We start from the raw sequence: 72,089 nt of genomic DNA on the forward strand, positions 1-72,089 counted from the left end.
ATCATTTAGTAACATCTGGCTTCAAGTAGTAGAAATCTGCATGGTAGCAGAAGTTGGAGTAATGATTGGAAGCCTATAAGATGGTTCCTTCTTACTTTCTGTATTCTAAGACTACATTTTTAGCTCAGATTGCTCCTCTGACCATTTCCTATTTAGAGCACTCTGTAAAAACCTGGTGACAAACTTCACATCATGTCCTCGTTGGTACTTCACAGGAGCCTTTCTCATTGTCATTTCTGCAGCTTGTATATCGTTATGCAAATCACAAGAATAATATGACAATTGACAGGGTTACTGAATTAATTTTTGAGAACATAAGTTTGTTTCTTCCTATTGTGTCAAGTATTCCATTAATACACACTTTGCTAATTTTAAGGCCTTTATATCTTCCAATAGTGACTTTTGCTGGCCATTTTAATTTTTAGTCTAAGTAAAACAGTTTAATTTTCACGTTGTTTGTTTGGAATTTTTTTAAATGCATAGAGGTTATTTAATTCTAATCTAATTTTTCCCTTGGATGCTTCTTTTCAAAGCTTTGCTATTATGATATCCATTCAGTTTTAAAATGTTCTTCCCTTCAACAAGATAGTTTTGGATGCATAAGGAGTTGAGTTTCTTTGACAATGAAGTAGATTTTAGTGGGGGGGGGGTGGAGGGGGAGATAAACAGTTAAAGATATTCTATGTCTCCCCAAAGTGAATATTCTATTTATTTAATGGTGGTTTGTGAGCTTAAGGCAATCTTTCAATTTGTACCACTTGGTAATACACTCACCAGGAGGGAGGTGGGCCTTCTCACCCTAAATATACTTAATGCTTCCTTCAGCCCTTCGCATCCATTCTCCCTAACCAGTTGGGGTATATCTTGTAAACAGAATAAATAATTAGCTACTTAACAGCTTCTTACTTGGAACATGAATTTTTAATTACTTAAGTGCAACATGGCAGAATGAGTGAACATATGCCTATATTTTCCTAGGAAAATAATGATCAGTGTCACTGTTCTCAGTGTGGCTCTTAGAGACAAAATAGACAGGTTAACAGAGCTTGGTGGGCTTAGGGCAGCATTCGGTAACCAAGAATACAGCTAAGTTTCTTGTAAAAATGTCTGGCTTTTACATACCAACAATACCTGGGAGCCATCATTTTTTTGTTGTTTTAAATCAGATGTCCTTCAAATTATCCTGCCTGTTATACTAGCGGTCAAACTAAGACATGTGTAATTACTGTGAAATTCATTCTAACCAGTTGTTCCACCTCTCTATTTCTATATGCTGAAACAGTAAAAAGAAAGAGAACTGGTGATATGTTGTTTTAATTCTTGAAATACTGCCCTTGAATTACTCTCCCCACCCCAAGTTCAGTTGTTTATATCTTTTATAACTACAGAGTTTCCATTCCAACCTTTTTTTTCTTGGCTGATTCCACCAATATTACTATCAGGATGGTGCTATAAGTCACACTAAGAAACCAATTGTAGATATTGTATATTTAAACAGCTCTAGCATGTCCTATTCAAATGTAGATTATATACTCTGATTATAAAATGTTATAAATATCATTTGCCTATCAATAAAAAAACTACATCTTTTCAATAAAGTTACATAGAATGTGCCCTTTAATTCTCACATGCCACTCCACAATTTCAAAATACTCGATCTTCTGACTTGTACATATCTCTTTGTAGTATCGCAACTTAAATTTCTTAGCAGAGTGAAAGTTTTAAGCTTATTGTGAACTTAAAAGTAATATTGCTCTTCTTCCCCTCTTCTCCTTTGGTCTTCACTGTTCTTCTTTCTTCCTTATCCCTCTTCTTCCTTCCTTTCTCTTCGTCTTCTCTTCTCTTTCCCCTTCTTTCTTATTTTTCCCTCTGTTCACTTTCCTGTTCTCTCTGTCTCTTCCTTCCTTTTTGGAAATAAAAAATGCTTTCCCATTTAAACCATTAGCAAACCTGTGGTTGGATGCCATTATGTAACTAATGGATGCAGACTACAATATGACACCATTTGTGATCTCTGTAGGGAGATACAGGCACAGAATACATATGTTCATTTTAAGTCTAAAAGGGTATACTAATGGTTTCAGCACTTCAGTATTGAGTAACGGAAAATGTTCTCCTTTGGTAGGAAACGTGCTGTAATTTAATCCATATCTTCATGGGATAATGGGAGGTTTTCTTTATTGGATCTTTACTTAAATTTCAAAGTAGATTTATGAATTAAAAGGAATTATGGCCATACAATAGTTAACTCTCACATCTTCTGTCACATACACAAAAGGAAAATTCTCACACTCTCCTCAGAGACAGATTGTACAGTGTTCATAGGATTGTTCTAAAAGTTCAAAACTTTATTCTTAACATCAATATATATTTTTTAAATTTTTTATTATGTTTAAGTGGTGGTACAAATTGCCATTTAACGAAGCAACTTATAACCTGGCCTGTAAACCTAGCGACTCAGGAGGCTGAGATTTGAAGATCTAGTTTCAAAGACAGCCCATAAAAAAAAGTCCATGAGATTCTTAACTGCAATTAATCACCAAGGAATCTAGAAGTGGAGCTGTGGCTCAAGAGTTGAAGCACTAGCCTTGACCCACAAAGCTCAAGGATATTGACCAGGCCCTTAGTTCAAGTCCTAGGACTGACATTAAAAAAAAAAAAAAAAGCAACAAAACCCCACAGCAGTTTATAAGTACATCTTGATTGATTTCACTTCTGTCAACATTCTCATTCATCTCTTCCAAACCATCTTTTCCTTCTTTTTCTTAATTTTGTAAGACGTAAATTTAATTTTGAGTGCATTCTCCCACATTCCTCTTCATTCCCCTCTACCATTATTCCCACTCCATCTCTTTCACGTAGCTAATTTCAGGCTTTTATTCTGTTGAATTTTGGCTTTGTCTTTCCAAGGAATTATACCACTTAAGTTCTCCCTTGAATATACCATGCTTCAGTTAATACATGTGGATACCCTGGCATACCGCCCAACGTATTTACTTAAAAGTTTATAAGCTCTGGTTTCCACATATGAAGAAAACCATGGCTTTGGTTTTTTTCCAAGTCTTTCCATTTCTTTACAAATGATGTAATACTATTCTTTCTAATGGATGAGGAAAGTTCCATTGATTATAATATATACCTCATTTTCTTTTAATCATTCATCCATTGAGGGGCATTTGGTCTGTTTCCATACTTTGACTATAGTGAATAGTGTTTATAGAATTTAATCTTTATAGTTGCTTTTCCTTCCCTCTTTCCTTTTTTTTCTGAATTTTACTTCACTATGTGATATCTAAATTCAATGATACTTATTTTCAAAATTCATAAATTATTCTTAGATTTGTAGCTATTATCACATTCCAAACTTCAAAAGAAAACATAAGCGCTCCATGTATTTGGTCAAGCAAATTGAACCAAATGAGCAATTAGTTAGAACTTTCCTTGCTTATCCTTTACATTGTCCTTTATGTTAATATTCACAATCTACATCACTGTAAGAAAGGAAGAAAAAACTAGGTAACAGCTATGGAAATTTAGTCTTAAGGATACAGAGGAAAGAAATAAATTAGATGAAAATACATATCTGTTTCAGGTTTTTACAAAACTACAGATGCTATTGTAACTAGGAAACAAACATATCCTTTGACTTTTTTTGTTACTATTTCTAGGAAAGGAGGCAATATAAGCAGAAGCCGCAACTTTCATGGTGGGTAACAACTGGTTGGGAAAACAAATTACTCAAGTTTTGCCTTTCAAATGGATGACTTTCTTTTTCCTCATTTTAATTTTCCCTTCTACTTATCTTTTCAATTTCTATTTTCTCTCTTTCAAATTCATCATTAATTGGGAGAGTCACACATTGGTGTGGCATTAAGAATTGAATGAAGATCAACATTAAATAAAATCAAGCATTCAAATGACTGAATGTCCCATGAAACTGACAGATGCGAAATGCTGAATATTTCATGTTTCACATACTGTTTTATTATCCGATAATCAAGTAACTTTGGAGTACTGCAATGCTGTAGAACAGGTAACTTGTAGGACTAGATTGTTATTGAGAGAAAGGTTAAGCGCTATCTGTTTTTGAGGTAGCATCAGTACCTCTTTGTTGACTACAAACCTCGGATTCAATATTTATATGTCAAGGATTTTTACACAATGTGAACATGATTTAAGATGGTTTGCAAAAGTCAGTGAAGTTATATTCTAGTTTTAAAATAATACATTATTTGTTCTTTCATAATGTTGTCTTTCAATTTCCCCTCTTTTCTTCCATTATGCAGCATTTGTGTCATGGATACACACAGCTCTTAGAAATCATTGGTTTTTGGTTTAATAAAAAATCCTAATATTATCTGTATAATATTCTGTAGTCATTTGTTCCAGGTTATTAACAAACTATTAAAGGTATAGAAATATATTAAAAATGCCTATCCATCTCTAGATAAAAGACCTTCTCTAAAGACTCTCCCTTTAGAACTCTCTAGAAATTATAAATAATACAATTCTAAATAGATTGAATTTATACTCATATTTACCTTGAAGTTATATTAATACTTAGTGAAATTGTACATGAAATGAAAATGAAATGGTACACTAATAGATAACATTCCTGGCCTCATCCTTTAAAATGTCCAAGAATTTAGGAAGGTCACCTGCTTTTCTTTGTTTCTTCTCCACCCTGTCATATAAGTGCACAAAGACTGTGTTACACCTGCAACTTGTACACAACGTACACTGAGATACAGAGGGCTCGGAGGCGTGCTAAAGGTTAAGATGTTCTCAAAACAACAGCTCTGAGAAGAAATTTGCAGCTTTAATAGTTCTATGCTATATACTGCAATTGGCTTTTTTTATGTTAGTGATGAAAAGATAGAAGACAGACAATAAAAGTGGTGTCTGCCTGGCTCCAGTATCAGGTCTGTACTCCCAGCCACTCGGGATCGGAGGATCATGGTTCAAAGACAGCTCTGGAAGAAAAATCCCCATGAGACTCTTAATTCTAATACATCATTGGAAAAACTGGAAGTGGGGCTGTGACTCTAGGTGGTGGAGTGCCAGCCTTGAGCAACAGAACTCAGGGCTAGGACGCAGGCTTTGAGTTCAAAACCCATGACTGACAGAAAGAAAAGTTTCAGTTTTATGCAGTTTGTAGACTCAAACCTAAAATTATTATTATTTTTAATTCTGTATTTACATTGAATTGTCATTTAGCTCCCATCTAATTCTAGTTCTTGGCTTACAATTCACTCAACGGCTCAAAAGTTCTTGTCATTTTTAAAATGTAATGATCAAATCGTTTTGCTTTAAGTGAGAGCAATGGTTAATGTGGACCCAGATTGAGAAGCATGGAAGACAGGAATACGGCAGGCCGTGCCAACAGTAATAAAACGATTGTGCCAGCAGTTGGAATGCCATATGGAAGAATGAAGCCCGCTTTCATAACCAGGATGGAGAAAAATCTGTCCAGGTTTATTTTTGCTGCATGTTCATGACCTGATAAATTGTGTTAATTGCTACAAGAATGAAGAGTCAACCAAGAATAGATTGACTGTGATAAGGATGGAACATGGGAAGAATCGCAATATCGGTGTTCAAAAATCTATCCAGTTGGTAGTTTGTTTTCCAAACTTCCCACTTAGAACTGGCAAAAAAACGAATAATCTTCTATTTTGGAGATTAAAGTCAATGCAAGAAATACAACCGGCAAATGGGCCTGAAGAAGCACAGCCCAACTTCCAGCTGGATTTCAAAAGGTATTCGGATTACACAATATGGGAAAAGTTAAGGGGCCAGTGTATAAATTGTATATTAAATTCTCTTTGTTTACTTTCTTTCTGATGGTTCATTTTATTATTTTATTTTTTTTGCCTAAAATATTTTTTAATGATTTTTATTGACTATTTTTCTTCATAGGTCATGGAATTTTAGTTTGCAAACTAAAAAAGTATTCTACTCCTTCCCATGACAACCTTATGATTTTGGAGAGTATATTTGGTTTGTTGTTAATATGTTCTCTTAATTTGGAGAATTGTTAACACCGTCACATGTGAAATTGAAAACATCTGCCTGGCAGACCCATTCAACCACCGTTACACAAGTGTTTGCTCTGTCTCTGCTTTCTAGGTTCCATAGACCCAGGCTTGTTGGTCTGAAGTTTGAAGACTCCTATTTAAGCTCCTCATGGCACACTTAGCTTATACCACACACACTGGATGGAAGATTTCCCAGTGTTCTTTGGCATTTGAATCATCCCCTGTCATTTTATTTTTCAAATTGTTCACATGGATGCAGATGAGGACAATACCTTCTCGTTGGACAAATTCTTTTATTTTTATTTTTGCAGCAACTCTTCAAGTCTATTTTATAATAAATTAATATATATTTTACTATATTTTGAAAAGGATAGAGAAAAATGGCATTATGCTATTTTCGTATAGGATTTATTCTTCCTTAAGCAGTTCTTTGGAAGTGGGAGTTGATAAAGCGTTGTAGGTATCTAGGTTAGAATAAGTACTTTGGATAGATAACTAAATAAACCAACAATAATATAAAAGAGACGCTTAATGAATTTACATATGGCCTCAAGTCTGGCGCTAATGTTTTGGGACACTTAAAATATTCAAGCAACTCTGGTCTAACTTAGATGCATCACATAATTCTCCTCCAATACTATATGTACGATAAAGATAGCTGACTTACATATTTTTAAATTGTTTTGCTTATATTTATTTATCATCTAAGCTTACTTCATTTTGTTTTTTTAACTTTATGTATGAATGTGATTAGATTGATAGTTATTTATAATGTAGGTTCTATTTTCTTTATGTGTTGAACCTTCTTTTAATGATGAACCAGACTGGTAATTATTCCTGCTATTGTTTAAAACTGTACAAATTGCGTTTATCAAAAAATTTGTAATGAATTACCTAATACTGAAATATGAAGCTTCTCAAAAGTAAAGCTTTATAATAATTAGAAAATGTAATGCTATTAGTTTAATGAAACTAGAAGAAAATAATATTTTAACTATTTTTGGTATTTGTAGTTATCATACTTTTATTTGTTATGAAAGTAAAACATAAAGCCAGTCTTATTCTTTATATTTCATATTTTGAAAGTATTGTGTTTCATTGTGCAAATTATTTTATACCAACCCTAATTTTCCTTTGTGGTTTTTTCTTTCTTTTTTTTTTTTTTTTTGCCAGTCCTGTGCCTTGAACACAGGGCCTGAGCACTGTCCCTGGTTTCCTTTTTTGCTCAAGGCTAGCACTCTGCCACTTGAGCCACAGCGTCACTTCTGGCCATTTCTATATATGTGGTGCTGAGGAATCAAACCCAGGGCTTCATGTATACGAGGTAAGCACTGTTGCTACTAGGCCATATTCCCAGCCCCTTTCTTTGTGTTTTAAGAGCCTGTTATTCTAGTTTCTTTCTCATTTGGTTGCTTTTTACAGAATAAATATAGACTCTGACCAAAAAAAAAAAAATCTGACACAATGGTTCATCAAATGTCTAATCAATTTTAATAGATTAAAAGAACCTGAGAGTATCAAAAGTGACTTTTATAGTGCTATTTTTATAACAATAAGTTCTAAGTTTTAATAAAAATGTGCTTTATTACTTCTTTGAAAGAATGGTTTGGGAAATAGCACTATTAGTGATTAAATTTCCTTATGCAGTCAGGTGCTCACACCTATAATCTTAGCTACCCAGGGGAGTAAGATTCGAGGATTATAGCACAAAGGAAATTCTTATTTCCAGTTCAACACCAAAAGCAAAACAAAAGCAAAACCAGAAGTGGAGCTGTGGATCACATAGTAGAATGTTAGACTTGAAAATTAAAACCCTATGCCCTGAGTTCAAGCCCCAGGATTCTTCCATGTACATCAATACATATATATGTGCATATATATATGCACATGTATATGTGTGTACATGTGCATATATGTACATGTATCTATATTCCTTTTATTAGTTTGGTAGTTTGAATAATAAGTCGAAGTGATAATATTGATCTTATCCTGCGCTAATCACATATACTTGATTTTATTTGATTATTTTCACAAAAATGCTATTTAATTATTTTCTTTATTAAGGATAGTTGTATAAATGTATTTTCTGACAGTGATTTCTAGTATTTCAACTGTGTCTTTTTCTTCCAGGATTTACATTCACAAATTCTTTTCACATTCACCCTCCCATTTCAGAGATTGCCTTCATTGAGCCTAGACTGATGAATTTCAGAAGATACAGTAGAGCTTTCTTACACAGTGCAACTTAAAGAACTTCATGGATCATTGCTTTCCTTTTTCTTCTTCCTGCAGTCAGAAACTTCAACTTGTCGAAGAAAAAGAAAAGTTTTATGTTGGACACCAATATTGAAGATGACAAAATGTCTGGGAGACCAAGTGCCTGGAATATTTTGTAACTGGAACAGTTAAAGTGACTTGAAAACAGGCTCAAGAACTTAACTATTTTATGTCAATAAAATTCTGCTATTACCTACTATAGCCTAGACTAAAGAAACTAATGTAGAATCTGTGAGTTTCTTTGCTAACTGGTAATTCTTGAATTTTAACCAGCTTAATGATATTATTTACATTAGTTCTAACTTTTCAGGGTTTTGTGAGTCTGTGACACTATAATTTGTTGCTTTCTTTCTCTGTATGAGTAACTATTTTTGCCTCAGAATCACACAGATAATTGGTAGGAAGTCCAGTTCAAAGAATGAAGACCACAAGTCGTCAACAACTATTGAATATCTGGAAATTAAGCTGTTGGGAAAAAGAGACTAATTTGTATTCAATTACTTAATTAATAGTTACAAATCAGCTCTGCCTAAAATGGTTATAATGAAAAAACACTGTGTAATAAGATATAAACATAGTTAATTTCCATCTCATTGACAGTTCACTTGCAATGGTCCCCTAAAATCAAGTAATCCCCTAAAATTAAGTAATCATATAGCCCTATCTGCTATTTGTAAGTATTCAATGGCATTTGAGATAGCTGACCCCTAATATGTTAACAGTTTTTTAATCGGTTTACATTTTTTCATATATTAAACGGTATTATGCAGGAAACACTGGTATTTTTAAAGATTATATTTCTATGATGAAAAATTTTTAAAGTAAATAAAACTGAAGTTAACTGGCAGCTGATGGCTCATGTCTGTAATCCTAGCCACTTAGGAGGCTGAAATGAAAGGTTACCATTGGAAGCCAGCCTGGGCAGAAAAGTTTGTGAAATTCTTACCTCCAGTAAGAAAGCCACACGTGATGCTGTGGCTCAAAGTGATAGAGGGCTAGCCCTGAGCAAAAAAGCACAAGGAGAGTTCACAGGCCCTGAGTTCAAGCCCCGGGAGAGGAAAGAAGGGAGGAAGGGAGGAAGGGAAAAAGGGAGGAAGGGAGGGAGAGGGAGAGAGGGAGGGAGAGAGACAAGAGAGAGAGAGAGAGAGAGAGAGAGAGAGACAGAGAGAGAAAGGCCTAAATTTAATTTCTGATTCTGAACTGACTGCTAACAGAGTCTACTTCTTAAGATTACTTAGATCAGAAATTAGAAAAATCTGCTTCTTGAATTCATTAGGATATTAAGCATAGTGGCAACAGAAAAAGGTAAGGATTGGTTCACCTTTGACCCTCTGGCAGAAAAGGTCATCATTATCCAGCTTTCCACTGAGGTTATATAGGTAAGATGTAGTCTAGACCATATCATGACAAAAGAGGAGAAAGTAAAGGGCACACAAGTGCTTTTTTTAGGCTGATATGGTTATATAGACAAAGTTTCCAATATAAGAGACAGTTCAAATTAAATGACCTGGAAAGAATTTAAAAGTATCTCAGCTATTAAGAAAATAATAAAAAAAAGAAATGCACAGAAATAATAGATGAACAAATTCTTTTGGAGACCAAGTAGTTTCCAGACAAGAGAATTTCTAAACACATGCTTGCCCTCACGAAATATAGCTCACAAAAATAACTATGACCTGGGAGTTAAAAATTAAACAAGAAATATTTGTGAATAAAAGAGGTAATGAAAGAAGACAGACATTTTGAATCAAACTATATATTATGCAATTATCAGACTGGAATATGAGGGACAACATGCCTAGATGTAAATCATCAATGTAATGGAATCAATGTGCCTTTTATCTCTTAGTTCATAGTTCATTTTGTGTGCTTTGTTATTTTTTTTTGACAATGGAGCAGATTCAAATCAGAGCCCCCTTCTGGCTTAGCAGTCACTCTACCACTTGAACCACATTTCCAGCATCATATTGTTTTATTTATTGTAAAAGTGATTATTAGAAGTGTTACAGTTGCATCATTCAGGTAATGAGCACATCTCTTTTTTAATTAATGTGCACTATTGTTATGATAGGGGTGATGTACAGAGGGATTACAATTACATGAGTCAGGTAATGAGTATATTTCCTTTATACAATGTCTTCTGTTCCCTAATTCTCTCCCAATCCCTCCCTGCAGTCTCCATCGAGGAGTGGTTCACGTTCATCAACGTCCAGTTAGCTCAACTGCTGCACTTTTTCACCCTTTTTCACTAAGTTATGTTACTTCCCCACCACCCTCCCAAAGATATACACATGAATACACTAGACGTAAGGTACAGGAGACAGAGTCATCAAAAAGTAAAAACTCGGGCTGGGGATATAGCCTAGTGGCAAGAGTGCCTGCCTCGGATACACGAGGCCCTAGGTTCGATTCCCCAGCACCACATACACAGAAAACGGCCAGAAGCAGCACTGTGGCTCAAGTGGCAGAGTGCTAGCCTTGAGCGGGAAGAAGCCAGGGACAGTGCTCAGGCCCTGAGTCCAAGGCCCAGGACAGGCCAAAAAAAAAAAAAAAAAAAAAGTAAAAACTCAAAAAAGTATTGTTTCCATATCTTGGTGTTCATTTCAGTATGTATATTTTTTTACATAAATATGATTGTGCCTGTGTGCTTCTCTCCTAAGAGTATCATCTTTTGGTCTCGTCGTGTATATCTAGAATCCTGTATAATTAGACATACCACAGTGTGTTTTTGATGTAACTTCTGCATATCAAAGAGAACAAGTGCCCTTTGTCTCTCTGAGCTTGGCTTACCTCACTTAACATGACCTAGCCTAGTTCCATCCATCTGACTGCAAATGGCATTATTTTGTTCCTTCTGATAGCACATTTTTTCTTGAAAATTGTCACCCCTTCTCTCACTCTTCCTCCGTTCTCCCCTCCCATCCCTGCCCCAAGTTGGACAGTTCATTTCTAACACAGTGTCTCGTATTCACCGTTGGTCCCACCATTTCTGTGTTCCTCCCTTGCCCTCCCCTGAACAGGTAAAATTACATACAAGACAAAAGATACAGAAAACAAACACAGTGACAAAGGAGAAAAAAAAAGATAAAAACAAAATTAAAAAAAACTTGTTAGTACATTGCTAAAGTAAATTATATCTATTGCCTCACATCGTTTGAAAGTTTTGTTGACTGTGTGACTCATTTAGAACAAATCATACCTATAGCACAATGTGATTCTGTATAGTCCTCCTGGACTTGTTCACCAACTGTATCTCCTCTTCTGTATCTTCTGGGAAGAATATATTTTTCAAAAGCCTGCCGAGTGCCTTTGCCCTTTTTCCCCAAGGCATCCATTCAAGAACATAAAAGAAAGATGTGGTCGTATTTCTGGGCGGCCACACAGATGGGCCATCTCCTTCGCCATCTTGCATTTGGACGTTTTGCCCTGGTACCAAGTATGATCCTTAAAGTGGATAACAGAGATGGTGGATAAATGTATTGTTTTGAAACTATTTACTCCCTAGAGTGAGTGGGGTTCCATTCAGAATAGCTGAGTCGTATTATAAGTACATTTTCCATAACAATGTGAAGGTAATATTCTCTATGTCCTAAAGAAGGAATGGTGGTGCAAACCTGCTTGGAACAAGAGATGCATGGTATGTGAAGACATATCCACAACCTCTGGATTAGTCTTGCTTAAACAGAGGGGCTAAGACTGCCAGCCAGAAGCCATCTATATGTAGAAGCAAAGTTGGTAAATAATATATTTGTCCCTATCCAAAAAGGTCTTGGTTTGAATTGTGGACTCAGTGTTGAGAACAGTAGAATTATATTAGCATATGAATTGTCTGCTGTGTTTTGGAGAACAAACACAACCCAGGACAAAAGGTACTGTCCTGAGTTTATTATTACCTGACAAATGGAGATTCATTTGACAGATTCTAATCAGATGGCCCTCGTATCCTGGCACTGCTCCTGAAGCTGGAGGATGACATTTTATTAAATTCATATGCTGGTGAATTGTCAGCACTTATTTTGCTTGTATGTTTTGCAGCTTTCAGCGTTATTGATCATGAAATTTTAATATAATGCTTGGAAACGTATGCCTGCATTTCAAGAGCAGCCCCAGATTGATTGAAGCTCAGCAGTCCCACCCCCAGAGAACAGTCCCCATCACTTTGTGTGTATAATCTACTTGCCTTTTCATTCCAGTTTCCTCTCTTCTTAATCCTTCTTCATCAAATTCCCTTTTGTATTTTCCTCCTAGAAACAAAGTTTGCTACTGAAGGAAAGAATCCATATCTACTTGGTTTGATTTTTTTTTATCTGAGTGTATCCTTTATTGGTATTTTTTTCTTATTTATTGTCAAAGTGATGTACAGAGAGATTACAGTTTCATGCGTTAGGCATTGGGTACATTTCTTGTACTGTTTGTTACCTCCTCCTTCATTCCCCCCTCCTCCAAGCTATTCTAAATGAAAAATGTTGCTAACCAAATCATCTATAGTATCTCATTAATATTCACCTATACTTTGAACATTATATACTATACTATTTTTCTTGAATGGCACATAGTTTTAGAGCATTATTTGAACACAGATAATTAAAATGCTTTATTAATTCACATAATATACTTGGTAATTGATGGTCATTTCATTTATATTTGAAAGGATGGAGTTTGATCAATTTCAATTTTTGTATTAGGATTTATTTAGACTTGTGTGATATCACTTCCTTTGACACAATGAAGTCATTTTTCTTCTCCTCCCTCTTCTCCTCCCTCCTACCCATGCCCAGGCTGGCAGAAGAAGCCCAGCAATCTTCTCTATCTGTATCAGTCTGATAATAAGATTGAAAGTCTGTTTGGTACATTGATTTTTTTTTCCTCAACAACTTGATTACTGCAATTCCCTGTTAGCTGGCTGCTTCCCAACCACTGTATCACATTGCAATGTGTACACAGCTCAGCAGCAAGATTGGTGGCGAGAAGCTATAGCATGAGGGGAAGGGTAACCAGCTCAAATTCTTTCCGTTGGTCTCATGTATAGGGATGTTACATAGACTGAAACTTAGGTGTAAAGGGAACTGTTCCAATTGAGTGGAATCCACCAGGAGCATTGCTGTGTCCTGCAAATTACCTCTCATTTCATATGATGAGTTAATTTTGAGGAAATATATAAATTTAAACAGTAACTATCTTAGAGAAACAAATTGAGATGTATTCAAAGAAACCTTTCAGAATCTAATTTTGAAATATTGGCCTTACAATAATAGAAATACCACCTACTTCTATATGTAGTTATTGAAATACAAATAACTAAAATGTTCTAAAGATGACATATATTCAATGTCAAGATAAAATAATAATAAAATTAAAGAAGAAACATTAAGGTATTTTCATGTGCTACTTAGAGAATATTCTTGAAAACATAAATTGAGTAGGAAAAGTATAAATCCAAGCAATGCTGTGATTCATAAATCATAAACTTTCTTAGACAATACACTGTCAGGAAATATAGAGCATATTTATATACTTAGAAAATGAGCATATTTGAAATGTGTGAAAGCTAAGAAACTACTAGATTGTTGCAAAATCCATAAATACAAAGATTCATAATTCCTACACTGCAACTGTCAAATCAAAAACATTCTAGAAACCAAAATTTTATTTCTATTATTCATTTATTTTTGTTATTTCTGCATTTTTAAGATGCCTCTTTTTATTATTATATTACTATCTAGGCAGGATATTTATACTGAAAAGATAAGTAAATTTCTAAATTGTTTGACCTATTAAATAAATTAACGGGTGTGCTGAAAACCTTTCATGCTTTCAGTTAAAATTTTTGCCAACGAAAGGTGTTACTTTAGCCAGGAGCCAGTGGCTCTAGCCTATAATCCTAGCTACTAAGGAGGCTGAGATCTTGGGATTGCAGTTCAAAGCCAGCTGGGGCAGGAAATTCTATGAGAATCTTATCTCCAATTCATCACAGAAAAAGCTGGGAGTACTGCATGTAGCTTAATTAATAGAGTGCTAGCCTTGAGCAAAAGTTGCTTAAGGACAGTGCACAGGCCCAGCGTTCATAGGATCAGGACAGGGGGAAAAAAACAAGTATGGGTCAGACAGAGATGGCAGACAGAGAGAAGGAGAGAGGGAAGAAGAGGGAGGGAAAGAAAGGAAGGCATTGCTTAAATCTCAGATGACATTACAAAGAATTACACTCTCCCTTTTTCGTCCTGAAATTGCTGAAGCTTCCTTCTGTAGAAACGGCGGCAAAATAGTAGCATCCACAGATGATTTTGATTTACTCTGAACACTCTTGCTACCTTGGCATGGAACTCCAAATGTAGTTTCAATTATTTTGTTTTGTTTTTCATTTTCTTGAGCTCACGACTTTGTTCTTAACTCTGAAATCTCCATCTCCTTCGTCTTCGTTCGTTCTCTGTGTTTTTCTTCATTTAATTCATTTTTTTTTTCAAATCCTGATAAAGCTTGCTCATTTCCATCATATGTACCTCTTCTCTGGTGTTTTGTTTGTTGGCTTGTTTTTGCTAGGCCTTTAACTTGCATTGGGCCCTGTCAGTTTCTACTCAAGTCTACTGTGCTCTACCACTTGAGCCACAGGACAACTTGTCTTTTCTGAGTAGTTTAATGAAGATGAGAGTCTCACAGACTTTCCTGCCTGGGATTGGCATCAAACCATGTTCCTTAGATCTCAGCCTAGGACTACAGGCGTGAGCCACTGGCACCCAGGCTTCGTTGGTTTTCATTTCCCTCAGAAGTTTGGAAATATTGTTCTTATATTCTTGTTCATGACATTATAACAATTTTTCTTTCATAAGATCAGCATGTCTTTTTGCTTATTCATTTGCACCTTTCAAATGGTGTTGATAATCAGTGGTCTGTTGTAGGCCTTTTAGCATCTGATGAAGAGTAATACATTCTTTTCTATGTGTGAGAAGTTACTTTTTCAATATTCACATTGCCAATGTTTTCCATACATCCTTCACTACTTTGATTCGTGTATGCTAGAGGTTCTCAGTCCTTCTGGTACCCACCACCTCCTTTTCTCTTTTGTATTTTATTTTTATATATTTTTAAAAAAAATTAACTCATTTGACAGCCAAATAGATTGAACTGAAACTAATTTGGTAGAAAAATCTGACCTAAACAGAGCGTGGCTGCTTATTGGCACCCATTTATTCCAATTTGTTATGTGACAGTTTACTGGTATTTGTTTAGCCCACTTGGAGACAACTGCCATGTGTTTTGCAAGAAAAAAATAATAATTCTATTACTGTTTCTCTGGAGAATGGATTATAATATAGTCAATAGTACTTATACTATACTACAATTCTCAACATATGTGTCTAAACAGTGCTAAGATTGAACACACATTAGTTTAAAAGGGTTTTAGATAAAGAACTGTAAACTTTCATAATTTACTAGAACATTATCCTATTTCTATGGTTTTCATTCAATTTTTTTCTTTGTTTCATTTCTTTTTTGTTAAAACAATGTACAGAGGGGTTACAGTTTCACATGGAAGGCAGTGAGTACATGTCTTATCCAACTTGTTACCTCCCCTTCATTTCCCCCCATCCCCCATCACGCCCATGAGTTGTATAGTTGGTTTATACCATATAGTTTTATAAGTATTGTTGTTGCATTGGTTTGTCTTTTATCCTTTGTCTCTCCATTTTGTTATTCCTAGGGAGTTCCAATACACACGCATGTACAATATCCAAGGCACTACAATCAGTTACAATGATATCAGGGGTAAAACCATGGGAAAGAAAAACAAAAGAATAAGGGCATAATTTCACATGGTATGTTGAAAATAACAACAACAATGATAAACCACTTGTTTCCATAACTTGGAGTACATTTCACTTAGCATCATCTTATGTGTTCATATGGACATAGCTATTGATCCAGGACAGTCCTAGCAGAAGATTACAATAGTTCATTCAATTTTTTTTTAATAAACATTATGCACTATCTGTGTTTGAAGTTAGGGCCTGCACAATTGGATAAACAGAATGCTATTAAACAGCTTACAAGCTAAGGAAAATTGATGTGGGTACAAGGATGTATTTAACTCTGGCAAGTATTAGATGGAAGCAACCAATGTGAAGTCTAGGAAACTCTTACCAAAGCCTCTTGTTTTATCAGGGAGGAAAAGGTTCCTGAAAGATCTGAAATCCGGGGAAAGTCTTGTGCACTAATTGGATTTAGTGAAAGCAAGTAAGGATAACACAGCAAAACTTGATCTGGGATTTCCTACATCCTTAATTCTGATTCACTCAGGAGAGGATCACAGGGCTCAAGAGCTATATGTGCATATGATCATATAAAATGATGCTTATCAGAATGAGCTCTAAGAAACGGAAGCAAGAGGAAGGAAGACTTGGTCTGTGGGTTCCACCCCGTGATGGAGAGTAGACGTGTTTCCTCCCTTCACGTTACTGTTGCAACCAATAAAGGCCATCCATGCACAAAAAAAAAAAAAAAAAAGGAAAAAGAAATGGAAACGAGTTTATTTTTCTCATTTTCCTCTTTTGTCTCTGTTTTTTTTTTTTATTTCTGTACCTTTTGTCTTGAATGTAAGTGTATCTGGCTTGGGAAGGGCTAGGGGAAGCACAGAAATGGTGGGACAAAGGGTGAGCTAATTCAGCAGTGATACTCACTACACACCATGCTGGAAATGAACTTTGCAGCTTGGGAGGGAGAGAGGCCCGGAGGGAAAAGGCAGAGAAAATGAGGGAGGAGGCACCGCTGTTCAAAAAGAAATATATTCAATATCTGACTTATTTAACTGTACCCATTCTGTATATCACCTTGACAATAAAAAAGAAAAAAATGATAAAACATAAGTGAAGAGTAAGAATATTTGCATAATTTAGGATGCAAGGAAGCTGATGTAGGATTATGTGCATGAGCTGACATCACCTTAGCTGTCTCAGTGATCCTGGATGTACTTTTATAATAACTGATCAAGAGGGGATAACCGAGATTGATGGCAAGAAACAGTTAGTAGATTGTCTCAGTAAGAAAGATGGAAAAGAGCAATAACTTATCCGGAACAATGTACTGTGACATAGTATTCACTTCCAGAAATTTAAAATACACATGCTCTATGTAATAATAAAATAATAACCAATAGCACAAATAAAATATTAAAAATACCTACAAAACGTGATCATCATCAAAACTTGATGTATATATTTAAGTATCCCCTTAGATTGGGTTAGTTTCATGCTATTGAATAGCACTTAAAATAGTTACTGAGTATATGTATGCACAAATGAATGAATAAAAACTAAAGAATACAGGAAGCATGGATTTTATAAGTGTGTTTCCAATTGTGTATTTGGTTTTAGTCCAGTGACAAATAACTTTATAAACTTACATGCTATTTGTGTTTTCTCCCTCATCTCATTGTTAGGATGGAAGCTCAAGTCATTGATATTATAATTAAAGATATATGACAAAGAGCTGTCCTTGGCTGTTGGATGTTTATAATTTGGTGAGTAGAAGTTTGGAAGACAATATCTGCCAGGTCTCTTTTCTTATAGGATCCTATTTAGGGTTCCCATTCTTGTAAAACATGAAACAACTTAATTGTAAATTCCTGGACCACCGTTTATTTAATGGGGCACGGAATGAAACCGAGAACTCATTGTTTCTTGGTGTACAATGATAGTATTATTATCCATACAAAATAATAATCTGTGAGCCAAGAAAAAGGCTATATTATCTTTATTCCCTTTTCTTCATGAGTCTAACTTTATGAAAAAGCTAACTTTAAAATAGTAAATAATGATAAAAACAATAGCCATCATGAAATAAGTACTGTGTGCCAGGTACTCTATACATATTTTTCTTCACACATTCCTTGAAAGTATCTTTAAGGTAAGTACAAGAGATGTTATTTTATAGGGCCAGGAAATGAAACTTAATGAGAGAAATAAGTCATTTTAACTCTCATCCTCAGTAAATGGTAGAGCTGAAAATTCAGACTTGGTGACTTCAAAGTCATTCAACAATAAAAACTATTTTATTATATTTCTATAACTTGCTCTAAGAAATATTTTAAGATCTAAATTTAGCTTTCATACATACATTTTTTGAAATAGTGCACAATATATAAAATATTCTATAGAGAGAATACAAGGACAACAGAAATCATTTGTATCAGGTCAGAGGCTACCATTTCTATGAAAATATGAGAAACATCCAGTGAAAAGAATTACCAGCTTTGAGTAATAAAAGCACTGAGAATAAAATTTTATTCATTGGCTGACATGTTGTATGGACATAAGAAAAATAGCTTCTTGAGAAGTAGATGCTTATACAGTACTTTATAAATATTCTCAGCTCTATAAAAAGAAAATATTCATGAAGGTTATTTCTAAACTATATCATGTACAATTTGAATTAAATGAACTTTATGCCCATTATCTTATTTAATCCATAAGCTGGTCTAGATGTCTCTATTTATAATATCTATTGATATATGCAATAAGAATTTCCTCCATTTTCATGGATCTAATTAAAACTAGCCCCCTCACTTTCATTGAGCTTCCCTCAAATCAGCTAGCATAAACTCAAATTGCATAGCAAGATATTCTATATGGCCATACAGAAATTGTGAGAAATTGTAGCTCATGAAACATGACATGGTAACACCACGGTAGTTCATGGTGTGAGTTCTTCCATAAGTTCCAGCAACAGATCTGTTGTTATTATTATTATTAATTATTATTATTATTGCTAGTGTGTGTGTGCGTGTGCGTGTGCTTGTGCCAATTCTGCAGCTCGATCTCAGGTATCTAGGTGCTGCCCTGAGCCATTTTGCTCCAGGTTAGCCCGCGACTCCTTGAACCACAGCTAGACTCCTAGCTTTTGGATGGTTAATTAGAAATTAGTTTCATGGACGTTCCTACCAGGGCTAGCTTTGAACCAGGATCCTAAGATCTCAAAGTCTTAAATAGATAGGATTACAGGCACGAGCCACTGGCACCTAGCTGGATTCAACTTTTAACCCCAAATGTGTTCCTAATCCTCTTTGCACATTATACGGAAAGAAAAATCTAACAAGTAAATGTTTGTCAATTTTTACACCTAATTTTATTAACCATGTGAGCACTTGGGTTTATTGACAGTGTTGCTCAGAGAGTAACCGTTTCCGTTTTCCTCCCTTCTTCTCATTTCTTCCTCATCCTCTTCTTGTTGAAAATTCAGGAAAAAAAAAAAACATTACAAGGGAACTATTGCCTTTGTTCTGTAAAATATATTTTTTCATTATGAAACTCAATAATGAAAAGTATTTGATTTAATTGGAGTTGTGCTAAGTAGATCTTTGACCAGCCTTATTAATCAAGGTGTGTGTGTGTGTGTGTGTGTGTGTGTGTGTGTGTGTGCATATCTGGGGAGAAAAAGCAGCTGACGATCAAGACAAAATGTGTGGAGTGCGGGGTGGCTTGGGCTAATGCAGTTCTCCTGAGTTCTACACAATGATTTGAAAACCCCAAGCGTGGAAGGCCAGAGCATCAACAAGTGTCGCATAAACCGTTGCGGCCGTGGCCCTCAGACCCGAATGCTAAGTGGACCTCCTGGGATTGGTAATCAATTACAGGGGCCCATACATATAACACAATACTCACTAGCTGTTAAGACTGGCAAGTCTCCCTATGCAAAGCCACATGAATTGATTTTTTTAAAGAGTTAATAAAACAATACATAATTGTTTGCAAAAGTAATTTTGCAGGAATACAAGTCTTATATACAGGATGCAGTTTGTACTGACATGCCTTTGTTTACAATCAATGTCTAAGAAGGAGAGTTTCTGCACACAATGTCCACTCATGAAACATAGATACCTTAACAATAGACCAAATCCACAGCATCACTGTGCTATCCTGGGGCTTGAACTCCTGGCCTGGGCACTGTCTCTGAGATTTTTATGCTCAAGGTTACCCCTTTATCACTTGAGCCACAGCTCCACACCTGACATCTGGGTAGTTAAATGGAAGGTAAGAGTCTTACAGACTTGGCCGCCCAGTCTGGCTTCAAACCTCCATCCTCAGGTTTCAGCTTCCTAGGTAGTTAGGATCACATGCAAAAGCCACCAGTGCCTGCCTACATTCATATTTTTAAAACTTGTATTCAACATTTGCTTGGCTAAATAAAATTTTATGTTAAAGAGTTATGCCATCTCTAAAGTATTCTAATTAACTATTTTTTAAATCATATTCCTTCTTCCATGTACCAAAATCTCATATTCAACAATGAATTCTGTATTAAAAGAGGATTTGCTGTTTAGACCTGTCTATAAGACTTCGTTTCAAGTTAACCAAAGAGACACACACACACACACACACACACACACACGTGCTCCTCAGTTAACTACTTTTAATATATAAGAAAACCAACATTTGATATCTGTCATTTAATTAGTGATCTGAATATTTGATTGGTGATATTATATCAAATTTTTACTATTTAGAGCAAATTAGAAACTTTATCCATAGCTAGTCCTTCCTTTTCTTCCTGCTTGTAGATAATTAAACCAAATTAATAGTGACATTGTAAACTATCATTAGCAGAGCAAATAATAATTTATCAATATGATTTATCAAAACCCTTATGGCTCCATTTAAGTCACTTAAGTTATAAATAAGTTTCAGTCTTTACAGTTGAGGAAGATGGAGAGATCTTTTGATTGAATTTATTTGTCCTTCACACATATCAATACTGGTTCAGAGAAACACAAACTCAGGAGATAACAAGTTGAACAAGAAATGTACAACATAAAAGGTGAGTTTGATCAAGATGAATTGTACTCATGACTGACTTACAGAATTATAACCTTTTGTACAAGTCCTCAATAATATTTTTAAGTTCATGAAATATGAATGGTAGTGCATCAGTTTAAATTTATTTTTGGAGAATCTGTTAAATAAGAGAAGTTTTATCATATTCCTGTTATTTTATTATTAATATGAACATCTCCAAAAGATAATAAATTCAAATTGAAGAGAAATGATTAATTATCTGTGTTTGCTCTATATGAAACACTGGTGTACTAGCTAGACTAGTGAGAAATACAAAATGAACTGGTGAGAAGCCATCTGTATTTCCTGTCCAATACTTTAAAACTATCTCCCCTGCTTTCATTATCACATTGTTCAATAACAATGTAACAGAAGCTTAATCACCAGGATATCATTGGTATATTTCATGGCCCTCAACATGTTTTTATTGCCTCCAGAAATGTTTCAAAGTTAATTGTAGTATTCAGCATATTTTCATATCTACTGGATTCCACAAAGTGGATTTGAAAACAATCTCTGAATAAACATCCATGTTAGTCTAAAACTAAATCAAATGCCCAAAGCAAGAGATAAAAAACACAGAACTTAATTTGCCCATAATAGGAAACAATGCATCAACTAGGGTTTATATGCCTTATTGTTTAACTCTTAGAATTATTTTACTATATATTATCACATTCAAATTATGTATTCAAAAGTTTGTATGTTGAAGGTCAAATATTATCACTTCTGTTAGGTAGCTATCTCTATTTACTAAAAAATATTTTTTTCAATTTTAATATTCTCTATTCTTTCAGAACTATTTTATAGCAGATACTAAATATACTTTATTGGTGCATCATTCTTTGATCGGAATTCTGCAATGATAAATTCAGGCTTAATGATGAAATAGCAGCTCCTTAATATATGAGACTGAATCTAGATTCAAATGTTATTTTTAATTTTTGTAATCTTAAGACGTTACTATTTAACCTCTTCTTCCTCCTCCTCCCCCTCCTCCTCCTCCCCCGTCTCCTTTTCTTCTTCTTTTTATTGTCAAGGTAATGTACAGAGAAGTAACATTTCCATATTTGAGATAGTGAATCAATTTCTTGTCAAACTTGCTACTCTTCCCTCATTTTTCTCCAACCTTCCCATACCCGAGTTCCCCCCACACCCGGACCCCAAATTGTACAGTAATTTCCAACGTATTGTCTTGTGAGTATCGAGGTTGCATTGGTCCTCCCTTTGTCCTTTGTCTCGCCGTTTGAATGTCCCCCTTCCCTTCCCTAATTCAGATAAGCATATATACAATATCCAGGGTACCAAAATCAAATACAGTGACAACAGAGGATAAACCATAAGAAAGAATAATGAAATAAAAAATTTCACATAGTACATTAAAAATAGCCACAATAATGGAAAAATCTCTTCTTATTTATGACCTCAGTTTCTGGATTTACTTTATTGTTCAGTTATAGCTACCAGATCTGAGATGTCTAGCTTTTCCTCAAATTCAATACACTTTGGAGGCTGGTTCCGTGGCATTGACCATGTTACCAAGTTCAAATGCTTGACCTACTACACAAAATAAATGAATCCTATGTTTGCACCAAAGACTTTATGTCTAATTCATAATTTACATTTTCATATACATTTTCTGGCTTTGTGTATAACCACTTGGATTCATGGCTAGTGAAGCATCCAACACTTTTATAATTTTGCTTGAAGACTTTATTTTCTTTATCTGCTATAGATAAACAATTAGTATTATAAATGCCCATGCTATTTAGGAAGAAAGGAATTATAGGTTTCCTATAAGCAAAGAGATATGCTTTTTTCTTAAGGAAATTCAATGGCTATTCAGATTAATTTGTGAGAACAATAAAAGTCACTTATGAAAATTAATCTGAAAAAGTTTTGTCACATAATTTCATTGGAAATAATTACCAGGAACAAAATTAGGATTTAGTATAAAGTAAATGCTTAATGTGTCAAGTCCCGATATAATTTTGTAGTACAGAAACTAATCTCAGACATAACTATGACTTAGGTAAAAAAGTTATCAGGGGCTGGGAATATGGCCTAGTGGCAAGAGCGCTTGTCTCCTATACATGAAGCCCTGGGTTCGATTCCCCAGCACCACATATATAGAAAATGGCCAGAAGTGGTGCTGTGGCTCAAGTGGCAGAAGAGTGCTAGCCTTGAGCAAAAGGAAGCCAGGGACACTGCTCAGGCCCTGAGTCCAAGCCCCAGGACTGGCAAAAAAAAAAAAAAGTTATCAGTCTCTTATAATTTCTTCTTTGCTAGGGAAGGTGGCTGACAGTGAATAAATACTTATTTGAAGTGTTCTTATTTGAATAATAAACATTTCTTACGTTGGGATATGAGAAAAAGAGAAATGATTTGGGGAGTAATGATGAGTTTCATGTTTGGGGTATACTGGAAGGTACTAGAAATATGTTCATGTTGGAATGTCTAATAAGAAGGAAGAAAGGAAGTAGAAGTTGCTTTGGCAAGTCAAATGTGCAGATATGAGTTTGAGATGTTATCAGTCAGGTGAATTTATAACAGATATCATAGGATTTGTCACCTATCATAGAAAGAGTTCAGAAGTGGAAACCTGAAAAATACTCATATTTAGACATCGTAAGGAGGAAGAGACAAAATGTGGACATTCTTCAGTGTTTTTATTACTTTTGTGATGACATTGTGTACTATTTAGTACCATAAAACCTATCAGTAAAAATCTCCTAGGCCTTATTCTATTAGCTTTACATATTTCAACTGAAATAAAAAGAAAGTGAAAAAGTATGGCATTAATGTGTCCTATTCATTTCCATCACTGAAGTGTTTTTCGTTTAGTAAGATTGCAACAGTCACCATTTTTGTGGGATGATCCTCTTATATAGTTAAGTGGTATATAAATAACAATCAATTCATATTAAATAATTGCACTATTAGATGTAAAACTTACCAAACCATACCATAGAACATAATTGTATAGTTCACTGTAATTACATAATGCTCAAATGGTGTTAAAATAACCGAAATGATGACATTAAAGTAAAATTACTTAAGCCAGTCTCTATTCAGAATGTAATGACTACATTACTAATAAGACTGGTTCTAAATTTTGGAATTACATCCTGGAGGAAATTTACATTTTCCCTAAAATTAATTTAACAACATTAAAGGAAAGCCTGAGGAGAAAACACGCAAACACAATATCTATTTATTTGCGCCATGTGTTTTACTACTTACTGATTAAAATGTTTTTATATTCAATCTGTTGAGATTGCAAATGTATTTGCCCATAAATAACTTCAATCACTTTTATAATTAGTTTCATCTTTAGCAATAAATAAATCAGATTCTAGGACTTTGATCACTTCTTGGGGACTGAAACCTAGCATCACAGAAGAATTGAGAATAAGTTTTGAAAGACAAAATTTCTGTTACCCTAATGTTCTATGTAGTTCTATGTAGTATAATTTAATCAGCCTTAAGACATCCAGACAAAGAATAGGACAATTTTTGCTGGTAAATAATATATTTAAGTAGACATAATGCAAAAGATCTGTAGATAATCACTTTACTATTTTGAATGGATGATATTAATTCAAATAAAACTATCAACAAGATGAAGAGAGGAGCTTTATGACTGTATTCCTGGCATTCAGGTAGCAGAAGAAGAGCCACGACAAATTCAAGATCAGAGTGGATTACATAGTGAAGTTCCATCTTAAAACCCCTCCCCACCTACCTTTCAGCTCCACAGATGAAACTGACCATAAGACAAATGCTAGGGGACAGTAAGAAACTCAGAAGCTTTGTCATCAAATTGGTGAAATATGCCCCAATAGTTCTAAATTGCTTTCATAGGCATCTTACCTATGATTTTGTCTTTAATACACAAAGAAAAACCTTTCTAATTATGTGTCCAACAATAATAGACATTATATCCTAATTTTCCTGCAGGAAACAATTCACTGCCCTTTATTTCTCCTCTTTGACAACTTTTCTAAAGACCTGTAAGCTGTGGGTGTAAGGCCTGTGGAAGGAAACAAGAATCAACTGAAAAGCTGGGACATCTGTGGTTGTAATATATTAAAATATTTAATATAGAATATTTTAGAAGGAATATAATAAATATTACTTTAAATATAAGATATCATGAGTTGTGAGATATTGGGAATCACGATGGCCTTGTGAACTTTAATTAGACTGATGTTTCCTGCCAAATTCTGTAAAAGAATATTTCCTTTATTTTGGAGTATCATTATATATATAAAGGCAAAGATACTTCTCACCCATGGTGTAATTTATTCACTGATTAAGACTCTGGGCAATCAGTACTCAAATATCTTACATTGACTTAACAATCTAAATATATTCAGAGCCATTTATGTCATGGTTAGCACTCAAACTAATTTATTCAATAACTACCTATACAAAAATATATCTCTGCATTAATTACAATATTGATCAACACTGTTCCATTTTCTAATTCTTACATTATTTATAAATCAGATTAATGTCATTTATGACAGTTATTTACAAATCCATTACTTATAAATGTATAGCATGGACTGCTGTATTATGGAAAATGTGCTAGTCTTTTTTCTTCCCAAACTAGAGCAGGGTGATTGTGACTTTAGAGATCAGGCTTCCAAATTACAGATGACATCAATTACTGGATTGTCCAAAGACAAATGATTTAAAAAAAAATCCATTTACCTGTAACATTGACCTCATGCCAGTATTCAGTAAGAGTCTTTGAATCTTTGTACTCTTGAATATGATCACAAAAATTAGAAGGTAAATTCCCATCATGCACAATATTACTAAACTATACATAATATAATCTATCAGAGACTTCTGTGTCTTATGTGTTTATTAACTTTAAGTTGAAAATATAGATACTCTTTTTTAAATTTTCAAATCTAATAACATTATTACGGAAAATACCAAAAAAATAGGAAGAGTAAAAAGAAAAATTTCAAATTGTTTGTCCTAATATACCAATGAGTTTGGGAGCATATTCTCTGTCAAAATAATCACACTGTCAAATTATGAATTTTAATATGACAAATATCATATGCAAAACACTGATCGAGTAGACTATGTTTAATCAATTTTCTTTTTTTTCTCAAATTTTTATTATCAAACTGATGTACAGAGAGGTTACAGTTTCATACATTGGGCATTGGATACATTTCTTGTACTGTTTGTTACCTCCTCCCTCATTCCCCCCTCCCTCCCCCCCTTTCCCTCCCCCCCCAGGTGTTCAGTTCACTTACACCAAACAGTTTTGCAAGTATTGCTTTTGTAGTTATTTCTCTTTTTTTACCCTGTGTCTCTCAAATTTGGTATTCCCTTTGAATTTCCTATTTCCAATACCAGTAAACATGGTTTCCAATATACTCAGATAAGATTACAGAGATAGTGTAGGTACAACCACTGGAAGGTGATACAAGAACATCATCAATAATAGAAGCTACACATACACATAGGACGTTGAAAGTAGTTACAACTGTGATATATCAATTGTTTCCATAACATGGAGTTCATTTCACTTAGCATCATCTTATGTGTTCATAAGGGTATAGCTATTGGGCCTTGTGATGCTCTGCTATGGCTTGCCTAAACCTGTACTAATTATTCCCAATAAGGGAGGTCATAGAGTCCATGTTTCTTTGGGTCTGGCTCACTTCACTTAGTATAACTTTTTCCAAGTCCTTCCATTTCCGTACAAATGGAACAATGTCATTCTTTCTGATAGAGGCATAAAATTCCATTGTGTATATGTACCACATTTTCCTGATCCATTCATCTATGGAGGGGCATCTGGGTTGGTTCCAGATTCTCGCTATGACAAATTGTGCTGTGATGAACATTGTTGTGCTGGTGGCATTACTGTGTGTTTAATCAACTTTCTTACTACAGATTTTCATAAAATAAACTATCAATTTAATTACTTTCCATGATATATATTTACATAAATGTAAATTTATATAGATTGTATCTGTGAACCTAAATAAATGTCACATTATTCAATATCAAGTTGCAAGAATACTTTCATCTACTTGTGGCAACTTTGTTTTTAAACTATAAGCTATGTTCTGGGTCATCTATGTAACCTGTTTGGAAAATAGCAAGAAATACACATTTTTGTTGAAAAGTTATGAAATTTATAGTTAAATATACAGTCTTATAAGTCAACATTTTCAGCAAGTATTTCTTTGGGAAGTTTGGCTGTATATGCCAGTCTTCATACCAAGCAACGACACCTTTTGAGATTTCCAGCAAGAGCAATGAGTGAGAAAGCATTCATATCAGTTCTTCAGCTTCATTCTCTGAATCTCTTTATAGACTTATCTCAGTCAGAATCTACTAAAAGAAATACTTGCCGTTTACTTAGTTGGCAGGTCTGTAGATCTGACATATATGAATGCCGAGAAATTTTTCAGCAGTACAAACCAACAGCAGATCAAACTTCTAACTGAAAAAGTTCTAAAATACATAAACATGACATTGCCGAAGAAACATAAAAACCATGGTTTCTCCTTCAGCTATATTATATAGATTGTACCATGTTATCTTAGGGTATCACGAGTCGGTGCTAATCAATTGTACACTGAGAGATGGAGTTTGACTGTGGTCACAACTTGAGTGACAGTTTGGAACATGAATGAGTGTTACAGGATTTGTTCTTTTTTATATGGACTATTGACAGCCCAACAATGTTGTTAGCCTGTGGTCAACCTGATGTGATTTGAAAGATCAAATGTGTCAAAGAAGAAATAGATGTGACAGACTGCAGACTAGGACACTGATTCCAGTTGGCAACAATCCAATGAGAGAGGGTAAATGAAGTCTTGAGCTTATATGTAAATAACTAAGAAAAAAGGGGAGGGAGGAAATACTAATAATGAGAGTTTTTAAAAGGAAAATCAATGAAAGTTTGAAATGCAAGATTAAGTTTCCAATTGAATTTTGTGGGGGATATCGTAGGGACAACCAACAGAAAAGGAAAAACTTATTTATGGTTGAGCCAATATTGCAATATGTTAATATGGTATAAGATAAGTCCAGTGAGGATAGAATGTGGAAGAAATTGAAAGGGCATAGTTGAAGGAGAGTTTCTTAGTTTAATTTTTTTGGTCGGTTTGGGGGCTTGAACTCAGGGTCTGGGCATTGTCCCTCAGCTCCTTGCTCAAAGCTAGCTCTCTCCCATTTGAGCTACAGTGCCACTTCCTGTTTGCTGGTGGTTAGTTAGTGATACCAGTCTCACAGGTTCTCTCCTGCCCTGGCTGGCTTTGAACCTCATTCTTCAGATCTCAGCCTCTGGAGTAGCTAGGGTTACAGGCGTGAGCCACCAGTGCCAGGCAAGGATTATTCTGTAAGGTGTAAAGTTGTCAAAGAAGAAGAGAAAATCTAGCAATGTTAACAGGTCTGGGATGACAACAAGTAGTACAACTTTAAGTCTCTAAAAGTGTGAAGAAATACTTTCTCACTAGATATGAAAATGAAATATTTAGAAAGATGAAAGAAATAAAAATTCAAGTTTTATCAGTAAAGCCTTTTACAATACAGATTCATTCACTATTTCATTTGTAATTAGGTGTTTTGTTTGTATGGATTTAAAGCCTGCTTACATTCTGTTAAAATTTCAGTGTTCCATATTGGGCAGGACAGCGTCTGTACGTGTATGTACAACAGTGTGTATGTGCACATACTCAAGTCCCCTCTCCCCTTTCTCTCTCTCACTTCGCTTTCTCGCGTACTCTCTCTTGCTTCCTTTCTCTCTTTCTCTCTTTTTCCTTCCCCTCTGTCTCCCCCAGCCTCCATCTTATGCAGGCCACAGTTTGCTCTCCCCATAATAAACTCTTTTCTGCGTGAACCATGTGATGGGTTCCCTCCCCCAGGAACCTTACACACACACACACACACACACACACACACACACACACCTGAATGAAGTGCAATGTATAATTATTGTCTAAATGCATGCATTTGTGTTGGTTGTATATATTGTTGATTTGCAGTTTTCTACCCCATTTCTTTCTTTATTAATGTTACACTAAAATGACAATTTAACTTTTTACCATTAAGATATCTTTTGGTATCTCATAATGCTAGAATATCTTCTTAAATGTATGTATCAATCAGTGCTATATAAGTTATTTTATTTCCATCATACATGCCACCATAATCTTTCAGAAATATTTATTATAGAAGTATTAAATGCATCAGTAATGTCTCCTATTATAGTGCACTATGCTATACTACACTTATTAAAATCTTCTATGATTCTCCTTAGAAATTTGAAGTTTTAAACCTCTACTAAAATTGTGGTGCATTTAGTATTCACATTTTTATTCAATATGAATACCTACTCTATTATTTGCAGTCTTCATTTTTATAAGAACTACGTTAAAACTGGAAGCTTAAAACTTTACAGTTTCCTAAGCATTCATATTCATTTTTTCAACCCAAATATGTGGGCAATATAAAAATATCCATTATATCCTAGCTACTCAGGTAGCTGAGATCTGGGAATCATGCTTCAAAACCAGCTCAAATGAAAGTGTGTGAGACTCTTACCTGCACTCACCTACCAAAAAGCTGGAAATGAAGTTGGGGCAGAAAGGGTAGAACACTAGCCTTGAGCCAAGCACACTCAGGAACAGAGCTCGGCCCTCAGTTCAAATCCCCCGAACTGGCACCCAAAAGAGGCATTGTAATTCCAAATCTGTATTTCTAATTTATTTTCTTCTTGTAAAAACAGTTGTGATACTCGATTTGTAGTCATTGTTTCCTGTGAATTTAGCTTTACTAAGGATTTACTATGGAGTAATGGCTTCAAGTTTTCCTTTGGAAACTCTTGTTGATTACTTTGACCCACATTGTTTTTGTAGGCATCCTGTAACACTTTTCTAGGGAAACACAGAATCCAAGCCCAATTATACAGCATATAAAATATTTCTTATTCTGTGATTAGCTCAAGAAGATTAAACCCCTTTGTACAATTAAATACAGACAAAATAAAGAAAAGTATGTTCTAGACAAAGAATCAATAATCACATGAATAAAATCTCATTTGCTAGCACATTATTGTACATTTTATGCTCTATGCTGTATTTTTACACTCAGAAATTATCATGTGAATATAGAAGGTTTGAGAAAATGTGACTGAGATATTCATCTAAATTTTGCATTGAGTATATTTTATCCACCATAAACATGAACGTTTGTAAGCTGTAGGCTACTAGATTCATTAGGAAATAAGTGCTTTTGTGACTCACAAAAGCAAAGAGGAAGAAGAAGAAGAAGGAGAAGGAGAAGGAGAAGGAGGAGAAGGAGAAGGAGGAGGAGGAGAAGGAGGAGAAGGAGAAGGAGAAGGAGAAGGAGAAGAAAAAGAAGGAGAAGAAGAAGAAGAAGAAGAAGAAGAAGAAGAAGAAGAAGAAGAAGAAGAAGAAGAAGAAGAAGAAGAAGAAGAAGAAGAAGATGATGACGACGACAGATATGATCTTATGAGCCAGAAGTTTCTGTTTGCATTTGACTGGCAAGACCAGTTAGGATTACCTTGGAGGATACGGAGAAGTTATGACTTTTATGACTAGAAAATTAGAAGAGAATATGAGTAAATGTATTAGATTTTTCCAATTCTAATTTCTTTCTTTCTTTCTTCCTCTCTCCTTCCTTTCTTCCTTCCAATTTCTTTTTTCTTCCTTTCTAATGGAACTAGAATTTAACTGAGAACCCCCTGCTTATTAAGCAAGTGCTCTGTTAATTCACATTTACCATCTCTTATTTTCTTTTTTAATGCATAGATGGAAATGTCATTTTATCCCACATTTCATATAAATTTAGATGCGATTCAAAGAACAAATTTACTTTCCTTAAGTACAACATATGTTTCCGTATTCGAGGAGGGGATAGAATAAGTGCATAGTTTCAGTATGTTAAAATAAATACAACTTTGTTATCCTGAACAAGACAGTGCACTGGTCACAGTTAAAGACAAAATTTTATAGGATGATTGTAAGTATGTGGAAAACAGAAAATTTGCAGACATGGAAAAAAGATATGCATGTTTTAGAATTTAATATATAGAAATGTCCATTCCCATCAGTGGTGAAGAGCACAGTGTTTCTGAAATTCCTTACTATTGGGGAAATACATGAGTTTACATTCATGGTAAGTTTTTTAGTTAATAAAATAATACTTTCATTTAAAAAATAAACATCTTAATTATTATTGTTGTTTAGAGACATTTCAAATCTAATAGTCCTTCCATAAAATGAAGCTATTTAGAAGCATCATTTCAAAACATACTAATGACCATGTGTTTTGATAAGAGTCACATTAATATTTGTATATGGATTAAATTTATATGCAGTCTATTTCATTCACAATTACGTAAGAAATTGGGCCATTGCAATAATCATGTTTAATATAAGTAAAATAAATTTCTTGCAGATATGTTTATTAATCCTCCGACCAAACAAACATCAGTATTACAAGTAGTACATTGTCCCAAATTTGCTCAATATATTTTCTTTGGGGCACAAGGTTTATTTAGTAAAATTTTTTATCAAATATAAATATATAATATGCCGACATGTTCATACAGGTTGCTCTATATTATGTACATATTACTACAGAATTTAGAAAATGTTTGGAATGTATAGAACTTGGTCATTTTGAAGAATTCCTTGGAAAATTGTGAGGAAAAAATTCAACTTTCCCATTTGAAAAAAGTTAGAGTACTGCAACATTTAAATAAGTTAAAGAAATAATGATTAAAAAAAGGGAAGGAGGAAGCAGATATATAAATTCAGATTGTCTATTATAAAGGCTAACATCTGTACTGTTTTAGAATAGTAAAAATATGTGACACTCATACTAATGAAAAATGGATTCGAAGTTATCTTAGATTCTTACTTCCTAAACTCACATTCATTATCTTCTGTGCCCTTTAAAATAGCTTTTCAGCATGAAATGCAAAATCAGGTTGATGAAATGTAGACTTTCTTGTTATCTGAGTTTAGGAACTGATTTTGGAAAGCTGATTACTTTTAAGTATTTTTAATGCGCTCAGACATAAATGAACTCTTGTACATAAGTTTTGTCTCATTATAGATTATCCATCACAAGATTGAGTACTAGATCAAATGCATTCAAAATATTGAGGATTACAGAAATGGAATATTGGAATTAAGGAAACATTGAAAAGCCTTCTTTGGAGCACTTAAGCCAGTAAGTGGTCTGAAGAGAATACATAAATATAGTCAGCCATAAATTTCCAGAAACTAGAATAACATAAGTAAATAAATGTGAAAGTCATCATTTAATATTTTAAGTTATTCACAAAAGAAGAACACAAGCTATAATGAATTGCAAGAAGCATAGAATGCACAATAATGCTTTCAAACATTAGAGTCGAGTCTTCTGACATGTTCCCATACTTAGTATGAAACTTAAAAAAAAAAAATCTGTATGTAGCATTTGCCCCCTCTAAATTATACACATGTGTTTTACTTAAGTCACATTAATAAAGTTTATCTATGGTGCAATATACTAGTATTGGAGATAAAGAAAAGTGCATGAATTAGCATGATGATTTTGTCCCTATTCATCATCAACAATTAGTCTTCTATAAACTGAAGAGAAATAAGGGAAAAGGGTAGAAAGCTCTTAGGCCTGTCAAGATTAATTGTGCCACCAGTGCTCTTAATCTCTCTCTATTCAAAAGAACACAAAAGAAATCTCCCAAACAAGATTCAGATGTGAATGTCATCAGGAATCTCAAAAGTACTTGTGGAGTTATTGACGACGCCCTGATACGTTTTCTTTCGGGACAATTTCTTAACCTCAGAGTACCATACAAGAGGCGTTTGGAGCAGCAAGCTGCAGCCATGTAGTTAAAGTGACTTCCATTTTCAGTGTGGGTGTATGTTCACATCTCTTTTTCTTCAGAAATGTTTCAGAGAGCTAAGGAACAATACCCTGCACAACAGATAGATTCCTGTAATTATGCCCCACAAACCTTCCCATGGCTGGCAACAGGGATTTTTACACACAGAGCAAGTGAAAGGCTGTATTTTCAGGGACCATTTCTTCAATGAGTTACAAGAGTGGTGAAATAATAGGGTCTTTTATTTATAGAGATCCTTAGTTCAAAGAGCTCAAAGGAAGTAGTAGTCATGATCTCATTAACACGCAAAGCAGCTCTGTGAGAAAACATAGAACCAATAGCCAGATTCTGCCAGTGGAGCAACTTGAACCTAGAAAGCCGTGTGGGAGATGTAGTTATTTTCAAATCCTAATGTGATGGAAGTATTGCTGAGAGCCATGCACTGTGCTATCACTGAGGCAGAGATACCCGACTCCCGGCCCCCAAGTAGCCTTCTGATTATTGCCCAACAATAAAAGTGATTGAATTGGGCCTTTGGTTTCTTTTGATCCGGTGCTCAACTTCTTGAAACCCATGGAAGATATTTTGGATGCGACAAAACATGATCTTAATATTTTTTCAAGATATGTTAAGTGTGATATTTATAGCATGGTGACATTTTACATATTAGAATTGAACGCATCGCCTTCAATGGTGGGGGGGATTTGGCTAAGATTAAATGATATATCGAGTTAGGATAAAATCAAAATTTTGAGAGAAACAGGCTTTAGCCTGTGGTTTAGGTTTTTTTAACTTATGATTTTAGGCAGTAGTGGGGTTTGAATTAAGGACCTGTAGTTTGCTAGGTGAGTTGAGATAGGACATATATATATATATATCACAAAAAAATCCACATAAGATTTGTCTGTATTTTACCAGCATATATAACTGTCTCCTGACATCCCTTCTCATTTTTCTCTCAACATTCTTATTTTCTTCCTATAAAAATTGTTTACACTTTTAACAGTCTCTCACCTTTCATAGGTTCTAGAAAATAGCGGTTGTTCAGTAAAGATTTGATTAAATGAAAAAGTTCCCAAAGCTCGTGATAAAATATACTTCCTCCACTGTTTATGACCTTTGTGAAATAAACAGCATGAACTGGGAGTATTAACTTCCCAATGAGAAGATGTGTATTAATACTCCTTTGATTCTGGTAAAATAGCATTCGACATTTAGTTAACTGCCTTGTGTTAACTGAAGAAGATCTCCTGAGAAAGGTAAAATGTCAGTTATGTTATTAAGTGAGAATATTTATATGGAAAATGAAGAAAACATTCCTTAATTTATGAATTGCTTCTGCATGGTGAGAGAAGTTAAACTTTGGTTTTCCATAAGGACAGTGATTTTGGAAATTGATATTACCATTGCAGTTTTCCTGAATAAACATGTGAGCTTGTAGTTTATACTAGCTCCTAAGGAATTTGGAAAGAGAATTCAGACTTTCTATCCTTGACAGAAATTAGTGCTGAAAGACTGTTTCAAAAATGTCTGGTATTCCTCTACATGGTCAGATGGTTGCATTGGGCTTCCTGAGTGTTATATTGTCGATGAGAGCTGTGTGCTAAGAAAATATTCTCATGAGGAACACACATGGGAAAATTGCTTACCAAACAAGTTTAAGACAAGCACTATGGTGCACACCTGTAATCTAACTACTCAGCAGGATGAAGGCAGGCCTATCCAGGGATGGAAAACAGCCCAAGCAAAAGTACTGAGATCCTATCTCTAAAACAGAACAAAAATAAAATAATGAGGGCCTAGCTACAGTAGAGTTCCTGCCCTAATCAATGCATTAAACCACTGGTGGGCTCACACTAGGACACTATTAAAGAAAGGCAGTGGGAAGTGGAACACAGGAGTTGGAAGAGCGCAGCTAGCACGTCCCGGAAAAGGGTTTTTGTGCCCTGTTCATTGATGACTCTGTTGCAACAAACTCCCCTCAGATTTTGCTTTGCCTATGACGTTGGGTGATTAAGCCAGTTTACTTTTAACTGTAAGCATTGAAGAAAAGAACCAAATAAAATCCTTCCTCTTTCTCAATTATTTCATTTAGGTGTCTGTGTCACACAAACATCTTTTAAAAAAAAGAAATTTGAAACATGCCTAACACAAGCATCTTTAAAAAAGAAATGATAATATGTAGAAATCCTATATCTACATTATTATAAAAGTCACATTATCAAGCACACATAGAACATTAAAAATAAAATTACTTTATAACACTAAACATCTTTACTCATTACATATCTTAGCATATATCTTAAGTATTTCAAAGCAGTGTATATTTTATGGAGCAAAAATAAACAAATCTCAGTAGAGATTAGAAAATATTTTAGTTAAACAATAACACTATCACATCTGTGGTTTCCTGGCTATAATAACAATCCCCTAACTAATATTGCATTCAATAAATGTAGCATTAATGTGTATTTCATACTTCAATAAAATGATTTCCTAGAAAAAAAATAAAACATTGCCAATCATTGAGTGCAACTACATCTGTGCTCAATTGATACCTGTAGCCTTAGATGTGTTATTGTAAATGTGAAGAGCGAGATTGAAAACTAATGTGCTAAATCATTATAGGAATATCTCAGATAAAGAATAGGAAATAATCACCCTGGGACTGGGGAGAACATAAAAATCTGAGAAATAAAAAAAGGAAATTAACACTTAGAAAACTAAGTGAAAGCATCCGTTACAGGTTTGTATTTCTAGTGTAACCAAACACCCCAACAAGAGTGACATGATGAACAAGCTGAATGGATTCCACCAAGATAGATGTCGTTTAACACCAGGAGATAATGTGATGTCTTTTTAGCATTTACTAAAGATTGACTGTCAATTTAATTGTGTGTGTGTGCGCACACGCGCGTATGTGCCACTGTCCTGGGGCTTGGACTTAGGCCCTGAACACTGGCATAGAGAGGCATAGCATAGCGAGGTCAGCTGACATCACTGATTCCTGGCCACCCTTCAACCAATGCCCACTTCTGCTTCAGTTCCTCTGGTTGCTTTCGTGTTACATGAAGTAATTCCCATGAACCCCAGATTCCCACTCATGCCCATGTCCTATCATCCTCCCAAGAACCTCTCAGCTCCATCACAAGAACCTCCGTGCTTGCTCTCATCTAAAGGCTCTGACCACGCTTAGTTCCCCTCTCCCTTGCCTGTTCCACCAAGCTTTCTCAATGGCCGTGTCAATCCCTCTCAACCCTGCATCATACATTACTTTCTTCCTAGGATTTTATAATTACTGAACATACTACATACCTATGAAGTTTTGGTTTAGTCTTCTCCCCTGTGTAGTGAAACATACTAAATAGTAGGACTTTGGGGGGATTTTAGATTTTTTGTTATGTTTCCTGGCTCTTGTAAAAGCCATGAATCTAAACATGATTGTTCTTAGCCAAGAAATGTGTAGATAATGTCTTGTCTTTATCAGGTACTGTGGCCGGTGACACTTGTGACTGGAGAGAGTTTCCTTTACTATTTAGGGGCTGTCTCCCACTCTCATGTTCTCTGTTCTCTCCTGAAATTTCTAGTAGAATGTGTTGATTATTTGCCGCGATAACAAATACTTGAGACATTCAGCTTATGAAGAGAAAGAGCTTATTGTGTCTCTGGACCATGGTCAAGAAGACATATTGATTTTAAGCCTCTATTTGACAACCTGGCAGGAGTCTGTGTCAGAGCAAAATCATTCCCCTCAAGGCCAGGAGCAAACGAGAAAGAGGATGAGATCCGAAACCTGAAAGTCTTCCTCGAAGGCATGTGCAAATGATCTAAAAATTTCTATTTTGTTGTTGTTGCTTGTTTTGTTTTCACTGCCTAACCGACGTGCTTGCACCTCAAACACAGGTGCTTTGGCTGTAAGTTAGGGAGATGAGGTTTTGGGTTTCATTTGCTTTTTATTAAGCTGCATCTCTGAATTTCCTCTCCTGTGTGTGTGTTCTGTGGCTGTATTTTTTTAAATGGAATTCACTGATTAATGAGTTGGTTTCCACCATCATTTTTGTATGCTTTCTTTAAGCAGATAAATGTCAAATCTTGTGATAGTTCAGCCTTCCTAATCTTCCCATATTAGCACAGGCTTTTAGAATTTATTTCAGGTAATAAACTATAGAATAAGTGTTCCTTCCTTTGTCACATTTGCTTTTCCCCTCAGTATTCCAGAGAGAGTTTGGCCTAGAGTACACAGTGTAGGTTCCCAGAGCAACTTGCCAATTCCTCCTTGAAGAGTTAAATAGTTGCTTCCAGCTATTCACATTACAACATGATCCAGTGCTGCCTCCTCAAGAAGTCCTAAATAATTTGTAACACTTTTCCAAGTGCCTCCCAACTTTTTATCTTAATGGAGATCATCTGCCCAGATTTAGACATAATAAGCCTTCCTTACCACACACTTTTCCTGACTCTGAACTTTAAACCATTGGAGAAAGTTTCATCAGGAAATGATCTAAGATACAGCTCTATGTTGAATTCTTTCATGAATGAAGGAAATAGGTCATGTGGTATATTTACTATCACCCACTGCTCCCCACAAAATAACAAACAAATATTCTGTAGAGTTACTCCATTGTAATTAATTACTTCCAAATTGCAAATACTTGTTCTGTGTATTCCATTCAATTGGGTTTCTCCTCTTCCATCATCTCTGGGTTGCATCTTACAGCCCAGAGAATATCAAATACGGATATGAATACAAATGTCAAATATTGAAAACATAAGCTCTTCCTAGGAAACAAAATCATAGCCTCTACATAAACAAAAGTAGTTTATTTTTCTATGTACCTACTAAATACTTCGCGTATACTATCTGTATAATGATTTAGGCTTGCAACGAACAACTATGTAACAAGAGTAACATCTGCTTGGAAAGACTTAGGTATACAAAAGATAAAGGAAGAAAGCAAGCAATTACAACACAACCTGACAAGTGCTTGCAGAGTAGACACAGGCTTTTGACACAGGCTTTTGTAAGCATATCAGAGGAACCCATTTAGTCTTAGAGAAATAAGCAACCGGCATCTCTAAGGAAACATTAACTAAAAAGAAAAGTTACGTAGATAACAGTTATCAAAGTACAAAGGAATCTCAAGTAGATGTTCTGTAATATGAAAAATAAGGGGTACTGTGAGTGGCTATATTGTATATGAAGAAATGCAATTGGTAATCAAATGGTGATTTAATAAAGCCTAGGCATAGTGGCAGATGTCTATCCATGAACTCAGGTGCTTGCCATCAGTAAAGAGCTGCAGTTTAACACAGGGACAGGGCAAGTGATCGCAATAACTTTTTTTTTTTTTTTGGCCAGTCCTGGGCCTTGGACTCAGGGCCTGAGCACTGTCCCTGGCTTCTTCCCGCTCAAGGCTAGCACTCTGCCACTTGAGCCACAGCGCCGCTTCTGGCCGTTTTCTGCATATGTGGTGCTGGGGAATCGAACCTAGGGCCTCGTGTATCCGAGGCAGGCACTCTTGCCACTAGGCTATATCCCCAGCCCCATCGCAATAACTTTTAACCACAATCAGATGTGATGAGTCATAGCTGTGATCCCAGATACCCAAAGACCAGCCCTCTTCTTCATTTAAAAAAAAAAAATTAGACCCTATTTGTAAAAAATGACTAAAGCAAACTAAGGGCTGAGGTCATGGCTCAAATAGTAGCACCTGCCTATCATGCGTGATGCTATGTTTAGAAAGAAGCAGGCTGGGGACGGGGGGGGGGGGGGGAGGGGGAAGAGGGGGCGTGGAGGGGGGGAGTAGATAGAGAGTTCTTGCACAACTGAAATTATATGTAATTAGGAACTAAAATTATCTAATGGAAATAGTGAATAACCCACAGAAAGACTCAAAATGTTAAAGAGTTGAAGTGATAGGATAAAAGACTGCAAGTTAGAATTTAAATGAAAAATTTCAGCGAGGTAGATCACCAAGAGAGTCAAAAAAACAGTCAAGAAACAAGTGTGGAACAAGTGTTCAATTGCTGTGGCCACATCAAAGAAGCTAGATGGGACTGCTTTGTGACTAAAATGAGAGGGGGGGAAGCAAACATACAAGGTACAAAGTATAGTTAATTACCCAAATGCCATTCCCAAATAAGGCCATCATTCACGCGCCTAACGTGACAGAAAGCAGCGCTGAGCTGTCAGAGCAGCTGAGCTCCCTTGAGGACAGGCTCGGGCTGTGAGCAGCCCAGTGCCGTTGCTGGCCTGGAATTCTCACTCAGGGATGCCAGGCAGGTGCCATTGTCTGATGGCTCTGACAGGAAGCTGAAGTCTGAGGAGACCTTGCTGGTTTGGCCTCTGATACCCAGAGGGAGCGGCCCACTTCATGTTCCATCTGTGAATCCGTCTCATTTTTATCAGCATCTCTTACCTGAGCTAGCAGAGAAATTGATTGAAGCTGTTACTTTAATGACAAAGAGAAAATTGTTGTGTTCTAAGAAAGTCTCGCAAGAAAAAACATATGCTTTCTGCCCGCGTATAAGAACAGTTATTTAAAAAAAAAAAAGACAAAAAAAAAAGAAGAACAGTTATTTTTTGGAGTATCTATTCATTGTGCTCCTGCTCTCAACAGCACACCGCATAAATACTCAGGCAATACTCTGAAATTTGAGGTTCTCCCCACTTTGATTATAAAGTGGGATCATATTTTTCCACCTGTTCCTCTCCTCTGTCTCTCTTTCTCTCTCCTCTCTCTCTTTCTCTCTCTCCCTTCTCTCTCCCCCCTTTCCTCTCTCTCTCTCTGTTTCTCTCTCAATGGCATATAATGGCAGCTTTTCAAGTTGATAAAACAATAAGACGCCAAATCTCTATCTCCAATAGTTGTATCGATTTAGTAACAAAGCATATAATGATTTAAGATTCTGATTTTGGAATCTGGCACTAGGTGAATTTTCTTCTTGGATGCAATTTCGATTTATTTTCTTTTAAAAATGCTAGTGTTATGGTAGTTTCTATCATTTTTATCAATATCATTTTGGGAACTACTCGTAGATGGAATAATAGATGAACAATCATCTATCAGCACAGTACATACACCGTGGACTTTTTTTCTAAGTCTTGAAATTATAACAAAGCATATCCTTCTCAGTCAGTCATTTGATCTCATTTCCTTTTATTAGGGGAAAAAAATGAAAGCAAATTAACACACAAATCTCACATTTTATTTTTATTCTACCTAAGTTGTTTATATCATAATGTCTCACAGATATTTTTTCTTTGTGTTCTTAAGGATGCCATTTTGACTGGAGTTTCATGAAATCTCCGCGTCATTTCATTTGTTTTAGTTTTCCTTTGGGGCTAGGGAGGTTGATCTTATCTTCGTGCTTTTGTTAGCCATTTGTTCTTCTTTCAAGATTTTTTTCTTCAGTTCAATTGTCCATTTATTAATTGGGTTTTTTGAATCTTAGGGAGCTTAATGTTCTTAGCTCTCTGTATATTCTAATTATTAATCCTTCTTCACATGTACAGCTGATAAAGATTTCCTACTATTTTATAATCTGCTTTTGATGTACTTATTATTCCTTTGGTTATATGGAAGTATTTTTTAGTTTAAAGTAATCCAATTGATCAATATTTGCTTTTGTTTGCTGAGCTTTTGAGGAAGTTGCTATTATTCCGTTTTCCCTAGTGTATTTCCTGTAGTAGTTTCAAAGTTTCAGGTCTTATCATGACATTGTTTGTTCTTCTTTCACACTGAAGCCCATGTAACATCTTGTGGGGAAAAATGAATGTAGTGGTACATAATAAAATGGAATATTCATTCAAAAAACATTTTGTAACTATGTTGTTTTATCTGGAAATCTAGCTTGAATATATTGAAGATTTAAGGTGACCATCTCAGTTCTGTGATAGAATTTAGGTCTCCAAGTAACCTGAACTTTACATTTTTTTGTGAAAAAAATCTAGAAAATGAAAGCATATATGTGAAATTAAGATATTTGAATTTTATACACAAAGAAAAATGATTGGCATGATTAAAGATTAAAGAAAAAAATAGGATGAATTGTTGTCTTCCCCATAAAGGACAATCAGTTTGTGGTAGATCATAGTAAATGAGTTTTCATTTTCACTGAAGAGTGAATATGATTGAGAGCTATGGGATATTGGACTAGCAGGCAAAATTTTTCTATTAGTAATAAATACAGGTAGCAAAAATCATACTGTGCATAAGGAGGAGATGGGTTTCTTTCTCATTCTCGTTTACTTTTAATCGCTTGTGTGTATCACAATCTGAGGACATTAGGATCACAGCTTGAGCTGGTAAATTCCCCCATGCCTCTTGTTTTCATATTTTTGCCAAAGCTTTTCTAGGCTAGTGGTCAGCCAAAGAATGTTTTGTGTTCCGTGTTATTTGTCCCTTCTATCTGTCCTACAGCTTGTACTACTTTAGAAAATTGATGTAATCAGTAATTTCCCAAAGAAGACTTAAATACTACCAAGGCATAACTAAATCTTCATTCCCAGTGAATATAGTTAGTAAACTTAAGTCAAACGAATAATATAAATATAAACACACAAATAATATAAATGGCATTTATGCAACGGAAAGTTAGTACTCTATTGAACACTAATCATGGCAATGAAGGCAGAGCCCCAAATATTTTATTTGAAACCCATGAGGAGGGATTCTGAACCTATTCCCTGTGGCACAGTAAATGGTCTAAATGTAACAAGCCCATTACTTACTGCTGTAGGGAGTAGAGCTGGCGCCATCTTGATTAGGGAAACGTGGTAGCAATTGTTAAAATGAAGTTAAATATTAGGTCAACCTGACCGCAAAGTTCTGCTTCTGTAAACGGCTTGCTTATCTGGTTTGTTGCTTGCTCTTCCCCCTGCATCCACCCCCTACATCTGTGCTGGCTTTTACCGTTAGAAACCCCAGCTGGAGGACTGTTAGGGGTCGCAGTTTCAGCTCCCTAGTCTGTGCTGCATCCCTCCCTGACCGGTCAGTTCACTTTTTACTTCCCCAGTCAACCCATCTTTGCTTGATACTGTCTGTCTCTGCATGGTGGACTTTTGAGGAATGTGAGTTTGAGTCCCACTTGGGGTACCTCCCCCGGGCCCGTAGCAATGACTAGAAGTAGGCTTCTCTTTCTTCTTTTACTTAATTACATTTTTCCATTTCAACAGTTCTTTCAAATTATACTATCTGCATGGTGAATACAGTGTTTCCTGCTTCTCACCTAACTACCAAGCCTTTGTAGCAAGATTTTTCAAAAGCAGCACAATCATTAATGAAGATGTGCATTCTGTGAGTCACTAAACCACATTAAGTTGAGAGCTCATATAAAGAAACCAATTCATAACAATCAAACCATATCTCCATTGCTCCAAACAATGGATATTTTGATGTTTTCTAGGGCAATAAGAAAGTCAAGGAATGTGAATTAAAGTAGCTTAGAAGCAAACACAGGCAGTACAAATATAGAATAAGTCTACTGCAAATACAATCGAGTAAGTTCAAATGTCTTCATCTCAGATTGTATAACTTTCTAATAGGTCATTTTGTATTAATTCAGCTTATTAGTACACAAGTGAAGATATTTATTCCTCACTATATTATGATGATATGTTCTATATGACGTTTTGCAATAACATAAACAATAAATTTTATAATCTTTTATTTCTGTGTAAAATACCCCCATCCTTTTCTTATGTTATACAGTCACAATTATTTTTAAGAACCACTAGTCTGTGAAGAAGTGCTGCCACTTCGAATATGCCACAGTTATTTCTTTCCATGTAACATGTACTATGTTGTTTATTTGCATCGTGTTGTTGTTGTTAGGGAGATAAATTGTATAATTGCCCAGATTGATTTTTGTGGTATCATATGCTATCACTATCATGTGCATTCCATTTTACAAACAATATGATAAGTTTTTTTTCCAATCCAAATCATATCTTTAGACATTTTAGTTTGAAAATCTGGCATATGAACAAAGATGAGAAGTAAATGAATCTTCCCTCAGCTCCAATGATCATGATGATGTCATTTATGTAATCACTCATCTCCTTCCTCTCTCAATAGATTTCTTAAATTATTCAATGCTATTATGTTATTAATTTATAGTTCTATATATGTAAGATTAAATATTTGTAAAATGTGTTTTTCTCATTTTTTAAGTCCGTGCTCTTACTTGAACTCAGGGTCTTTGAATTAACTCTGCTGTTTTGCTTTCTGGTTGGTATTCTACCATTTAAGCCATGCCTCCAATCCAGATTTTTGTTAGTTATTTTGGAAATAGTGTCTTATCTTTTCTGAAATAGCTTTGATTCTCCAAGTCTCTACCTACTCAGTAGCTATAACTATATGGAGGAGTCACCAGTGGTCCCTCTAAAGTATATCTTTAAGGTATTTAATTTATGATCATATTATATTGTCACAATTGTTGCACGAGTCTGTCCGCAAGGTTTTCCAACTTCTATTCATGTATAAAGATACTTATATGATAATTATTTTTAACTTAAATATTATATTTATGAAACTGGATTAAAGGAAAATAATTGTGAAAATAGCTATCTGTTAAGTTTCAACTCATGAAGACTAAGGAGTTTGTAAATACTGTTTTTATGTTTAAATGTATTTTAGCAGCATTCTAGATATAAACTGTTTCATAAAATGTCAACTATGACTGAGGTGCCATATCTTCACAATGATATACTTCAATGATGATATACAATCTCACTTTTCTCTACTACATAAGTTATGATAGGGAACTGTGTGTATAGTAACATGTTTGGAATAAATGGAATAAACTGTGATCTCCAAGGGTACATTTACTGGTTAAACAATACTTTTCTGTGTTTGACATTCACTTAAAAGTGCCAAGTGATTTTCTCATAAAAATCTGTTACCAATATTTTACAATCTACTGAGAATAGAACTAAAAATTAACCAAAGTCTACAGAGAGAGACATATAAAGAATAATAAATAGGCAATAAAACTAGTCACACTCCTATTAGGCCTGGTACACACGTAAAAACTGCAACTATGTGCCTACAAATTGTCTTAGAGTGTGTATCTCAAAGCAGCAACTATTTTCTCAGCTGACACCTCATCCATCCCAAAACTTCTCTCATTTTCTGTACTTCAGGGACTAAGTACCAGAATGTTGATGATTCCATTTACAGGCACTCTTGACATCTCATCTACCAGACTCATCTGTAAAATATTTGAAAATTCACAATATAACACTGTACATTGGAAGCTTTCCAAATATCTGTTCTTTCACCTATCCAAAACACAGTTATGTAAGTGACAGCATTTGCTTCCTTCTTCCAATGCCCTAACTAGCTCAGCAGCTGGTCTCGGGGTGTAAGAACTCATCCACTGGCTTTGCAGTGCTCCAGGATCCAGATATGAAAGTTGATTAGGGGCTACCTTTTGGAGCAGAAACCCCAAAGCTCTAGACAGGCAATTATACCAGCATTTTCCATTTGATTAGTCTTTCTGGGTAGGGAAAATTGGAGCACAGTTGTGGTGGAAATTTTACAGCTGCCTTAGGTACTTTGAGAAAGATGCCCAAGTCACAATCAGCATATTTATTCATTTCTTCCAACCATATAATATGTTTAGAATCAATCAGATTTTGCTTACAACACTGTAAGTGACTTTTCTATAACTATGCTCGACTGACGTGCTTCCCAGTTATACACCAGCATCTAGTAGTCAGCCCTCTCCTATCTGTTTCTGCTAATTTAACAACTTAAGATATATTATCTGAGTGGAACCATGCACTAATTGTCTTTCTGTCAACAATGACATTTCGTAAATGTCATTATTTAGCAAACTATTTCCTTTTGCTAGTTTGTCATTCAATATTAAAAATGCATTGTGTGTATTTTCATTAGGAAAGGTTTTAGTTTCAATCTTGATTTGTCTTTGGGTCAGTTATTGTTTAAACTTAACCTTCCTGAGACTTGGATTTGAGAATCAAATGATAAGGTGATGATAGCCTTTGTTCCAATGAATTTCATAATGGATTTCTCATTGGTGAAGTCCATTGTGAAGGCCATCAATAAAGAATGATGGTGTACCAACTTAACCTCCAATGACACATGTTTGAGGTTGCCATTTTCTCTCTAAATTTAGTGGAATGACAAATGGACATAATCATTTTTGATCTCTTAAAGTAGGCCTGCTTTCAACAACTATTCTATCGCAATGTCTACTTTCTTCTTACAAAGAAAAAATATGAATTATGATCATGTCAGTAGTTGTATTAAATAACATAATAGTTTTTCTTAATCCAATTTTATTGACAAAATGTTGTGCAAAAGGGGTACAGTTACATACTATGGCAGTGAATATATTTCTTGTGATACTTTACACCCTCATTTTTCTACTGTTGATGTTATGTTTAAAGTTCTAGGTGAATTTCCTGTGGTGTACCCTACGTGGTTACTGTATATGATTTTGGTACACTGGATATTGTATACATAATAGTTTTAGGATGAATTTAATAGAACACTAAACTCATTGTGTGATTAGAAATGTTTACCATTTAAATGTGGATGTTATTTACAAAAATAAATGAAACAGTACAAAAAATACGAATGAAATTCTCTAAATTTCAACAACGACTACACATGCAGTGAATAACAACATGAGAAAATTGAGTGTATGCTGAACAGATCAACACCCTAGAAGGAAGAAACTGACTGAAATTATTCTGATTACTGGGCAAAAGTTTACTTATCCAAACAAGAAGTGGGCAGAGGAAGTGAGGGTAGTTATAATGGGCAAGAAAAAAGGAAGATATTGGAATATTTTTATAAAAGTTTATAAAAATATGTATCTTCAAACATACTATTTTATCTGATCCTACAAAATCTATAAACATACTAAGCGGACAATAGAATTTTCAGCATTAAGCAGCATGAGGTTCATTAAGAATAGATGTGCTACAGAAGCTTAATCGCTTCTTTTGATTCATTGTTAATTACAAAATTAGAGCATGCTGTGAATAGGCTCTATCTTCAATATTTGGGCTTTAGAAAGTACTTCAATTACCATTTTGAAAGTATACTTTTCCATTGTAACTTGCAATACACTATTGTTACAATGCATGTTTGAAACTAGATATTATTTATTAATCTCATCTCCTGAGGATCAAGTTAGATGAAGGTTAAATAATCTTTTATGAGGCCCAACACCATTGGAGAGAAATTAACAATATTCTATATCCATCACAGGAACTTTATCCATTACATTATGGTGTATTCAACTAATTTTCAAAAATTTCATTTCAATTGATTCTGTATGTTTGAAAATCAGCAAAAGGATAGCCTTCATCAAATGGTATTAGAATAACTATATAGCTATGCACAGAAGACTGAAACTAGATCTTTATTTCTCTCCCTATACCAATGTTAATTATAAGTAGAACAAAGATCATACAGCCTTATGTAAATGTTTGAATAAAACTGTTATAGAAAAGAATAGAAAAAAAAAAAGACTAGAAGGCATTGGTATAGTCAATAACAGACTGGATCGGCCTCCAGTAGCTCAGCAAAAAGGAGAAAAGGGTTAAGAAATGTGATTGTCAAAATTCATATGAAACAGTAAAATACCTCCAACAGCCAATCCTTCACAGTATGGGAGGAAGAACAACACCAAACTTCAAACTCTATTAAAAAGCCATAGTAACAAAAACATATTGGTACTGGTATAAGAATAGGCCCGAGGAACAATGGAACAGAAGATCCAGAAAGAGGAGGAGGAGGAGGAGGAAGAAAAAAAAGAAAAGGCAAAAGTGAAGAAGAGAGAGAAGGGAGAAGACAGAGGGAAGAGGGTGAGGAAGAGGAGGAAGAGGAGAAAGAGGAGAAAGAGGAGGAGGAAGAGGAGGAGGAGGAGGACGATGACGACGAAGAAGAAGAAAATTTTTAATTTCTTTAATAAGCAGAATATAAATTCTGATTAAAATACTTTCAAATTTCTAAGTTCAAAGGTCTCTAGTTGTTTCCTCCTATTCAATGCACACTGTTTTCATTATAAAACCTCATCCTACATCTCCAAAATCATGTCATATCATCTCCTTCTGTTTTTTTTCATATTCAGCCACTAGAATCTGCATCATCTCATCGAACTCTGCTAATATATTTGTTCATAGAGAACTTTCCTGAGTATTGATCCTATAATAGCACTATCATTGCCTGTCACTTGGTTTTCCCATTAGAATAACCCATGAATATTCATTTAATGAGTGTTCCAGTTCTCATTTTATTCAGCTCTAGAGTGTATATTACAATAAGTGATTTCCCAAGTTCCTGTTATTCATTCATTATTATAAAAATAAAATGACTCCCATTTACAGAATGCTATTGCATGCCATGAACATCCATATTTAATGCTTCCAGCAAATTTGTAAGCAATATTAATTTTCTCCATTTTATATAAGAACAACTAGTTGGGCGCTGGTAGTTCACATCTTAATCCTAGCTGCTCAGGAGGTTGAAATCTGAGTGCCATATTTCCACACCAACTAAGGAGAGGATAGCCTATGAGACTCATCTCCACTAAACTACCAAAATTATCTGTAAGCTGAGCTGTAGATGAAGTGACTGAGTGCCACCCTTGAGCAAAAGAAACTCAGGGACAGGGCCTAGGTCCTGAATTGAAGCCCCAGGACCTGCACAAAAAAAAGGGGGGGGGGGGAAGCTAAAGATTAAGAGACAGAAGTGCATGTCTCTGCATCACACAGTAGCAGAACTAGAATTCAAATCCAGCTTAACTACCAAATTAATGAACTTGATGCTTCTGGGTGGGGGTGGGGGCAGTTAGCATGTAGTATTTCAAAAGACTCATGTGTACTCAAGTAGTATTAACTTCGCCAAAGCTAGCCAGTCAGTGTGCATCTTGTGGTTTATGGTAATATATACGGGCCTCCTTCCCTGTTAATAAGCACTAATCTAAGCACAGATAAACTTATAGGAAATTTTGGAAAAAAATCACTAAAAGAAGAAAATGTCACAACTCTTCTGTTTCTGGATAGCTGTTTAACTTGTCAACAGTTTACGGCTGACACACATAGTAAGCAGTTATGTACTTGAGCTAACGCAGCTAACTGAATACCAATGATGATTTTTTTTTTACTGCAGATGTTAGAAGCAAACCATTTCTAACAGATGCATAATCTGATAAAATATGCAATGCCATGATATTGTCAAAACCTATTAATCACTCTTTCAGGACATGTTCCTGTAGGCTTCCCTGACAGCTGGGAGACTGGAACGTCTCTGTGGAGGCAGATATTCTTGCTCATCTTCACCACCCAAAGAATCCTAAAGGGAAACTGAGCCGCATTAGGCAAGAGTACAGAGAGCCTACCACGTTGGGTGATGATTTTCCCCATCATTAGAGAAAATAAATACATAATTTTTGTTCCAAGAGTATTCATGTTACCTACACTTATTAGCTTCTTACCCCTGAAGTGCAGGCGTTGCTTTCTGTCAAAGTAGAAGTCATTCAAAAGTGCAAAATTGAAGATACCTTTAGCTTGCATATATTAGGTTGAAGTCCCATGACTGATGATTGTACAATATGTGTTTATAGTTGAAGAGGAGCAAAGTGTCTTTTCCCACTGAGAATGCTAACAAGTATTGATTTCTCAGCCACCAATACACACAGGGATTGCAATTTATATCAGAAAAGATAGCACCTTAATTTCATCATCATCAGACCTTACATCTTATTCGTGTCCTTGGTTCACCCTTATAGTTGAAATTCTTAACAATACTAATGATCTTCTGTAAAACTACACTCCAGCAACTGTTTGCCAATGTGTGATCCAAATGTTCTCACATTGAAGGAATTCTGAGTCCCAGAATTTTTACACCGTCGCTGCAAATAAATGAGCCAATTATCATTAAAATGCCATCTTGTTTCCAAGTGTCCCGTACTCACTTAAGAAAGACAATATGTTACAGATGATGCACATTTTCAAAGTTTGGGCTATTCAATCAGTATGAAATGAAGAAACATTAGGGTAGTTTGAACTAACCAGAGAAGTTGTACAGAAATACACTTCATTTCTCAAACTATCAGAGTTCCAAGTCTCTTAAAGGCAAGCAGTTGCTCCTTTTTATTTCTTTTTCTGAGGATGTGTTACAGGTCATGATGCTCTTCTGCAAAGGTTCTTGAAATTGGGTTGATTTTGTTGAGTTTTCCTCATTAATATGAAGTATCACTAAGGACTAAAAGCGACTGCTGTAGTGGTGAAATCCACATCAAGGCAACCTGCTGATCCACAGTGTGTAACTTCACTTATTTCTCCATGACTGCTGATGGCAGGAGAGAAACTTTCAACTTCACACATTCACATTCCTCAAGATTGATATACCAGAAGTAGATATTATGACTTAGCAAGAAATTTACTACTACAAATAAGGGTTTCTAAGTTGGCCATGATGCTGGGTTTGAGAATACAGAAGCAAGAGTCCCTCAAAGAATTTGAGGTCGAAGGCCACTTCAAAGATTCAGCTGCGGACTGTGGATTTGTTGAGATTTACTCATTGCTGGTCCTCGGAATCCATTTTGAGTGCCCAAAAGCAATTCCATTCCATTTTAATTTATTTTTTGGCAGTATTCTGTCTTGGGCCTGAGTGCGTTCCCTGAGCTTCTGTTTTGTTTGTTTGGTTGGTTGGTTTTTCTCCAGGCTAGTGATCTATCTCTTGACCACAGCACCACTTCTAGATTTTTCTTTGATTGATTGGAGATAAGAGGCTCACAGACTTCCCTGCCTGGGCTGGTTTTACTGGAGATCCTCAGGTCTCAGCCTCTTCCATAGCTAGGATTACAGGCATGAGCCTCCAGCACCCAGCAGTACTCTGATTTTTGCTTCTTCTAAGATTGCTGACTATTTTGTGGAATTCTGTTAGTAACTTTATTTGCCTTAGCTTCCCCTTTAATGTCAATAAATTTTCTAATTTAACCATTAAAAAAAAGAATTGGAGGTTGAGGACAAATTTAACACTTTTATTTCTTGAACTGCTCAAATTGAGAAGTCCTACTCATTATAGACAAAGGGCAGGAATACCTATGTTTCAAAAAAAATTTTCAGAGAGTATTCTTGCTTTTGACAAAGTTTAATGAATATTCACAGATTTATCTACAGATTTATCTGTCATATGTTAATTCTGCATGCCAATGTTTTTTCTGATGACACTTCCATAGTAAATATTATAAACATCTTCATAGTTACTAGGTTGCTAAAACTGAGAATGTAAAAACACAAGCATTCCTCCAGGTTCTTTACTCTTTGCTGTATTTTAAATCCTACTCTTACTTTGTACAAAAGTATAAGAATCTGTTCATCTAAGGCAGGAATTTTTTTGAAAAGCAGTTAATCCTATATCAGTATGGAGAACTCTATGAAGTTAAATGTGATGATAATACATGCATATATATATATATATGTTAGTGTCTTGTTTGACGTTTTAGTGGCTTTTGTCTGAGGTATTTTGATCTTTCATATTTCAGAATTTTTATCTTCTAAAAATTGAAGGAGAGATTAGCTAAATAATATTAAAAATGAAAATAATATGAAATGAAGCAAAATTACCTGATTATTTTTCTATTTTAAAATTGGAATATACTTCCTAATGTTTGAGTAAAATTTGAAATGAATATTTTAAAACACATTCCAACTCAGGGAAAAATGTATAAATCACTTAAATTTATGTAGCCACATATGCTGAAATAAAACAACACAATTTAAATCAAGTGGAACTATTCTGTGTTTTTTGTTTATTTGTTAAAATGCATGACTACTTAGTAGCAAGACTAGGGCTACATTCATGGGCAAGCCTGCTAGAATGAAGAAAATCTATTTTCAATTGTGATCATCAAAAAAAATATGTGATAGAGTACTAGGACAATATTAAATCATTGCTTTTATCTAAACAAAGTATAGACATATTTTAAAGTGCTAAATGGTATATCAAGACTATTCCCAAGCTGCCCACTGTCAAGTCTTAATCTTGAAAATCTTCTGCCTCTAGCTACTCTTATGATGCATTCTGATTCTTAATTCTTTATTCTAAACAATATTTGTGACTCTTATCTTTTCTGTTTAGATGCCATTTTCTATTTCCTATAATAGAAGTTGATTATCTTAATTTGTTATAGCTTTTTTTCTATCAAAAGCATATTCCCAGTAACCATCTGTATCACAGCATATTCTCGGGCTCTCAGCCTTCTCTCCGCCTCTCCATGTCATATTTCCCACATACAAAGTACAACTTGCATACTATGCATGTGGTGCAAAGAAACTATGCGGTATGCTGTAGGTTGTATACACAGTCACATTACATTCCCTGAACGCCTCTTGTTGCTCTTTAATTTTTAATTCCTCAGAGAGTTAATATCAACTTCTTCAAACACTATGACATGGTTGTGATCACTCCTACAGTGTCTTTTATGCTCAGTATTTGATCATTTCTTTCTATATTCTTACACATAATCCAGTCAAATATCTTAGCTGGCTCTGTATGTCTCAGAATTTAAATGAACCCATAGAATACCTTTCCTGGTAAAAGTGCTTTGTATACCCAGAGCTTTTAGTCACACCAGAATTTAGGCTGACTGTGAAACCTGGTAAAGGATGTTAGCCATGACTTATTAACTTCACATATCAATAACTAGTGGGGATGAAACTAAATATTGTCAGCCTTATGGGTACTCTAGGCACTTGTGAGTAATTCTTACTAAAAGTCCATGATATCAAGATTCAGACAGGCTCCTCGTTAGAAATATTCCATACAGGATGTCACATATCATTGCTTGAATGATTAAACGCTGTCCACTGAGAGATAAAATTGATATCTTGTGTCTTGTCTCTCTTGGAATGTGTCCTCTGCACCTTATACTTGAATCTGTAGCTATCTGACATAATAAGGCATAATTAATAGTATTAGACTATAAAATTCTGAGTGTTCTAGAAGAACATTGGATGGAAGAGTGGCATTCTGGATGTGCAACACATATTTTGACAAAATATTATTCAGAGGGACCATCCAAAAAGGGCTGAAAATCTGTTTAAATAATGTTTAAAATAATAATAAAAGGGCTAGCAGTGTGGCTTAGTGGTAGAGACCTTACCTAGCAAGCCTGGGTTCAATTCATCAGCATTACATAAACAGAAAAAGCCAGAAGTGACACTGTGGCTCAAGTGGTAGAATGCTAGCCTTGAGCAAAAAGAAGTCAAGGAGAGTGCTCAGGCCCTGAGTCCAAGCCCCAGGAGTGACAACAACAACAACAACAATAATAATAAATACTAAAGTAACCAGGGACATTATGCAAAACCCTAAGCTTATAAAACCACTGAACTAGAATACTTATTCACCAGCAATTTCTAGAGATGGATTGTGCAGTATCCCTGCTTCCTATCTTATTGGCTAAATCTAGTCGATTTAACTAATTGTCGTCAACAACAATAACAAAGCAAATCAGAAAGATGAACAGCGATTGCAATTATGATGAAAATGCAATATGTGCATGTTTGGAAATATATCACAATGATACTCTTTTGAACGATTAATATACACTAAAATGTATATACAGCCAGGTGCCAGTGGCTCACACCTGTAATCCTAGATATTCAGGAGACTGAGATCTGAAGATCACAGCCCACACAGAAATGTCTGGGAGATTCTTATTTCCAATAAACTACAAAGAAACCAAAAAGAGATAGAGTGCTAGCCTTGATCAAAAGAAGCTCATAGGAAGTTCCTAGGCCCAGAGTTCAAGCCCCAATTCTCCCAAAAATAGTATGTACAAACCACTTCACATGTATGCATGAAAAGGTCACAATAAACGCAATGTTTTACAACTAATTTATTTTAATAAAACTAATGTCACAAAATAGTACTATGTGCTAATAAAACAAAAATTGTGTGATAAAAACACAACGTGTACATGCTAATAAAAATGTTATGAAATAAAAACCTACTCTAATTGTTGATATGAGGTCTGAGACACCTTGGAACATAGTAGATAAGTTAGTAACTTAGCTCAGGTCATCTGTGCCCTGTGTCATGCTTTTCTAATCAATGGTTCAGTGAACTTTGACAGTACAAACTGTCAGCATATTTGATTTCAGTATGTACAATAGTTATACCAATTGGGTCAACTTCATGATTTATAGGCATCATATAATTTAATGCATGTGACATGCTTTACTAGTGCCAAGTAAGGGCTCAATGAATGCTTTTATGACCTCCTAGAATTCATTAGCAGACATAGAGAATGCAAGGACATTCTTTTTTTAATAAGAGAAAAAGTAACATAAGAGAAAGCATTTCCCTTCCCCAAAACAAGGCATGTTATTTTACTTGGTGAATGTGAAGACCTTTCAGAAGGTTCAGTGCTAATCTTTCTATACTTCTTATTGGTCATCTATAAATCAAAAGCTCTTGAAAATCTTCCATTAGGTTCAGTAGTTTGCTACAACAGGAAAAGCAATGTATTTATGGTTAGTGGTTTGTCACAGAATATGTGACAAATAATGTGAATAAACAAACACTCAGGTGAAGAAGCACATTAGGTAGGCACCATTTCTATTCCAGGGAGTTTGGGTTTTTTAAGCCCCAATCTCCAAGGATTTTAGAGCCTTGTGTTGGTAGAATGTTGACCACCAGTGTGATGTTTTTTAGCTCAGTCCCCAGCAGCAAGCCTCTCCTGAGAGATCTTGCTGTGGCTCCAAAAGTTTCCAACCATTATGTATACCTTGACATTTTTTTTGGAGAAAGGCTCCACTTGATGAATATCTACAGTCCTCCCTGCATAGACAGTGGGAAAGGTCAAGAATTTAGAAGCTCTTGTATCAGGAACCTAGGACTATGCCTAAGCATTTTGGTGAGAGATCATTCTTCCACTCCTATTACTGAGGAAATGACTAGTCTTCAGGAGCTTTGTGCTAAAGTGCTATATTTCTAATCATATCATAATCTCACAGCCTAAGAGAGAAAGACTAAACAAAGATATTCTATTCTTAAAAGGATGGGTACTGCTTCTCCACACCATGAACTAAGGGTCTTCTTTTTGAGTAAATTTTATTAGGATGTGGCCCCTATCAACAATTTACAAGTTTCTATTATCGATGTCTGATTTCTCATCATGCTGTTTCATTTAAACCACAAATTCTGTAAATTACATTATTTACATAAATCTCACTTGCATCTGTATTAGCAGAATTGAGGTCACCACTTTCCTTCCTAAGCAATAGATATTTCTATTAGATATTTCTAAGATATTTCTATTGCTTAGGAAGGAAAGATATCTTAACATTCATTTTTGGTAAATTTATTAAAAACAGAACAAACAAAAACAACTATGTACTGGTGGCACATTCCTGCATTCTTGAGTACTAGGAAGCTGAGATCTGAGGATCTCAGTTCAAAGCTCTCCAGGTCAGGAGAGTTTGTGCGACTCCTAGCACCAATAACCTAATCAAAAAGCCAGAAGTGGAGCCCTGGCTGAAGTGGTACAGCACTAACCTTGACCAAAAACCTCAGTGCCACAACTCCATTTTCAGCTTTTTTTTTCTGAATAATTATTTATTTGTTGTCAAAGTGATGGACAGAGGGGTTACAGTTTCATAGGTAAGGCACATGACTCGTTTGGTCGTTACATGGAAAGTATCTCAAGGACTTCCCTGACTGGGCTAGCTTTGAACAATGATCTTCAGACCCAGGCTCCTGAGCGTCTCGGTGTGAGCCACCATCAGCTGTCTTGAGATGGTCAGACTCCTGGGTTTGAGAGAATGTGTGATATTCCTTCCTGGTCGCTCAAGGTGGAAAGGAGGCCTGGAGCACTAGTTGATGAGGAGTCAAAGAGAAGCACGAAGGCACCTGGGGAGGAATTGGGGAGGAGAGCTATGCTGAATGCCCTGGGAAATACAGGATGTCAGATGCATAGAAAACTCCCCCAGATTTGGGGGACGTTTGTGAAAGGAATTGGAACTACTTGTCATAGCGTCCTGAGTTTGGTGGTTTGAGACATTATGCTGTGAATAAAGAAATGGACAGATAATTCTTGAGCGCCATATACCAGGCATTTTGGTCTGAATAATTCAGATCACAGATGTTCCATTCTTAAAATCACACTTTCATTCTAGGATTTATCAATATCCTACCTCTGGGTCTGTCAAGCAAATCTCCTAGATTCACGAGTGCTGACAGTGAAACGAGAGGCTTGATGCCAAGTTAAGACTGAGTAAGACTGAGCTGATAGCCAAGGAAATTTTTCTTGCAACCAGAGCTGCGGCTTCATCTTACACTGAGATCATTATAGTCTCGTCTCTCTTATTCCAAGAAATAAGAAATCTCCTTTGATGAAATACAACTTGTTTGGATCCAGAAGTGTTTAGGAGGAATTAAATTTCTTTCCAGTAATGCACGCAATTTTTCAGTTATCATTTCCTACTTCTTATCCACCTACATATCCTGGGATTTGTTTCCACTTAGAAAAAGAAAACCAATCTGAGAATAGTTCCGATCATGAACCTAGTAAAATATACATATGCATTTATTTAATTATACACATTTAATTAAACATAGCAACTTTATATTAATTTTGAATTAGTAGGGAAGTATTCCCTTTTGAATTAATTGTTTGAGACACAGGAAATATTAGACTCATTTGGAGCATACTGGAAAAGGATTGTCATAGTAAGAAATTTCTAGTGTCTCTGTGGGTAGCCTACTTGAACTTCAGCCTCATGTTCCTTCTGTCTTTACCTCCTCTCTTTGACCTACATGCATTGCCACCAAGCCTGAATTACGAATCCACACAGATTATTCCCTAGAGATGTAGTTCCTGGATATTGCATTGTACTGAACATACTGAAAGAGAAGTTCTGCCATGCTTGGTATGCAAGAGGAGATCGATGTCTTGAAGAAAACTCCTTGGAGAAGGCTGTCTGGGTTGCATCTGAGCGGGTGTTGATGCAGAAGTCAGAGGATGAGTCTCTGGCTAGAGAGCAGATACTGGGAAGATGGGAGAGAGCACACTACTGTAAGGTTGGTGGAAGAAACTGTCCATGCCTGGGTTCTGGGTACACAATGCTGTTTCATGGAGAAATGGCAAGTATGTCTTCAAGCTCTCATGATCTGAAGTCACGTGGATCTGAAACAGAAGAGTTTTGGTTTGGTATTTTCGCATTCTTTTGTTCTAATGAGTCGTTGCAATTCCTTTCTCACCTTCTGGATCATCTTTATGTGAGTGAAGACCCAGAAGGACTGCAGCCAGCTGTCTTCACTTAGTCCTTTGCTTCCTTTTGTACAAAAAGTCATGGTTCAGACAGTCCAGGGAAATATCAGCATCATGGTTGTTTACATAAGATCTATGGATTGCAGTATGAATTAAAACTGACAACATTCTAAAAGCTATCTTTAAATACATTTCTAAAATTAAGTCAGTAATAGCAAAATGTATTATTATGAGAAGCTATTATGTTTCTAAAACAAATGAGAAAGATGGAAATAGTTTGCTTTTGCAAATCTCACATATTTTTCAAATATCTTTAATGTATGACTTTAATAGGATAGAGTGAAATTCTCATTTCTGTTTCTTATTTGAAAGTTGAAATGTGTTTTTTTTCTTGAAGTATAAGAAGAAACATTGACCGCATACAGACAGAGAGTTGCCAATGTTATTATGTGAATAGCCTTTGCTGATTATTGTGCATATTCTTTAGTAAAACTAGTGCAAAAATTGACAACAAAAGTTTTCAAAAGATTAGCTGCAATGTGAAGATTTAAAGGATAGGAACAAAGTCTTTGTACTCTGCTACATTGTATGCTTTCCCATTGTATTGTTTGGAAACATGTATTGGCATTGGCCACTCAAAGTATTCATTCCATCACATCCAGCAATATGAAAAAAATCGCATGTGTTAACGTCACCATCTATCTGAGAACAACCTTCAAATGCTGAAAAGCTCTCAAATTAATGAAAGTGGAAGCTATTCCTAAATTCTAATTTTTGGTTGAAAGCTCAAATTTTATCACCGGATACAAACACTGTCAGTTTTCTTTGAAATGACAGTCCAATCCTTCACATTTAAGGAACTGCCTGCCAAGTACCCAAATTTGAACAACCATCGTGTGTCTGCCAGTCCTTTATTTTGGAAGTAAAAAGCAAAATAAATAAATAAAGCTTACCATGAGAAAACTAAAGCGCTCTGGGTGGCCCCTTCTAGGAGCTAAGACCCCAACCCCAAAGACTGCTCTAGGTCTGATCACTCCCAAGGACTTCAGGGCCCACTCTGGTGCTTTGGATGATATCTTCCCTCCCAACACTTCTTGTGCTGGTTCTCCCCTCCCGTTCCCCTGACAAGCGCCCTGCTCACCCCCTTTGCGCTGTTTCTCTCTACCCCTCGTCTGCTTCGCTCTGGCCTTTGTGCTGGTTCTCTGCCACACTCTGCTACTTTCACTTCCACCAGTCTTCTTGCCTCCTTTCCTATGCACCTTGGGCTTCTGGGGGGACCAGTATCCTGGGATCCTTGAGGGAACCCCACTCATCTGCTCCCCGGTCTGTTATCTATCTGCTCGTCCTGGACATGTTTAACACGGACATTTTTCTCAGCTGCTTCTTTGTCTTTTCCCAGAGCCTCTGAAAAGATAGCATTGGAAAACTTTCTCCATCTGCTCAATTTTATGACTAAAGGACTTCGGGGTGCTCCTTGCCCAACCTTTGAAATGGCTGCTGTCCTGCCCCTCCTGCCTCATGGAGACACCCCAAGCTGGGTGGCACCTTTCCTGTCCCAGTCCTGTTGCCCACTCTCGCCTGTACCTCCACACTTCTGCCCTTGCCCCTGGCACAGTCTGCTGGCCCGGCGATCATGCCAGCCCGTTCATTCATCAGCTCATGGCCCTAGTCCTCCCTGGCCTCGTGTTGACCCTGATATCCCAAAGGATTAGCGGCCCAGAAGTCAAATCGACTCTGCGTCTGGTCATCCTTAGTAAGCTAACCTGTGGCTTTCTCCAGGTTCTGTCCCCCCGAACCCCAGACCTCCTGTCCCCCAGCTACTACCCCTGGCTCTTTCTGCCAAGCAGCCCATTGAGTGCCCCGCTCCTCCAAGAGCTCCTCGCTCTGGCTACTGGATTCCCCTCCCCTTGACTCCATTAGGGACGCTTCGTCCATCAGTGCCTTCACGTGGCGGCTGCCCCACTGGCCACCGCCCCGCCCGCCTTCAACTCCAGGTCCCCTAACCTGTGGAGCTGCCCACTAGGCTTTGTGCTTTCCTTGGCCCCAGGCATTAAACATGGTTCCTAGAGCCCATCCACTCTCAAGAAGCCATTGGTTTCATCTCTCATCTGGCCCTTTTCATAGGTCTTGCCCCCCACCCCCGTCCCCATCTCTAAGCCCAACGGGCCCTAGGGGTACGCCACGGACTTGGGCTTTGACCTTGATGGCACACTGTACTAGCTGCTCGCTTAGTGATGTCGTTGCTGGTGACCTCTGGCCCAGCCCTTTCCCCTGCCACTTTATCCTGGCCATGGCCTGTCTTCCCTGGCAGACCTCTCTTTGCAAGCTTCTGGCCTTTAGCCTGACACTTCTTTCTTAGTCCTTACCTTGTGGTCCATGTCCTGGACCCCGCTTCCTACTCAGGCTAGGTTTTCTCATACCCATCCCTTACAAAGACCCACTAGTAGGCTCCTGTCTCGTGTCCACGCGGCCACTAGAGTGAACTCCTTTCCTGGACCCTTCGTGGCAACCTTTCCCCCAGGCTCCTAACTTGGGCAGTCCACTTACACATTGCCTTGGGAACAGCCTGGTAACTTCCTTGAGAAGTTTGTAATAAACTTCTTTAAAGTATAATGGCACAGTATGGCAAGAAATGTACTCACGACCTTACATATGTAACTGTAACCCCTCTGTACATTAACTTGACAATAAAATTAATTTTTTTTAAAAAGCATAGTGGCATAGTAATACCCGGACATGTTAGGTCACTGAAATACATCCAAGGAATGGAAGAATGTACATATGTGATTCAGATAGAGTTGAAAGGAAACAAAACGATCCATGATGTATAGGGACAACATAAATAAGAAAATTGTGAATCAAAATCAGAGTAATCCTGAACCACATGCTAGCAAGTAACAGAGCTGCCTATCTACAGCACAAACGGATAGAATTAAAAGTAGAAATACATGACTCCAGAGCCATATTTGGAGACTTTCACCCCCATCACCCCTCCTCTCAACAATATAGAAAGTCAAAGAAATGGAGGATCTGAAAAACCATGTCAATTAATGGGGTGGGTATAAGAGATATTTGTAGGCAATCTTTACCCAGCTGCAACAAATATGCATGTTTGTTAAACATTCTTGAAGTATGTACTAGACTTCATTCTTGAAATGAAAGTCACAGAAGTCATGATTGTTCCTGACATTTGAGGGATTCAGTGAGTGGATTATCCATAGATAGTATCAGGGAAAACAGTGGCAATCAGTCACTTGTACCCGGAGTATATTATAATCACTGTCCTAACAGTGATGTTATGTTATGATTTTGCAAGCTGTTTCCTCTAGGAAATACTGGGTAAAAACAGAACTCTCTTTTTAATACTTTTTCCAAATACTGCAATTTAAAAAATGGTAAGTTGCATTGATTATTTTTTGACATTTCCTTTGATTTACAAATATACTTTGTGTGTGAAAATAGGCATTTACATAGCTTTTATTGTCTTAAATTGAAATGATAAAAATATGAATCAATCACTGTGATAAAGGAAAATGTTAAGCTAAATTTGATTTGAGAATGGTATATAAAAATGGAGATAGAATATGGAATGAATTGACACGTTTGCTTTAAATGTTTTCAGCATGCTGAATGTTAAACAGCATCTCATCTTAATTTAAATTTTAGTTAGGGCCATTTCAAATGACAGGCAACCACCTTAAGCATTTACTTAAATGCTTTTATTCTTACTTTTTAAATTACTTGCTTTTATACTTACTTTTTAAATTACCATGAAGCGGGTGTTTTCCTAGGCATAAATATTCAAGATGAGTCATCCTTCATTTTCCCAACTTTGATAAATTGAATAAAATCAGAGAAAAATATCTGAAGTTTCATCTCTAGGAAGACATTCGTCCAAATATAATGGTGAATCAGTTGCGAGCTTATTCTTTAAGGAGGTTTGATTTGCACCTAAAAGCTTTGAAATTTCTGTCTTGATCATAACATGCTTGCTGTGTTTAGTATAATTGTCTTAGAAACAATTCCTTCCCTTTTTATTTGAGCAGCATGAGCCGCCTAAATCTTTCAGCCTTCTCAACAGCTGCGTTTTCATCAAAGTACTTAGCACTGAATTTGGAGTTACAGTTTACAGCGAGGCATGAAGACAATGGACTAGAATATGGGCAGTATTGGTGAGGAGAGGTCTTCACAGTGTAAATACAGTGCTAGCTACCAGGATAAATAGCTGTCTCAAGCACATGACTAGATCACAGTGTGATTACTTTCAGAGTATTTGCAAATTGGGCTAATAATAGCACCCTGCCAAGAATAAAGCACTTTTGATCTGGTTTCTTTGGCTTCTGTTCCTCATTTTTCCCACCTCATTTATCTTACCAACATACTCATTTGCTATTTCAATTTGTAAAAGGTAGGTTCATTCAAAAAAATTGCTACTAAAGAAAGAAAACCTACCAAGAATATGCAAAGGTTTGGGGGACAAGTTCTCTGCATTGTGTGCTTTTATCTACTGAAAAAATACATAGATACGGAGCAGAAATAATTTTTATTGTTCACATGTTCAAAGAATTACACTATGTGCAAAAAAACAGAAAGAAGGCTAACATTCTGTGAATGTATTAATGATTGCATAGATTTCTCTTTCGTTATCCCTCTGTCCACTTATGAGATCAAACTGCAAACTTTATCCATGAAAAAATAAGACAAAACAAAATAAAACAAACAACTCACACACGCGCACACACACAAAAGCCCAAACAGTAATTTCTGTCCAGGAGCTAAAAATCTCTTGGCATATTTTTCTCCTAAGTGACACAGATTTTGTGTGAGATTCAAGATAATTGACAGATTTATGCATGTGCATCGTAGCTGGCTTGGTGCCTTTTCCCCTCCTACAAGGATACTCTTCTAAAATGTCTTAAGGCTCAGCCAGAAGCTTTAGCACATTTCCTTGAGAAGGAAGTTGGACTCAGTGTAGTCCTAAAACAGGTCTGCTGGTGAATGAAGTCACAGTGCTGCAGAAGCAAGACCACTGCTGGTTAAAATAGAACAAAAGGGCTGTTTCTTTGTGGTTGGCAAACTGGAAGTATAAAATGTATTGCTTAAAAACCAAAGAAATAAACAGCTCAACACACAGCAAAAAAAAAAAAAAAAAAAAAAAAAAAAAGAAAAAAAGAAATGTGGTGCTTCCAAAGCTTATTTAAATTGGTGATTTTCTTGCCTTTATGATCTCTTAGGAAGATTAAGTTACTTTTTTTAAAATCTCAATTTTATCTATGCTACACAAAAGTTAAAGAAGAGTGGTCACCAGAATGACCGTATTTTATTTAAAATAAAATTTCAGTTTTTAGCAATTTAGCACTTTATATTGGTTGGTTGGATCAGATAGATTTATACAGAACTTCCCTATGCTTCATATCCTGTAAATAACATAAAATTTCTGCCACAAGCTTAACATTCATTCTTAAGTAAGATAAAGACATTGCATTACTAATAGTTTGGTTATATTATTTGCATAATTTATATGCATTATTTTATCTTGCAATGTAGGTCACTCTAAATTATCCAGTTCCCTATGAAGTGATCCTGTTTCATTGTCTTAAAAGAATTTTGATTCTATATAAAGGAACACTCTTTTGTACTAAATACTCAAAATTATTGGAGAAATCATTCCTAGCATTCCAGAGTACTACACTGGCTGGCTTTTATATGCATTTAGTTAATACAGAACTCTTCAGTTATATTCTCAGAGTTCAGAAGTCTCAGTAATCATAATATATTAAAATAGTATCCAGGCATGTTAATACATCAAGAAAGCATAAGCAGGGATATTATGAGTTTCAGGATGGTTCAGACTACACAATGAGATTGATGCTATCCTGCTACAGAATTCCATCCTGCCTCCACAAGTGTAATGAGCAATAAAATCTGCATCCCAACTATGTTCTAAAGAGAGGAAGGGAGAGAAAGAGAGAGACAGTGAAACAGAGAGAGAGGCAGAGGGACAAGGTGTAGAAAAGGAAGGAAAAGAGAGGGAAGGCAGGGAGGAAGGGAGGGAAGGAGGGAGGGAGAGAGGAGGGAGGGAGGCAGGGAAGACAGGTAAAGAAAGACAAAGGAAGAAAGAAAAAGAGAAAAAAAAGTAAATGAAGAAATTTACCTCGAAAGTATTTTCTCCATTGTGTTAACTGTAAAACTCAATTGAAAGAGAAGTGAGGCATTGTCAGTATGAAGCTCATAATCAAGTAGAAGATATTGACAGTGAGGCAACTTCAAATTCATATGTATGTCAGTACCTTTACCAATAATTATAATAACATATGATTCAGACATATATCACAATAGGGAAGTTCAAGAAGGGATTTGTGTCAGATGCAGAAACATGGTAGCAGGAAGGCACTGGAAGATAGGTCTTGACGGTTAGTGGAAGTACATGAATAAAGACAAAGAGGTGAGTTTCAGGTATTCACCAAATTATTGGTCATATTTAGCTAGAGTACTTGCTTCACATCATGTAATGGGAAGGACAAAGGCAGGTCTATACTTGTTTCTTAACTAAGTAGCTTTCATTTTGGCCGAGAATTTCACATAATGATGAGGGACATACCCATGTTTTTCGGCTTCCATAGTATGGGAATTTCCAGCTAGAATAATTGGAAATAATGAAATTGAAAAGCCATTGAGTTCAATGTTTAAAACATTATATTGATAAATTACTGAAATTCTACCCTAATGGAATTCAAGGAGTTTATAAACTCAGGTACCACAGCTTCATGACTTTTGATATCCAAGAAAGAATTGGTATTGATATATCTTATCAGTTGGGTACATTGGGTGCAGACTGGTTTTGGAGTCAACTTATAATCCACACTACTAAAATGTCAAACTTGAATGTAAAGAAAATATAAGGAAGAAAAGAAAACGAAGACAATTTAATTGAAACTTTCAGTCATGGGTCATACTTTTGAAACATTTCCACCCCCACCCAGGCTTAAATTATACCTATTATTGTATTATTCAATGGTAATTTGTGATTCTTTGTTTAATTTATTGAAAAAATGAGATGTTACAAATAATTAAAACAAGGAAAATTAAAGAGTATAAAAATCATATCTGCTTACTAGAGTTGGACTGACTAAAATGGAAGGCATTTAGACTTCTAATTTAAAGAATAAGCTATTTGATATATATAGTAAATGAATTTGATGAAGTGATTCATAAGTTATTCCATGTTTACTCACATCCTCTTCTACAGTTGGTCTTGGACATCTTTCACAGTGGATGTCTTTTGAAAGTGATAAATGAGAGGGTTTGGGTAAAGAAAAATAGGGTGGTGGAAAAGTACCAGAATATTAGACTTTCTTAACAGAAACTATCTTCCCTGCTGAATGTTTAAAATGAATTAATGGTATGACCCTTCAAGTTACCTAGCTGTGAACCAAAACCACGGCTCACTAATCACCTTCAGAAATAAAGGATAAATTCACCAGTAAGTTTCAACATGCCACGTGATGATCCGCTTGTATCTCCTTCCAGTGGTTGTACCCGCACTATCACTGTATCTCATCTGAGTACCCTGGATACTGTATATACTGGTATTAGAACGAGAGAAGTGAAAGGGAATATAAAAATCGGGAGACAAAGGATAAAAAGACAAACGACCACAAAAGCAATACTTACAAAAACATTTGGTACAAACCAACTGAACAACTCATGGGGGGAGAGGGAAAGGGGGAGGGGGAGGGGGAGGGGGGAACGAGTAAGTAGTTGAGGCACAGCACCACTTCTGGTTTTCTGGTGATGAGAGCCATGGACTTTCCTGCTCGGGCTCGATTTGAACCTCAGATCTCGGCCTTGTGAGCCACTGATGCCAGGCTTAAAATCTAATTTTTATGATCGTAAGATGATGCTAAGTGAAATGAACTGCAAGATATGGAAGCAAGAGGCTTTTCATTGTTATTGTTGTGTTTCATGTACAGTGTGAAGTTTTTTTTCCTTTCTTTTTTTTTCCCATCCTATTCTCTATCTCCTGTTGTCACTGTATTTGATATTGATATCTGGGTATTGTAGTATTCTATGTGTGTGTATGCACACACACACATATATATACACAATATATAATATATACATATAAATATATTTATCTGAATAAGAAAAGGGCAACAACAAAATAATGAGACAACAGACAAAGGGTGGACCAATGCAACAGTGATACTCATAATTCACTATGTTGGACATGAGCTGTACAACTTGGGGGGAGGATTGGGGAGAAAGAAAGTGGGAGAAAATGAGGGATGGGATAACAAGTTTGATAAGAAATTACACACAAAGACACAAAGAAACATGGACTCTATGGTCTCCCTCATAGGGAATAATTTGCACAGCTTTAGGCAAGTCACAGCAGAGGATCACAAGAGCCCAATAGCTATACCCTTATGAACACATAAGATGATGCTAAGTGAAATGAACTTCGTGTTATGGAAACGACTGTTATATCACTGTTGTAACTACTGTCAACGTGCTATGTGTAACTGTAGCTTCTATTATTGATGATGTTCTTGTATCCCCTTCCTGTGGTTGTACCTACACTATCTCTTTATCTTATCTGAGTAAATTGGAAACCATGTATACTGGTAAACAGTGGTATATAGGGTAAAAATAAAGACAAACAACTACAAAAGCAATACTTGCAAAACTGTTTGGTGTAAGTGAACTGAACACCTCTGGGGTGGGGGAAGGGAAAGGGGGAGGAGGGGGGGTATGAGGGACAAGGTAACAAACAGTACAAGAAATGTATCCAATGCCTAACACATGAAACTGTAACCTTTCTGTACATCAGTTTGATAATAAAAATTTGAAAAAAAAGAAATTACTCACCACTTCTACATATGTAACTGTAATCCATCTGTACATCACCTTGACAATAAAATTAAATTTAAAGCAGAAATGTAGTTTTTACTCTTCTTTTCTACAAGACAGTAATTCAATACAATATATTAGGCCCCACACATATATTTTTCTCATGGAAAAAATGTAGTATGGATCATATAGTAACTTGCAAGGTGTGATTTACCCCTAAGCTATCCAACTATTGCTACAAAATATTTCTGTCACATAAAATTATATGTAACACAGTTCACACAGTAAGTTAGAGAATATGATTCACCCTTAGGATACTTCTCCATTCATACAAAGCAGTAGGAAAACCTCTGAGTAACACACAAGTATGGAAGAATGACTGAAGAATAATGTTTCTCTGTATTGTTCCTCTTTTCTTTATAGATTCCCCAACAGACAATGAAATTTTATCTTTTGGCTATTTCGAATGAATAATACACGTTTTAACCTTCTTATTTTTAAATTTTATTTATTTGTTGTCAACGTGATTTACAGAGTGGTTACTCTCTCATAGGTAAGGCAGTGAATACATTTCTTACCAAACTTGTTAGTTCCTCTCTCATTATTCTCCCATCTTCCCCTCTCCCTATACCCTCCCATCCCCTGCCCCCGAGTTGTGGTTTATAGCGTATTTATTTAAAGCATATTGCCTTGTAAGTATTGCTGTTGCATTGGTTCAAATTTTACCCTTTCTCTCCATTTTGATGTTCTACTTCCCGTCCCTAGTTCTGATACACAACAGGTCTTGCTATTTGGCCCAGGCTGACCTCAAATTCATGATTCTCCTCGTTCACGACTTGAGTGCTATGTTCACAGTCCTGCACAATCTCACCTAACTCCTACAGCTTTTTCTGTGTCTTCTTCCAATTTCTCCAAGTCCAGTCTTTCCTTCCTGTGGCCAGTCCCTCCACATATATAAGTTCTGCTGGAAATGTTTCTTTTATCCTGCTTCTCTTGGATTGATTTGGTCACTAATGAACCTTTGTTTTCTAATTTATTTAAAAATCCTGTGCTTCTGGAAGCTATTGAATCAATTACAAACAGGTTATTTTGTGCTTTTAAATTTAAAATTAGAGAAGAATTGTACCTTTAGGTGATTCTTTAATTAAAGGAAATATATTAGTTTAGGACAAATTAATCTTTTTTTAAACATAAGTGTGTTTTTTTGTGTTTACTTGTAGTATATGTGTATATTTCTTTAAAGTTTAGAATTAGTCATCTTGAGGCAGTGTTATTCTCAAAAGAAAATCTCTCCTTTCAAATGAAAAAGAAAACTATTGATAAAGTTTTAAAATAGGGAGGAAGAGGAAATGAACATTGATAGAGTCCATATAAATTCATTTACATTATATTTTCAACTTCATTAAGAGTAACTTTTCATGACATTAAGATTTTTCAAAGAATTGTACTTTTCAATAAAATTTTCTCATTAAAATATAAACCATACAGCTGAGAAATTTTAATGTAAACATGATAGAATGAGGGTACTTACTAATTAGTTCCCTAAGAAATTTTCAAGTAAGCTTGTGTAAATACCATTAATAATACTACTCTTCTTAATATTTTTTATGAACATTGTTCTATTGCCTTTCACTATCAATACAATGTTGAACATATTCAAGTTTTGTCTCATTTAACTTTTATAACTGTAAGGTGTTTGTTATTCTAATTATTTTGCAGCTGAGAAAACTAAGAACTGATTAGATTAAATAATGAATAAAAATTATCCCTTCATGTCTTCAAATTCTTTATTAATAAAATTCAATAATCCAGTAGAATGTGGCATAATAGTAAGGATTGCTCATTTTTAACTTAATATTCTAAACTTTGAATGTATTAGAAACATGTAAATTAATAGTGAGGGAACTAAAAAGAATCTAAAATTACATTTGTTTTTTAGGTTTAATATTATTGTCAAAGTGATATACAGAGGGGTTACAATTATGTATGTAAGGTAGTGAATTACCTACTTTCTCATTTTTCTCCCACTTTCCTTTCCCCCAATCCCTGCCCTCAAGTTGTACAGTTAATTTCCAACATACTGTCTTATGAGTATCATTGTAGCATTGGTTCTCCCTTTGTCCTCTGTCTCACTATTTTGATGTTCCCCTTCCCTTCCATAATTCAGATAAATATATATATATATATATATATATATATATATATATATATACAATACCCAGGGTTCCAAAATCAAATACAGTGACAGCAGAGGATAAACCATAGGAAAGACAAACAAAAGACAAAAGAAACAATTTCACCTAGTACATTAAAAGTAACAACAGCAATGAAAAAGCTCTTGCTTCCATATCTTGGAGTTCATTTCAATTACCATCATTTTATATGATAATATGTACATAGCTATTGAGATATTGTGACCCTCTGCTAAAGGATTATCTCAGAGGTACACTAATTATTACTATTTCTTTATATAAGTTATTTTAATATACTTCTATACCTTAGTTATACATTCCTAGCTACATTTACCACAATAACAATAATGGGCATTATTAAATGAATGCCATACAGTAGATACTGTCAAGTGTTTTATGTTCTCTAGTCTAAACTCCTATTTAACAGCTCAGAAAATCAAGATAATTTCTACACATTTGGAAAATGCTGAGGTTCAAAATTTGACTAACTTGTCCATGGTGGCAAAGTTAATTGAGCTAACATTAAACCCTTTAAATAAATTTTTATTGTCATAATGATAAATCATGTAATATATATATTTAAAATACCACTATATATATACTTAAAAGATGAATGATTTTCATAAATTATTCGTTATCATTATAAATTATTAGTTAGAAATGAGGAAAACCTGAGTAAAGAGACATCCATAGATTCAAAATGAGAATAAAGTTGGGAAAGAGATGAAAAGTTCTTAGAGCTCTTGTTAACATTTAGAAAAATTTGAAAACTGTTTCTTTGTGGATTTGTAATTTCTAAGCTACAAGAACAAAGTCTCACAGGGATGGTGAGAAAACTACTTGCTAATGTCAGCAATGTACACTGAGGATCTTTTGGTCCCTGACACTACTGATGACAATTTGGAATCTTTCACATTTGTTTTTGCACAGGCAAAAAAACAAACAGTATAAGAAATGTATCCAATGCCCAACGTATGATACTGTAACCTCTCTGTACATCAGTTTGACAATAAAAATTTGAGAAAAAAAAAAAAAAAAAAAGAAGAGAGGCATCACAAGGAAATACTATCTAACACAGACAGGCATTTGCCTTAATAAGCAATCTATATTTGTAATTTTCTCCAGCAATCTAAGTAAGTAAGAAGACCTCGAAGGGGGAAAAAAAATAAAATCCAGTTAGTGTGAACTAATTCAGCCAAAAAGATTCAGAGTAGGAGACCTCACATACTGTTTCTAAGAATTGAAGGAAGAAATTGAAAGCAAATACTTTCTAGCTGATGGCAAAGTGAGCTTTCCAAATCAGTGAGCTTAAGTCCTGCTTCACCATTTTGCCGGGAGAAGAATTTATTTCTGGATTTATACTGGCTTTTGAAATTAAAGCATTCCTAAGCAAAAACATACAAAGAATATAGGATTAAGTATGAGGGACATGTGACATTATTCTGTACAATTGAGTTGGTAGTAAAATATGTTCACACACAAAAACATCGCCTCAATTTATGCAATTTAATAACTAATAAAGACATTACTCCAATGTAGATGAGTTCCCTAATGCTTTAATATCCTAAAATTAAAAATGATGACATCATGTTTACATTTATATATATTAACCTGAACATGCAAAAACGGCATTATTACTTTTAAAGGACAAATTACAAGATAGACACACCTAAGTATGATTTTCTGGTAAGTAGCATTTTTGCAATATGTGTGTCTCCAATAATGCCTGGACTATTCCCACATTAAAATATTTTGAACTGTTTACCTGAAATTAAAGTTTAACTATTATCTTGCATTATATCAGACAGCCCATGATACAACATTAACATGTGTAACACTTTTCAGCATATGCATGCATATGTACATACATATACAAACATACAAATACACATAAGGAAGAAAGAAATTCAATTTTTAAGAGAAAAAATATCTCTTCCTATGCTCGTTTGTATGACCTGTAACAGATGCTTTACTTTCTTTCATTTTTCTTTCTTTCTTTTCTTGTTGGTCATGGGGCTTGAACTCAGGGCTTGGGCGCTGTCCCAGAGCTTTTATGTTCAAGGTTAGAACTCTAATACTTTACACACTTCTGGCTTTTTGAGTGGTTAATTTGAGATAAGAGTGTCATACCCTTTCCTGGCCCAGCTGGCTTCAAAACGGCATCCTCAGATCTCAGCCTCCCAAGTAGCTAGGATTATAAACGTGAGCCAACGGACCCCAACCTAGACGCTTTATTTTCAATATCAGTAACTAAAATTAGAACCGATTATCAGGTATCCAATTTGGCCACTAATCAGGAATATTTCCTACAGTTAGTTTGAATACACATCCCCTTGAAAAATTACTGGCTCTGCAGAATGATCTGTCATTATTCTCCCACTGAATCTCACTGCCACATGAAACTTACAGTGCTTATAATGCCTTTATATATGGTAGGAGCACTGGCTAGTATGGAAAGATTTGATCATGCATTATTGATTAGAATTGTTTTCAAAGTTATCTTTGAAAAAAAATGCACATGGCCAGAGCAAAACTGAGGAAACAAGGCAAATATGTCTATTGGTGATGAAGATAACACATTCTTTTGTGGATGGAGACACGTTGTGGAGCTTCGTTGTGATAAATTGTCCTGGTGGAATAAGAAATTGTAGAGCACAGGTGAAGTCCAGCAACAAGTGTTTGGAACCATTCAAGTTCTTAGTGATCACTATTATCTTGTGCAAGCTGGTCATGACTTCTGGTCACATTATTTCCAACATTAAAGAGTACTGGAAGATTATTAGTCTTGAGCAGCAGCCAGTATGTAAGGCCCATGTGTAAACTTTCCCTATTTTTCTGTTGCTTCCTTTGTTCTATCTGTAGCAAATGAAACAAAGCAACAAACTCTATTCAACTGTAGACACATTTATTAGTAAGAGCACCAGAACAACCTGCTTTGTAATTTCAACACAGCCTCAACTGTGCGTGCCTTTAAGAGTTCTGAGTGTCTAGGAAGGAAGTCTCACTGCAGAGATGTATCAGCACCCTCTGGGTTCCAGACATCTAAACTCAGAATGAGATCCGGGGAACAAATTCTTGGATTGCATCTGTACATAGGTCCTTACTGAATCACAATTTAAGAGGATCACTCCATCAAGTACGGGCTACAGCTTTTCCAGTGAACAAAATATTAACCACTCTATTGAATTCCTCCATTCTGAATGCCAATCATTAAAACTACCAAAATGCTTTCATTATTTTAATGTAATGATATCTACAATAATTCCTAATAATTCATTAGGTTGATAATAATTTTGAATCATCAGAATACTCATATGTAATTATGCTCATGCTTGGTTAGAAATAAAGAACGGACACCCATGTGTACCACCTGGACTGTAAGTATCAGGTATTTTCAGTTTTAAGAAAGGATAGAAAATGTGCAGATGGACTTATTGGACACACATATCCACATATTTTTAAACAAAGTGCAATTACTCTCATGCACATGCATTTAATCCCGAGTAGGCTGATTGCAAACTAATAAGAGGTGACGTGGAAATGTGCAAAACCATAAGGACCAAGAAGCATCACATGAAATAAAACATTCTCTGTCTCTTTTAGGGTCATATTTGCCATTCTCTGCTCTTATTGGTGATGAGAAGGAAACGTTGCTGTTCAAAGAAGCAGCCTCGTGATTCTTAGTAGCAGCACCCTTCCTAGCTGGAGCAGCCCAGCACAGGAAGCCCCTTCCTGGGCTGGTGTGGGGAGGATAAATTAGAACTGCTGGGAGAATTGATGCAGGCTCTAGACAATATTTACATACACAAGGTTCCTGAATATGACCTACAAACACAAGAAACACATTCAATTAACCAGAAGAAAGAACGTCCCTGTCAATTTCATTTCTATTCCTGATATGGATTTCTTTTACAATCCATAAGCAGGACACGATGTCTTTAAAAATTCTGATTAAATACATCTACCGACTCACCAGTAATTTACTAGATATTGGTAGACTTAAAATAGAAATGTTACTTTAAATTATTATAATATTCTCCACCTGGAAAATAGGAATACACTTTCAAGCACCATTTGCTTAGAAGGTTTTGCAGAAAGCTATAAATATCACATCAGAAGTTTTCATCATAATGGTTTCACTCTTTCTAGCCATGCATTTATCTCCTGTTATCTCCTGATTCCTGATTCTTTCTCTCTCTCTCTCTCAATATATAGACTCTCAAAATATAGATATCTAGATATCTCTCTCTAGATATCTATATATGTATATATGTGCATATATACACATATGTATGTATGCATATGTGTACGTATATACACATATGTATACATATATAGATATCTAGAGAGAGATAGATGTATATATACATATATGTATAGTTGCTAATATATGCTAGCATATATTATATCTTGTTGCTTATACAGAGATATAGATAGATGCATAGACAGATATATAAATATAAGCAACAATTTTAAGTAGAAATTCACAAATGAATCAAGCATAAGAATCTTCTATAGAATAGCTTTTAGATGTGCTTTATGTCCCTGGTGAGAGACATATTCTTAATTTTTTTAGCTTGTAAACATATATCAGATTTCTTAACTGTTTTATATTAGCTTACATTATATTGTTTGAGCCACGGTACATATTTTCATATTTCTATAAAATAGATGAAGAAACAAACCTACAGTTACAGCCAATTGATTTTTATAAGGGTGTCAAAAATGGACATTGGAGAAA

The 72,089-nt window shown here is 35.5% G+C and overlaps 1 non-coding gene and 1 pseudogene across 1 annotated transcript; both read right to left on the reverse strand.

Moving 5' to 3' along the window:
* Positions 1 to 14,512: 14,512 nt before the first annotated feature.
* LOC125365025 lies at positions 14,513 to 57,616 on the reverse strand (annotated as a pseudogene).
* On the reverse strand, positions 20,551 to 20,676 carry LOC125365093. Its single transcript, XR_007213643.1, has one exon. It is a non-coding gene; the product is annotated as a small nucleolar RNA SNORA40 (small nucleolar RNA).
* Positions 57,617 to 72,089: the final 14,473 nt, after the last annotated feature.

This window comes from Perognathus longimembris, chromosome 16 (assembly GCF_023159225.1).
Source record: "Perognathus longimembris pacificus isolate PPM17 chromosome 16, ASM2315922v1, whole genome shotgun sequence".
Classification (NCBI taxonomy): domain Eukaryota; kingdom Metazoa; phylum Chordata; class Mammalia; order Rodentia; family Heteromyidae; genus Perognathus; species Perognathus longimembris.